General features: G+C 43.3%; 3 protein-coding genes across 6 annotated transcripts; 1 reads left to right on the top strand and 2 right to left on the bottom strand.

The window, feature by feature from the left end:
* Positions 1-7585: 7585 nt before the first annotated feature.
* LOC133554113 (snaclec stejaggregin-A subunit beta-1-like) lies at positions 7586-12410 on the bottom strand. Of its 2 annotated transcripts, none has more exons than XM_061902523.1 (7): positions 12345-12410; positions 12213-12275; positions 12065-12092; positions 11892-11983; positions 9173-9301; positions 7966-8068; positions 7586-7886 (listed from the first exon to the last, which is right to left on the bottom strand). In XM_061902523.1, the coding sequence occupies exons 2-7, from the start codon at positions 12273-12275 to the stop codon at positions 7807-7809; spliced, it is 495 nt and encodes a 164-aa protein (XP_061758507.1). In that variant the 5' UTR covers positions 12345-12410; the 3' UTR covers positions 7586-7806. The 2 variants fall into 2 exon arrangements, with proteins under 2 accessions (XP_061758507.1, XP_061758508.1); XM_061902524.1 differs by having other exon boundaries at positions 11892-11980; positions 12345-12405.
* Positions 12411-23165: 10755 nt separating this feature from the next.
* LOC133554114 (alpha-N-acetylgalactosamine-specific lectin-like) lies at positions 23166-41575 on the bottom strand. 2 transcript variants are annotated; one of them, XM_061902526.1, is made up of 6 exons: positions 41384-41575; positions 35416-35443; positions 35267-35352; positions 30993-31121; positions 28856-28950; positions 23166-26587 (listed from the first exon to the last, which is right to left on the bottom strand). In XM_061902526.1, coding segments are annotated over exons 1-6 (402 nt in total). In that variant the 5' UTR covers positions 41447-41575; the 3' UTR covers positions 23166-26586. The 2 variants fall into 2 exon arrangements, with proteins under 2 accessions (XP_061758510.1, XP_061758509.1); XM_061902525.1 differs by having other exon boundaries at positions 28872-28950; positions 41384-41574.
* A 10079-nt stretch (positions 41576-51654) lies between these two features.
* LOC133554109 (lithostathine-1-like) lies at positions 51655-54156 on the top strand. 2 transcript variants are annotated; one of them, XM_061902516.1, is made up of 6 exons: positions 51655-51828; positions 51927-51942; positions 52029-52114; positions 52218-52346; positions 53677-53779; positions 53864-54156. In XM_061902516.1, exons 1-6 carry the CDS (start codon positions 51766-51768, stop codon positions 53944-53946), a joined length of 480 nt encoding a protein of 159 aa, XP_061758500.1. In that variant the 5' UTR covers positions 51655-51765; the 3' UTR covers positions 53947-54156. The 2 variants fall into 2 exon arrangements, with proteins under 2 accessions (XP_061758500.1, XP_061758499.1); XM_061902515.1 differs by having other exon boundaries at positions 51927-51954.
* The last annotated feature ends 17716 nt before the right edge of the window (positions 54157-71872 follow it).

Genomic DNA, 71872 nt, shown 5'->3' with positions numbered 1-71872 from the left:
CAGAACAGGATCGCTGACGGGTCTGCCGGCTTCCAGCGCCCCTTACAAAAAAGATGAGATACAAGTAAACAAGGGGGGGGGGGATAGAAGATTAAAACAAAATAAAAAAAATCGGTCTTAGCCTGGGCCCTGGAGAGGGGGTGCAGACTGAGGCCAAGGGAAAAAAACAACAACTCATAGCCATAGTACACACCCCTCTTCCATGTGTGTAAGAGGGAAACATCAAACATCAAAGAACACATAGGACATCAAAGACATTAAAGCAGCAGATACAACCAGACGCTTCTACATATTAGCTATGAATAAAAAGTAAAAGAAACATATCCACTGTGGTGGCCTCTGGGGTGGAGGGAGGATGGCCAGAGGACAGGAGCAGACCCAACAAAGCAACCAAGACAGCCGACTCCATTTTCGGCCTGTGTCCAGTCCGCATGGATGAGCGAGGATACGTCCAAGGTGACTGAGGTGTCCAGACCACTGTGAAGAAAGAAAGCACTTGTTTAAAACGAGGAAACAACCAGCAGAGACTTAGCGACTACCATGACTGAGAATTTACCCGTTTTTATTAGAGGTCGGCAACTGAGATTGTGACTGACAGCCTTTGATCTGCTACCTCTACAGACGTGGACTCAGGTCTCGTGGTATAACCGCACTGACGTGTTGGAAAATGTATTTAAACGTGTCGGTCAACGGATTTCCTGAGAAGAAATGCAGCGGTGACTTAGAGGCTGGCTGAAAAGCAGCATCAGATGATCAAAGCTGGTGAAAGGTGCCAGCTAGGCTAATTAAAGTGAGACAAAGAAAAGAGTTCAAAGCTAAGTAGGCCATGAGAAGCAGAGGTGGGCAGAGTAGCCAGAAATTGTACTCAAGTAAGAGTACTGTTACTTTAGAGATTTATTACTCAAGTAAAAGTAAGGAGTAGTCACCCAAATATTTACTTGAGTAAAAGTAAAAAGTATGTTGTGAAAAAACTACTCAAGTACTGAGTAACTGATGAGTAACCTGATTACGGCAACAAGTAATGCACAAAAACATAAAAATAGCAATGAGCAAATTCAGAGCCAGGAATATCTCTTAAGCAACTAAAACAATAATATATATTAAATAATGAAACATTAAAATAAAAAAAAATTAAAGCAAATTGAGCCACAATAACTTAACAGCACCATAGGCTCAGTAGGCATTTATTGATTGATTGATTGATTGAAACTTGTATTATTAGATTGCACAGTACAGTACATATTCCGTACAATTGACCACTAAATGGTAACACCCCAATAAGTTTTTCAACGTTAATCAATTACTTAATAAATGACCAAGTCGAGGTAATCTACCTCATATATACATACACACATACCATATATATATATATATACATTTATATATATATGTCTTGATTGGATTATCCAGAGAATAGTGCTCGATACCGTGGTAGAGCGCAATATGTAGGTGTGGGAAAAATCACAAGACTACTTCATCTCTACAGAACTGTTTCATGAGGGGTTCCCTCAATCATCAGGAGATTTTAATGGAAGCATTCACATACAATGGTTTATATAGGGTACAGAGTGGGTGGGTACAGGCAGGCGTAGGGGCGTGGTGATTGGCTCATGTGTTACCTAGGAGGTGTTTCCGTCTGTGTTACACATCCGACACGTACGTAGGATTAACCGAAGGAGCGTTCAAAACAAGATGGAATAATCACAACGCCTCCTTTAGAAACCAGACTTTGCGGAATTCTACAGAACTCAGCAAACACATTTGGAACCTCAAAGACAATAATGTTGAATATTCAATAACATGGCACATTCTTGCATCCAGCACACCTTACAACAGTGGTAATAAAAGATGCAACCTATGCTTAAAAGAGAAACTGTTTATTATATATCATCCAGTTCTATCATCCCTCAACAAGCGCAGGGAAATCATTTCAACATGCCGCCACAGACGGAAACACCTCCTAGGTAACACATGAGCCAATCACCACGCCCCTACGTCTGCCTGTACCCACCCACTCTGTGCCCTATATAAACCATTGTATGTGAATGCTTCCATTAAAATCTGATGATGATTGAGGGAACCCCTCATGAAACAGTTCTGTAGAGATGAAGTAGTCTTGTGATTTTTCCCACACCTATATATATATATATATATATATATATATATATATATATATATATATATATATACATATATATAATATATATATATATATATATATATATATATACATACCTTTATATCCATCCATCCATCCATTTTCTACCGCTTATTCCCTTTCGGGGTCGCGGGGGGCGCTGGCGCCTATCTCAGCTACAATCGGGCGGAAGGCGGGTACACCCTGGACAAGTCGCCACCTCATCGCAGGGCCAACACAGATAGACAGACAACATTCACACTCACATTCACACACTAGGGCCAATTTAGTGTTGCCAATCAACCTATCCCCAGGTGCATGTCTTTGGAAGTGGGAGGAAGCCTTTATATATACAGTATATAATTTATATTTATTTATTTTGCCGTTTTTGTTCACGTTAAAGGTGTTTTAATGAATATACATGCATGTTTAACACATAGATTCCTATCTTTAATGAAGACAAGAATATAAGTTGGTGTATTACCTGATTCTGATGACTTGCATTGATTGGAATCAGACAGTATAGTGCCGATAACGTCCACGTTTTCAAATGGAGGAGAAAAAAAGTTCCTCCTTCCTGTCTAATACCACATGAAAGTCGTTGGTTTTTGGCTCCCATATTCGTTTTTATACACTTTACAAGAAATACATTGGCGGCAAACTCCGTAGCTTGCTAGCTTGTTTGCACTGGCTTTCGGAGACTCTTATTTTGTTAGCGGAGGCGCGATGGAGCGGCGCTTTTATTGTGAAGACAGGAACTGGGCGATCAGTCTTTGACGGGAAGTACGGTTGAAATAAAAAGTGTCTTTTTTCCTTTACACTTTTGATTGATTGGTTGATTGGTTGAAACTTTTATTAGTAGATTGCACAGTACAGTACATATTCCGTACAGTTGACCACTAAATGCTAACACCCCAATACGTTTTTCAACATGTCGGGTTCTACGTGTGACGGTCACGTGACCGCCTGGCTCTGTTTGATTGGTCCAACGTCACCAGTGACTGCATTTGATTGGTGAAACGCAAGCAAGCGTAGTTCCTACTTTGAATGCGTGTCTGACAAAATCAAAACAAACAAAACGTGCATTAACAGATCGATAAAACAAAAGTAGCGAGTAGCGACCTGATTGCAGATAAATGGAGCGGAGTAAAAGTAGCGTTCCTTCTCTATAAATATACTCAAGTAAAATAAAAGTATGTTGCATAAAAACTACTCTTAGAAGTACAATTTATCCCAAAAGTTACTCAAGTAGATGTAACGGAGTAAATGTAGCGCGTTACTACCCACCTCTGGTGAGAAGTAATCCTTCCAGACCATTCACCTCACCAGGACCGGTTTAATTAGTTAGACAGATAGATAGTACTTTGTTGATTCCTTCAGGAAAATGAAAAGTTGCAGTAACTTCTGACAATCAGAATCAAAGAAGTTGTGGTCAGCCAACTGCTTTGAAGCCATTTTCACTCATTCTTCCCTCAACTTTCTTAGAATTTGTTCCATTTTCCAGTTATTGTCTCTTTCGTAATGAGATTTTGGTTTAACGGTCTTGGTGCTGCAATCAGTCTTCTGCAGGTCCACAATCTTTTGGTCTCGTGGTTTACTTTGAGGAGATTGTTTCTGTGGAGTATCTTTAAGCCGCAGAATGAATTCATCTTAAAGCTGAGGCCGATTTTTCCCTCGTACCCCTTGTTTTAATGCCCAAGCATACTTTTACGTACATGCAGCCTAGTCTGCCCAGGTCTGGTGCGTAGTCTCCGTCGTGCACTTTGACGAGTTCAAGTACCTAGGAGTCTTGTTCACGAGTGGGGGAAGAGTGGATGGTGAGATCGACAGGCGGACGGTGCGGCGTCTTCAGTAATGCGGCAGTAAGTCGAACACATTTCCAGTGAGGGTTGGACTCCGCCAAGGCTGTCCTTTGTCACCGATTCTGTTCATAACTTTTATGGACAGAATCTCTAGGCGCAGTCAAGGCTTTGAGGGGTTCTGGTTTGGTGACCGCAGGATTAGGTCTCTGCTTTTTGCAGATGATGTGGTCCTGATGGCTTCATCTGACCGGGATCTTCAGCTCTCACTGGATCGGTTCGCAGCCGAGTGTGAAGCGACCGGAATGAGAATCAGCACCTCCAAGTCCGAGTCCATGGTTCTCGCCCGGAAAAGGGTGGAATGCCATCTCCGGGTTGGGGAGGAGACCCTGCCCCAAGTGGAGGAGTTCAAGTACCTAGGAGTCTTGTTCACGAGTGAGGGAAGAGTGGATCGTGAGATCGACAGGCGGATCGGTGCGGCGTCTTCAGTAATGCGGACGTTGTACCGATCCGTTGTGGTGAAGAAGGAGCTGAGCCGGAAGGCAAAGCTCTCAATTTACCGGTCGATCTACGTTCCCATCCTCACCTATGGTCATGAGCTTTGGGTCATGACCGAAAGGATAAGATCACGGGTACAAGCGGCCGAAATGAGTTTGGGTCTCTCCCTTAGAGATAGGGTGAGAAGCTCTGCCATCCGGGAGGAATTCAAAGTAAAGCCGCTGCTCCTTCACATCGAGAGGAGCCAGATGAGGTGGTTCGGGCATCTGGTCAGGATGCCACCCGAACGCCTCCCTAGTCCAACCGGTAGGAGGCCACGGGGAAGACCCAGGACACGTTGGGAAGACTATGTCTCCCGGCTGGCCTGGGAACGCCTCGGGATCCCCCGGGAAGAGCTAGACGAAGTGGCTGGGAAGAGGGAAGTCTGGGCTTCCCTGCTTAGGCTGCTGCCCCCGCGACCCAACCTCGGATAAGCAGAAGAAGGATGGATGGCACTGGAAAATAAGAATATATTTGCAATTTTTCAACTGGTTTTACCATTTTGACGATTGATCAAGCGAGTACTGTTCATCCGTCCATTTTTTTACCACTAGTCCCATTTCGGGGTGGCGGGGTCTATTTTACTCTTATATATTGTAATGTATGTTTTCACTAGCAGAGGGCGCCTGTTACCTCTCGTTAAAGTGACCTGTTGGTTTGTTATACCGAAAAAAGCGGATTCTCAATGCCTAATGTACGGACTAATTCTGGTTTTGCTTACCGACCTCGAGGCTATTTTATTTGGTACATGGTGTAATGATCAGTGTGACCAGTCACACTGTAGACTGCAGTATAATGGCAGTATGACTCAAGTAAACAACACCAGTATTGTATATCGAAAGTATAGAATATAACACATGGCGCTACAAAAATCCATCAGAACTATCAAATTATTTTAGTAGGACTTTGGTAAGCTATGAAGCCACCCCGCTTGATGGATTGTACTGTGCTTCAACATAGGAGTATTATTATGCTGTGTAAGACATATTATCTGCTGTTTCATTTTGTCACAACCAGGCTTGGACGTGGATTGTTTCTTCGATGCAGATGAGGATCAGCACGAGCGAGGCGTGTACGTGAGTACATGACATTTATTTAACAAACAAACAACAAAAAACGCTCACCATGGAGGTACAAAACTTGGCTACAAAGTACAAACGTGAAACAAAAACGGCCTGCTCGATGGCATGAAACGAAGGACATAAACTAAACGACTTCGCACAAAAACAATTGGCTATGAACTATAAACAAAGACGTACTTGGACAAAATGAACAGCGTAGCAAGGCACGAAGCAGATAAACGAGGGCATGAAGGAGGTGCAGCATGGGTAGCGTGTGTGCGAGTGTGAAGACCCCAGAATGAAGACAAGAAAAAGAGTGACTTAAGTAGCCGTGATCATTAGTGGAAACAGGTGTGAGGCTGAGAACAAGGACGTGACATGACAGGTCAATCAATCAATCAATGTTTATTTATATAGCCCCAAATCACAAATGTCTCAAAGGACTGCACAAATCATTACGACTACAACATCCTCGGAAGAACCCACAAAAGGCCAAGGAAAACTCACACCCAGTGGGCAGGGAGAATTCACATCCAGTGGGATGCCAGTGACAATGCTGACTATGAGAAACCTTGGAGAGGACCTCAGATGTGGGCAACCCCCCCCCCCCCCCCCTCTAGGGGACCGAAAGCAATGGATGTCGAGCGGGTCTAACATGATACTGTGAAAGTTCAATCCATAGTGGCTCCAACACAGCCGCGAGAGTTCAGTTCAAAGCGGATCCAAGACAGCAGCGAGAGTCCCGTCCACAGGAAACCATCTCACGCGGAGGCGGATCAGCAGCGTAGAGATGTCTCCAACTGATACAGGCGAGCGGTCCATCCTGGGTCCCGACGAGCGGTCCATCCTGGGTCTCGACTCTGGACAGCCAGTACTTCATCCATGGTCATCGGACCGGACCCCCTCCACAAGGGAGGGGGGGGCATAGGAGAAAGAAAAGAAGCGGCAGATCAACTGGTCTAAAAAGGAGGTCTATTTAAAGGCTAGAGTATACAGATGAGTTTTAAGGTGAGACTTAAATGCTTCCATGAAAACTAATGAGTTGGCATGGAGACCAAAACAAACCAGGAAGTGCCAAGACAGAACTTAAATGTCCAAAAAACTAAACCTGACCAACACCAAAACATAAACTTAGAGGCGTGACACATTTCACAATATTATGCAAAACCAACTTTTTCTTACCTTCCGGTACCTGCTGATGAGCATTTGGGATCTGCATAAGTCCTGAAAATGTTTATGAATCGGCTTTAGTAGTCCGTAGCGGATAGTCAATGTTGAAATAAAAAGTGTTTCTCGCCTTCCTTTCGGTCATATTTTTCATAATAATGATCTTGCAGCAGCCAGCGTCATCTCACAAGACCCTCCGGTACCGTGAATGTCATTTAAGTGACGTCTTGGTGAAGATTGATGATCACTCATTTTTAGGTCTATTTTTTTTAAAAGCCTGGCTGGAGATCGACTGAATGGGCACCCCTGATTTACACAAATCTGTCCTCAAAGGTGCTTCAGAGAACTTGGCAGTTAGTTCAACCATCCTCAGAATCGTCACCACATTACCACAGAAACCTCATCAACCAGCGTCTTAAACTCAAATATCATCTGAGACCGTCCACCCGGACAGCTGCTGCAACAATCGGTTTTAAGAACCAAATCACTTCTAAACTGTCTGAATGCTGGTGGTGCACACCTTTGCTGCCATGGTCATGTATTTTGGGTCATTTTCAATTTGGAAGACCCACCTATGACCACTTTCAGTGTCCTGGTTGGGGCCAGGAGGGTAATCTTCTCAGTGTTTGTCAATGTGTTCCTTCTAATCCCTAGCTACTGCTGTTTTGTCTCGTTGCTAAACTTAATACAGATTAATGTGATGTTACAATTTCATCTGGACAGTTTTTCGTCAATGCTGTTTTCATCCACCTTCTTTGAAGGAAGACAACTGTCCACCGGTTGCCCGAGTAGTGTGTAATTTTTATTTCCTCTTCTTTATTTGACTGGATACTTCCCAAGTTTGATCAGGAATACTGAAAAAGCATGTAATGGAATAAGACATCTTTGATGGGGACATGTTTCTTTATTTAGTAGTGAGGTTTCAAACATGTTGACTGCCAAGTGATTGTGACAACTGATCCGTGTAAAAGGACAAGAAAATAACATGATAGTGGAACCAGAGATCCAAATACAACCACACAGTTTTGATATTATTTGAGAATATTCATCCTGATTAGTAAAAGACATCATTCAAGAAGACGTGATGGTACAGTACGGAGGCCGATTAGAGACCGTCACAGAACCGATCTCTGATGCAAACATAAGCGTGTTTGACGGTGCAGTCCTCATCGAAAAAAGTTCCATCTGTGAGGGGGAAAAGGATTCTGAATATTGATACAACATTTAATCATTCAGCAAGTCGGATAACGGATCGGACTTATACCAGCGGCGTAAAGCTCCACACAGACTCCAGTGCCGTCAGGCTCTCCGAATTGAAAACCATTGAAATCAAAGTCTGTGCCATCAGTCCAGAGAAAATCTCCAAGCTGAAAGACAGTCACTATTGAATGAATCAGTCCTGAAAACAACAACACAACATGTTACAACACCATGAAGAACAAGAACGTTTGATCACATTACGCCTGTACTGGCCCACCAGCACTGGCATCCTGTGCACTTAAGATGTGACTTTAAGGTTTTGCTACTTACGTATAAAATACTACACGGTCTAGCTCCATCCTATCTTGCCGATTGTATTGTACCATATTTCCCGGCAGGAAATCTGCGTTCAAAGGACTCCGGCTTATTAGTGATTCCCAAAGCCCAAAAAAAGTCTGCGGGCTATAGAGCTTTTTCATTTCGGGCTCCAGTACTCTGGAATGCCCTCCCGGTAACAGTTCGAGATGCCACCTCAGTAGAAGCATTTAAGTCTCACCTTAACACTCATTTGTATACTCTAGCCTTTAAATAGACTCCCTTTTTAGACCAGTTGATCAGCCGTTTCTTTTCTTTTTCTCCTATGTCCCACTCTCCCTTGTGGAGGGGGTCCGGTCTGATCCGGTGGCCATGTACTGCTTGCCTGTGTATCGGCTGGGGACATCTCTGCGCTGCTGATCCGCCTCCGCTTGGGATGGTTTCCTGCTGGCTCCGCTGTGAACGGGACTCTCGCTGCTGTGTTGGATCCGCTTTGGACTGGACTCTCGCGACTGTGTGTTGGATCCATTATGGATTGAACTTTCACAGTATCATGTTAGACCCGCTCGACATCCATTGCTTTCCTCCTCTCCAAGGTTCTCATAGTCATCATTGTCACCGACGTCCCACTGGGTGTGAGTTTTCCTTGCCCTTATGTGGGCCTACCGAGGATGTCGTAGTGGTTTGTGTAGCCCTTTGAGACACTAGTGATTTAGGGCTATATAAGTAAACATAGATTGATTGATTGATATAAGTGCTGATGTTTAGGTCAAACTACACCAGATTCCAAGCTTGGAGTTTGGAGGACATGGTTAGGTGGCCGTTAAAAATATTAATATTGAAGATACTACAATGCGAACTAATGTCTAGTTGTCTGGAGGACACGTTACATTTCAACATGCCAGTAAATGCTTCCACCGAGCATAAGATGAGGTTTGCTACAAGTAAAGTATTACCTGAATGGCGTCATGCAGTCCAATCCAGGCAAAGTCCACTCCGCCTTCTTTCACCAGTCCGACAACCAACAAATTGTCCACGTAACTGCGGATGGAGACCAGATTCCCACCTAAAATGTTGCAAACACTCTAGTGGGATGAACAGAGTGGAAAAAAACGGATAGATCAGCTGACGGAACAGACGATATTTCTCGAAAAACTGATACAGAGCGACTAAACAAAAATAATAACGACCATTTTCTTTGGGTGAACTAAAATATCAAACTTTTTGTACATTAAAGCCTTTTTTTTGGACACATTTTTCTGAACCTGTGTTAGTGAACAATTTTCTTTGACAAACCAACAAATTGTCACGACCGCATACTGTGTGTCACCGCAGAACTTCATCAACGAGATCGTCTGAAACCATCCACCCGGGCAGTTGCTGCAACAATCGGTTTTAATAACCAAATAGCTTCTATTCAAACTGTCAAGACACCATCTGCATGTTGGTCGTCTTCACCCGCGTTCCAACCTTACTGCACTTTGTCATCATAACTGACTTTAGCAATGGCATCCGGCACTTTTCAGAGGCGTTCTCTGCATGGATCAGTTCCAGTTTTCAGTGTTCAGGGCAGGAGTTTCAAATATTTGGCGGTTAATTCAACCATCCTCACAACCGCATACCGTGTGTCACCACAGAACTTCATCAACCAGCATCTTAAACTCCAAGATCGTCTGAAACCATCCACCCGGGCAGTTGCTGCAACAATCGGTTTTAATAACCAAATAGTTTCTATTCAAACTGTCAAGACACCATCTGCATGTTGGTCGTCCTCACCCGCGTTCCAACCATACTGCACTTTGTCTTCATAACTGACTTTAGCAATGGCATACGGCACTTTTGAGAGGAGTTCTCTGCATGGATCAGTTCCAGTTTTCAGTGTTCAGGGCAGATTGTGTGGGTGACCATTGGGATGCCAATCTAGCAGGGGTGGCGGGGGGGGGGGGGGGGGGGGGGCGTCATTGTCGGGCATAGATTATGGACAATGAACACATTTGTATTTACAAAGCTACTGTGAATAGAACCTAAGTAAGGCCTATTATGTGCCATTCACCCACAGCCCATCCATCCATCTTCTTCCGCTTATCCGAGGTCGGGTCGAGGGGGCAACAGCCTAAGCAGAGAAACCCAGACTTCCCTTTCACCAGCCACTTCGTCTAGCTCTTCCCGGGGGATCCCGAGGCGTTCCCAGGCCAGCCGAGAGACATAATCTTCCCAACGTGTCCTGGGTCTTCCCCGTGGCCTCCTACCGGTTGGACGTGCCCTAAACACCTCCCTAGGGAGGCGTTCGGGTGGCATCCTGACCAGATGCCCGAACCACCTCATCTGGCTCCTCTCCATGTGGAGGAGCAGCGGCTTTACTTTGAGTTCCTCCCGGATGGCAGAGCTTCTCACCCTATCTCTAAGGGAGAGACCCGCCACACGGCGGAGGAAACTCATTTCGGCCGCTTGTACCCGTGATCTTATCCTTTCGGTCATGACCCAAAGCTCATGACCATAGGTGAGGATGGGAACGTAGATCGACCGGTAAATTGAGAGCTTTGCCTTCCGGCTCAGCTCCTTCTTCACCACAACGGATCGGTACAACGTCCGCATTACTGAAGACGCCGCACCGATCCGCCTGTCGATCTCACGATCCACTCTTCCCTCACTCGTGAACAAGACTCCTAGGTACTTGAACTCCTCCACTTGGGGCAGGGGCTCCTCCCCAACCCCGGAGATGGCACTCCACCCTTTTCCGGGCGAGAACCATGGACTCGGACTTGGAGGTGCTGATTCTCATTCCGGTCGCTTCACACTCGGCTGCAAACCGATCCAGTGAGAGCTGAAGATCTCGGTCAGATGAAGCCATCAGGACCACATCATCTGCAAAAAGCAGAGACCTAATCCTGCGGTCACCAAACCGGAACCTCCCAACGCCTTGACTACGCCTAGAAATTCTGTCCATAAAAGTTATGAACAGAATCGGTGACAAAGGAGTCCAACCCTCACTGGAAATGTGTTCGACTTACTGCCGGCAATGTGGACCAAGCTCTGGCACTGATCATACAGGGAACGGACCGCCACAATAAGACAGTCCGATACCCCATACTCTCTGAGCACTCCCCACAGGACTTCCCGAGGGACACGGTCGAATGCCTAGACTGTAGACTGGTTGGGCAAACTCCCATGCACCCTCAAGAACCCTGCCGAGAGTATAGAGCTGGTCCACAGTTCCACGACCAGGACGAAAACCACACTGTTCCTCCTGAATCTGAGGTTGGACTATCCGGCGTAGCCTCCTCTCCAGTACACCTGAATAAACCTTACCTCACCCACAGCCATCACTTTATAACACACAGCTGTTCCAGTTCCTGTCAATAACCTGCAACTTTGCACCGCCATTGAACAGAGAGGATGAGACTTTCACAGGCCAAAATCGACCATCTGAAACGGACCACGCCAAAAAGATGTTGAAATCCAGACTGGTTCTTCACCTCTCCGGTCCCCTATTAAAAAAAACCCTGCAACTTTCGACCTTTTATCGTGGATAACCTAAAGCACACCTGTCAGAATTCCCTCACCAATGAAGTCAACACATGTTTCAGGTCTTAGAGTTCAGCTCTTGATCAATGGGAGCAAAACAAAGGCTGCTGCTTTTAGTTTTTCATCCGTGTCGGTTTTTGCGTACCGTACCTCTGCATCTGCAAACGTCCTGGGTTCACCTTGGAAGATGTAACAGTGATCATCCAGCACGGTCCATCCACTAGGACAGCAGCCACCTGCTGCTGAAGTCATATTTTGGGTAGAAAAACTGAAAGTAAGAACTTCTTCACTTGGAATGGTGTAAATTAACAACGTCTACCAACCTTTGTCGTTGAATCGAGGCCAAGACCACTGAAAGAGACCAGCAATTTTTTAAGACAAGGACACAACCTCCAGATAGATATTGGTTGTAATGAATGAAAATCTACACCGTTTTTTAATTGCAAGTGAGAAGGTTAGATTGGGACTTACAGCTCCAGTCAACAGTCCACTGATCCCAAAAAGGAGGAAGAAGACGCCACCGGTGTTTGCCATCTGTGTGACGACACACAAACACCATATTCAATAAGAACAACGGGAGGATGCAAAGTTGTGTCGCGTTACCTTTGCCGTAGTGATGCTCTCTGCTGAGTTACAACTCAGAGACACCTTTTATACGCTCCCCTCGCCTTGGTATGTCACTTTGGAAACCAAAACAAGGCTGAGTCATTGGATGATTTCTGGAACAACTTCTGTGAGTACAGAGGTCACAAAGACACAAAGAATCTGTTTCAGCTGATCCAAGCCGGTGAAAGGTGTGCAGGTAGGTCAGGTAACACAAACTAAAAGTAAACAGGGCCGATGAGATGGATAGACCCAGGTCGTTGGCGAGGTGTGTCATTAATTGGGACAATTAAGTTGTTTGTTTCAGTCGGTTGCAGAAATGCCCAAATTCCGACACTCCGGATCAAAGAAGCTGCTTGTGAGTGTCGGCTAAAGAGAAAAAAAGTTGTCCTTTCTGTACAATACCACATGAAAGTGGTTGGTTTTTGGCATCTAATTCATCCAGCTTCCATACACTTTACAAGAAAAACATTGGCGGCAAATTCCGTAGCTTGCTTGATTGACATTCACGGCACCCGAGGGTCTTGTGAGATGACGCTGGCTGCTGCCAGTTCATTATTATGAAAAAATGACAGAGAGGAAGGCGAGAAACACTTTTTATTTCAACAGACTTTCGCGCCGTCCCTTCCGTCAAAACTCTAAAGGCCGACTGCATATTTCCTATCTTCACAATAAAAGCCCTGCTTCATGCTGCCTGTGCTAACAAAATAAGAGACTCGGAAAGCTGGCGTGCACAAGTGATGTGCACGCCAGCTTTTTGAGGGATCGCTTGTGCACGCCAGTTTTCCGAGACTCTGTATTTAGTTAGCGCAGGCAGCATGAAGCAGGGCTTTTATTGTGAAGATAGGAAATGTGCAGTCGGCCTTTAGAGTTTTGACGGAAGGTACGGCGCGAGAGTCTGTTGAAATAAAAAGTGTTTCTCGCCTTCCTCTCGGTCATATTTTCATAATAATGATCTTGCAGCAGCCAGCGTCATCTCACAAGACCCTCCGGTACCGTGAATGTCATTTAAGTGACGTCTTGGTGAAGATTGATGATCACTCATTTTTAGGTCTATTTTTTTTAAAAGCCTGGCTGGAGATGGACTGACACACCCCCCGCGGTCGACTGGTAGCTTGCGATCGACGTAATGGGCACCCCTGGTCTGGAGTGTGTGGATGTAACAATAATAGGAAGGATCCAACTGTCGTTTTATTCATGACCTTAACATGAAAACGCGTGACAACCCACGCATATCACAATATGGAAAAGAGAGGTAAAACAAAAGTAGTAGTTGGAAAAATGTATGGATAAATAACGTCGAACAAGCAAAAATGCACAGAGCCATGTTTGTTTACAGCAAAAGTCACTGCCTCTTCTTATTCTACTCCTCATTACAATATGTGCTGCGCATGTCAATATGAAGTATTCTGATTTAAGCTGCGATGCATTAAAATGCACCACAAAATCGGATGACTTTTTCAGGGTCTCTGCATGCAGTAACATTCTACTCCAAATCATGATCCGCTTTAATACATTTTTACCGTGTACACGTGACTTCTGAGCCACTGGCTGGAAATAGTCACCAGGTGATCCAAGCTGGTGAAAGATGTACAAGTACGTCAGGTAACAAAAACAAAAAGTAAACAGGGCCACTGAGCTGGATGCTCCCAGGCCGTTGGCTGGGTGTGTCATTACTGAGGAGAATTAAGTTGTTTGTTTTAATTAGTTGCAGAAATGCTAACCTCTGACCCTCAGAATCAAGGACGTTGTGATCATCGGGACAAACCCATCTGCTTTGGACCCATATGGACTAGTATCATCACTTCTCTTACATTCATTTTCACCCCATGAGGTGAAAGCTGATTGATTGATTGATACTTTTATTCGTAGATTGCACAGTACAGTACATATTGGCCCTGTACTCTTCAGCATCTACATGCTGCCGCTAGGTGACGTCATACGCAAATACGGTATTAGCTTTCACTGCTATGCTGATGACACCCAACTCTACATGCCCCTAAAGCTGACCAACACGCCGGACTGTAGTCAGTTGGAGGCGTGTCTTAATGAAATTAAACAATGGATGTCCGCTAACTTTTTGCAACTTAACGCCAAAAGAACGGAAATGCTGATTATCGGTCCTGCTAGACACCGACCTCTATTTAATAATACAACTTTAACATTTGACAACCAAATAATAAAACAAGGTGACTCGGTAAAAAATCTGGGTATTATCTTCGACCCAACTCTCTCCTTTGAGTCACACATTAAAAGCGTTACTAAAACGGCCTTCTTTCATCTCCGTAATATCGCTAAAATTCGCTCCATTTTGTCCACTAAAGACGCCGAGATCATTATCCATGCGTTTGTTACGCCTCGCCTCGATTACTGTAACGTATTATTTTCGGGTCTCCCCATGTCTAGCATTAAAAGATTACAGTTGGTACAAAATGCGGCTGCTAGACTTTTGACAAGAACAAGAAAGTTTGATCACATTACGGCTGTACTGGCTCACCAGCACTGGCTTCCTGTGCACTTAAGATGTGACTTTAAGGTTTTACTCTGGAATGCCCTCCCGGTAAAAGCTCGAGATGCCACCTCAGTAGAAGCATTTAAGTCTCACCTTAAAACTCATTTGTATACTCTAGTCTTTAAATAGACCTCCTTTTTAGACCAGTTGATCTGCCGCTTCTTTTCTTTCTCCTATGCCCCCCCCTCCCTTGTGGAGGGGGTCCGGTCCGATAACCATGGATGAAGTACTGGCTGTCCAGAGTCGAGACCCAGGATGGACCGCTCGTCGGGACCCAGGATGGACCGCTCGCCTGTATCGATTGGGGACATCTCTACGCTGCTGATACGCCTCCGCTTGAGATGGTTTCCTGTGGACGGGACTCTCGCTGCTGTCTTGGATCCGCTTGAACTGAACCCTCGCGGCTGTGTTGGAGCCACTATGGATTGAACTTTCACAGCATCATGTTAGACCCGCTCGACATCCATTGCTTTCGGTCCCCTGGAGGGGGGTTGCCCACATCTGAGGTCCTCTCCAAGGTTTCTCATAGTCAGCATTGTCACTGGCGTCCCACTGGATGTGAATTCTCCCTGCCCACTGGGTGTGAGTTTTCCTTGCCCTTTTGTGGGTTCTTCCGAGGATGTTGTAGTCGTAATGATTTGTGCAGTCCTTTGAGACATTTGTGATTTGGGGCTATATAAATAAACATTGATTGATTGATTGATTGATTGATATTCCGTACAATTGACCACTAAATGGTAACACCCCAATAAGTTTTTCAACGTGTTCAAGTCGGGGTTCACGACCGCTACTTGTCTCTGTGGAGCCCATTCCAGTCTTGTGCAGGTCTACAATCTTGTTCATGAGGCCCTTTGACAGCTCTTTGGTCTTCTTTGTTGGTGGAGACCAGTTAAGTGAAGAGACTGATTATGTCCACAAATACAGCGAGTACTTCAGACCATCCAGTACGTCTATCATGTTTACATTGAATACAAACATAATAGTAAGGAAATTTTTGCAGTAGTCATAAAATAAGTTATGAGCACTAATCAGAGGCAGTATTTAAGCTGGTCTTTGCCAGTCAGTCGTCCTGTGCTGACTTGTTTCATGCCTTGCCATAGTTCCGTGCTTCATGCCATGCCAAGTCAGTTTTGTTTGATTTATGTTCTTAGTCTATTTATGCATTAGCTTTGTTCTTTAGCCCAAGTTGTGCATCCGCTGTGAGCGATTTTTGTTTGTATATTTTTTTAGTTCAAATTAAAGTTTTTTACCTAAATGCTATGTCCCGAGTAGTCCGTCTGCCTTCCTGGGAGAACGACCCCGCAGCAAGCTGCATACCAAACCCCCCCGCCCCCCCCAATCGTGACATAAAATACTTCTTACCATTAATGCGACTTCTGGAACAGGTGCGGTAGAAAACAGATGGATGGATATAAATGCATGAGAATGTTTTATATTTTACACGTTATTTTTAGCACAATGTCAGCTAAGATTTATCTGAGAACCAGATGCAGTCATCCAAAGAGCCACATCTGGCTCTAGAGCCATAGGTTCCCTACCCCTGGCCTAACTGAAATAAAAATGCTTCATGTGAACACGGCATTCGGAATATTCTGACCCGATCGGACACGTCCGGATCAAAATTTAATCCCAATCCAAACGGGTGGTTTATGGCGATTGATTGATTGATTGATTGATTGACTCGACCATGCGGCCCATTTTTCTTCGCCATAACCAACCATGCTTCACTATAGCTCTTGTCTCAAAGTAGATAAGGAGGCATTTGAAGAGAAATGGGCTGCATGGTGGAGTCGCCAGAAGAAACCCATCACTCCAAATGACTTTATTCCAGAAGTTTTGAGTGCTGTTTGGCGTAATGTAAGCGGGATGCTTTGTGACATTCCCGCAGAAATGGCTTTCTTCTGGCGACTCGACCATGCAGCCCATTTTTCTTCGCCATAACCAACCATGCTTCACTATAGCTCCTGTCTCAAAGTAGATAAGTAGGCATTTGAAGAGAAATGGGCTGCATGGTGGAGTCGCCAGAAATAAGCCATCACTCCGAATGACTTTGTTCCAGAAAGTTTTGAGTGCTGTTTGGCGTAATGTAAGCGGGATACTTTGTGACATTTGTGCAGAAATTGCTTTTTTCTGGTGTTGATTGATTGATTGATTGACTCGACCATGCGGCCCATTTTTTTTCGCCATAACCAACCATGCTTCACTATAGCCCCCACCCACTCAAAGTGTACAGAAGTAGTGTTCTATACTGTTGAGTTTGTTGCTCTAAATCCAAGACAAGCAAAAACTAAAGTATGGTCTGGAGTGCCACTTTTGGATGTAACAATAATAGGAGGGATCAAACTGTCGTCGCATCAAAGCTGTTTTATTCACGACATTACAGCTACTCCAAGTGCAAACTGCTAGCCTCAGGCACGTACATGGAGTGTCATAACATGAAAACACGCTGTAACCCACGCATATCATAATATGGAGGAAACAGAACAGCTCTATTTGAAAAAGAGAGGTAAAACAAAAGTAGTAGTAGGAAAAATGCATAATAAACGTGACAAGGTCGAACAAGCACAAATGCACAGAGCCATGTTGGTTTACAGCAGAAGTCACTGCTTCTTCTTATTCTACTTCTGTTTACACAACGTGCTGCGCATGTCAATATGAAGTATTCTGGTTTAACCTTCGTCTTGTGTTAGTGTCGGCACCGACCCGTTTTAGTATTTTAAATGCATAAAAACACCACATACATTTATTTTTTTTTGCATCAAAGCTTTTTGACTTTGTCAGGAACCTCTTTGTCAACAAAATAAAACATTTTAATTTTTTTCACTCAATTATAAAATGCTCTGGTAGAAATTATGCCCTTGGTGTTGTTAGGGTCGGTTTCGACCCAGTTATAAAAATAAGACGATAAAGCAATGATAAGAGCCAAAACTGAACACACTGACAGCCAGCTCCTCTCCCAATCATGTGAGCTTTAGTGGATTCTCATTTTACCTTGTTATCCTGTACAAAAACAAACAAAAGACGGACACTAAAAGTGTCACTTTTTGCCACTCTGATTTTGTTTTTTTATTAGTTTTGGAACTAGTAATCTATTTCTCTTGGTTTCATTTGCTTGATTGGTTGTTGTTTGTTTGATGTTGGATTTCTGTTGCTGCAAAAAATACTTTTTAGCCTTTTTTTTTAAGTATATGTATAGGGGTCGAAATTGACCCGTAACACCATAGATGTTACTATAGTTACAATTCTTAAAATGAAAAAATGAATAAAACACATTTATTTAAGAGATGTGTTCTAATACCCCTTAGAAATAGTTAGGTAACACAACAACCTTTTTTTATTTATTTATATGATTCTCTTGAGGTTCGTTTTACCATTTTTAACAATTGAAATCGAGGGGTATACTGACAAAAAAAGGCCCAATGGCCCAAACCAAAACTATTAAAACCAATATTTTCAAGGATAAGGAAGCCTAACGAGGTAACCAAGAGACGAGAAACAAATTGGATGATAGATAATTGTTTTTAGTGTATTTTACAGCTGATTTAAGACATGGGTCAAAACCGACCCGTTAACATAAGAGATGGTAACAGAAAGCTAACACAAGAGGAAGGTTAAGCTGCGATGCATTAAAATACATCTCAAAATCGGATGACTTCTTCAGGGTCTATGCATACAGTAACATTCTACTCCAAATTATGATCCGATTTAATACATTTCTCCCGTGTACACGTGGCTTCTGAGCCACTGGCTGGAAATAGTCAACAGCTGATCCAAGCTGGTGAAAGGTGTACAAGTACGTCAGGTAACAAAAATAAAGAGATAAAAACTATGCCGGCTACAAAGAGTGACGATTCCAGGCTATTTGCCCACGTACGTTAGCAATTAGGAGTAATTAAGTTGTTATTTGCTTTAATTGGTTGCAAAAAGAGCAACTTCTGACGATGAAAGTCAGAAAAGTGGGCGTCTTCAGGACCAAGCCAGCTACTCCGGACCTATACGGACTATCTGTGTATCCACCAACAATACATTAGTACAACATATTTATTGTCAGTGTATTGTGTGCTAAAATAAAAATTGCTATAATATTCAAAAACCCTCTGTTACAGCCAGGTTATCTTAAAATGGATAAAGAACCAATGACCGACTCTCCAACATATTCAAATGTGTCCCTTGCCTCTATGTCACTAACTCAGCTCTCTCTGTGTCCTGTAGGACAGCAGCTACTTCCACGCCCACTAAATGTTTTATTAGCTTGTGACCAGTCAGCAAAGGTCCTGTTGAAATAGCATGAAGAGTAGCACCGATGTTCACCTTTGTGCACGGTAGTTGGTAGCTGTACTTGTCACCCTGAGATGTGGCGCACAGGTAAGATATATTTCATGTCCAAATCTGCCTAAATAGTAGAGGTGTAGAGACCGTTTATGTTTTATTTTCCTGCAAAGGCACACAACTTGTTATCTTCCACTGCAAGTTAGGAGTTGCCTCGCCGCGGATGTTTCCGTCTTTCAGCCTGCTAACAGCCAAGGACGGACCTCAAGCACCTCCACGGAGACAAGCCATATAGCAGGCAGACAAAGCAGAGACGGGGCGCGATCGCAAAGCCCCCAGCACATTTCCGTATTGTGCCTACTGAGATGCTTGCATAATATGTGACCCCGCCCTTCAGAAGCAGCCTCAGCAATATAAATAGGGAACTCCTGAATAAATTGGTGGGCGCGTGCTCTGTTCTTCAGAGCGTAGGGGGGAGACTGTAACTGAGTGTGCAGCTCCATGCGTTCTCCTCATGAGCAAAATTGAACTCTGTCTCTGCCTGATTCCTTGCTTCTTGTTCGGTTTAACAGATAGTTCGGTGATTAAACCTGACACTGTCCTGTCCAGCCACTCAGGAAAACCATATTGTTGCTGTAGATGATCTGTATCTGCTGTACAGAATTACTTTAGAAAAGAGAAGTGTTGACTTTACTAAATGTTTGGGTAGCATTTTATCAAACAAAACCAGTTTTCTTTGAAATCATATAGCAGTCTATGACAGCTGTTCATCTTTGTTACGGATGATGTAGTCCATCGTGGAGCAGACACCTGAAGGGAGAACTTTCTCCCCTCCATGTGTTCGTTTGATTTATAATAAAGCTCACCAAGTCGTCAATTTTCAGACTCGCCGTCTTAGATTTATTCCACAATGTGATTGAGTGAAATAAGAATAGGAGGAGAAATTCTCAGCAAACCAACCAAGCAGTCGATCAGCATGACGAAGTCTGGTCTCCCTCAGTCTCCCCACCGCTCATGTAGTCCGAAGCAAGCTTTGATCAGCAGGGGTCCTTGGCGATCGCCCAACCTCCAAGGTCCTTATCTTCATACCATTTGGCACCCTTCATCATATTATTGTGGCCAAACAGCTCAGTTTTTGTTTCATCTGACATCACATGGACAAAGATAAGACCTTCTGGAAGTAAATTCTGTGGTCAAATGAAACAGAAATTGAGCTGTTCGGCCGAATACCCAGCAACATGTTTGGAGGAGAAAAGGTGAGGCCTTTAATCCCAGGAACAATGCACCTACCATCAAGCATGGTGGTGGTAGTGTTATGCTTTGGGTGAGCATGGGGCACTTGTAATTTGGACATACGATATTCCAAGAGATTTCCCACCCATTTCCAAAACCGAAGAAAAGCTACCATAAAATGTCTTTGTTGGGTCGAAGCTAGCTTGCGGGAGACCACGTTTCCAACAGGATTCCGTGTTTACATGAACGTTGAGAACATCAGCAAGCAATATATAGAAATCTAAGTTTGTTCAATCCTTCTGTTCAGGATAAAAGTTTTTACACATTGGCTTTCAAAGTAAACCTCTGGGACCGAACGTGAGCGCAGACCCGCCTTCACAAATGAACTTAAACCCGAACCCCGGCCGCACATGTCCAAAATTCCAGTGCCAAGCTCCCCCCACACATCCCACTGGTCCAAGAACACTGCTAGCTTGTTTGCATTGACACTTCAAACAGCACTGTTTGTCGTGTCGGTCACATCTTGACTTGCCAGGACCAAGATCCATATTCAGTACCTCGCCATTGCAAGGGCCCAGACCGACCTCTCCCAGGGGGAAATGGCTACTAAGCCCAGAGCTCCATTTAGCACCATCAGCAGGCAGTCGATGCCTGGCCGCCCAGCCCCCAACAAGGGAACCAGCAGAAAGGACAAAACCCCCCCAGCAGCCAGAAGCCCAGAGAAGGCCAGACAGAGTCACGTTCATCTCAAAGTCCCACCCATTATCCCAACAATGCAACAACAATTACTAATCCAGACTGTTCCATAACTTCTTTCATTGAACACACATCTTCTTTGCTTACTTCGAGACACCACAGCAGAACTCACCTGTTCCAGCCCAGCCCCCAGCCCCCATCCCCACCACCCCACTGACTGTACAGGAGCGTGATGTCAGAGGGGTGCTCCTGGCAGTGAACCCCAGGAAAGCTGCTGGCCCAGACGGAGTTCCTGGCATGTTGCTAAGAGTGTGCACCCACCAGCTCACCTCCACCTTTACCAAGATCTTCGATCTCTCCCTGGCCCAGGCAGTCATCCCGTCCATCCATCCATCCGTCATCTTCCACTTATCCGAGGTCGGGTCGCGGGGGCAGCAGCCTAAGCAGGGAAGCCCAGACTTCCCTCTCTCCAGCCACTTCGTCTAGCTCTTCCCGGGGGATCTCGAGGCGTTCCCAGGCTAGCCGGGAGACTTAGTCTTCCCAACGTGTCCTGGGTCTTCCCCGTGGCCTCCTACCAGCTGGACGTGCCCTAAACACCTCCCTAGGGAGGCGTTCGGGTGGCATTCTGACCAGATGCCCGAACCACCTCATCTGGCTCCTCTCGATGTGGAGGAGCAGCGGCTTTACGTTTAGCTCTTCCCGGATGGCAGAGCTTCTCACTCTATCTCTAAGGGAGAGCCCCGCCACCCGGCGGAGGAAACTCATTTGGGCCGCTTGTACCCGTGATCTTATCCTTTCGGTCATGACCCAAAGCTCATGACCATAGGTGAGGATGGAACGTAGATCGACCGGTAAATTGAGAGCTTTGCCTTCCGGCTCAGCTCCTTCTTCACCACAACGGATCGATACAACGTCCGCATTACTGAAGACGCCGCACCGATCCGCCTGTCGATCTCACCATCCACTCTTCCCCCACCCGTGAACAAGACTCCTAGGTACTTGAACTCCTCCACTTGGGGCAGGGTCTCCTCCGCAGCCCGGAGATGACACTCCACCCTTTTCCGGGCGAGAACCATGGACTCGGACTTGGAGGTGCTGATTCTCATTCCGGTCGCTTCACACTCGGCTGCGAACCGATCCAGTGAGAGCTGAAGATCCCGGCAAGATGAAGCCATCAGGACTACATCATCTGCAAAAAGCAGAGACCCAATCCCGTGACCACCAAACCGGATCCCCTCAACGCCTTGGCTGCGCCTAGAAATTCTGTCCATAAAAGTTATGAACAGAATCGGTGACAAAGGACAGCCTTGGCGGAGTCCAACCCTCACTGGGAATGTGTCCGACTTACTGCCGGCAATGCGGACCAAGCTCTGACACTGATCATACAGGGAGCGGACTGCCATAATAAGACCCCATACTCTCTGAGCACTCCCCACAGGACTTCCCGAGGGATACTGTCGAATGCCTTCTCCAAATCCACAAAGCACATGTAGACTGGTTGGGCAAACTCCCATGCACCCTCAAGAACCCTGCCGAGAGTATAGAGCTGGTCCACAGTTCCACGACCAGGACGAAAACCACACTGTTCCTCCTGAATCCGAGGTTCGACTATCCGGCGAAGCCTCCTCTCCAGTACACCTGAATAAACCTTACGGGGAAGGCTGAGGAGTGTGATCCCACGATAGTTGGAACACACCCTACGGTCCCCCTTCTTAAAGAAAGGGACCACCACCCCGGTCTGCCAATCCAGAGGTACCGCCCCCGATGTCAACGCGATGCTGCAAAGTCTTGTCAACCAAGACAGCCCCACAGCATCCAGAGCTTTAAGGAACTCCGGGCGGATCTCATCCACCCCCGGGGCCTTGCCGCCGAGGAGCTTTTTGGATCCCACTGTACACAATATCTGACAAAAGCATTTCCCTGGGGTGTAGTCTGCATGTGACGAATAAACTTGAACCTTGAACCAAAAACAAAAGTGTTGCGTTTTTATTTTTGTTCAGTATAAATACTTGACACTGCAGGTGAAGTTTCCCATTTTCCTGTTATTTTCTTGTCAGGAAATTGGGTATAAGTGAACTATGGATACAAACAAGCCAGTAAAAGACAAGAAATGGCCAATAAATTCATGTTTTATTTGAATAAAGTGCAACCAACATTTTAGGTTGACTTAAAAAGAGCAAGATTTGAGAGTTTTTTAACAAAAGTACAGTATGACCTGTTGCTTCTGCATTTGTTTTTCAACATAATATTAATATCACAAATAAAATGCAGCCAAAGACTCGTCAGGACCCCGACTTAAACAAGCTGAAAAACTTATTGGGGTTTTTACCATTTAGTGGTCAATTGTACGGAATATGTACTGTACTGTGCAATCTACTAATAAAAGTATCAACACGGAGAAGCAAAACACGGCTACAAAAATACAACTTAAGTGACAAGGGACAAGTTTGGGTGACGGACCGACTTCCTGAGACGGAAGTTGCAACGTGCGAAATTGGAAAAGTAGCTTAAGTGTGAGCACTTTTTCAGTCGTAAAAAACTTTTGTAACTTTTTTCAATAATACTATCATACTATGTTGACGTTAGTCCGTCCGCTTTCACCCCCATCCTGTCCTTTGTTGCTTAAAGTTGTGCTGCGGCTTTATATAATAACAATAACAACAACACATTTCATTTATAGGTGCCTTTCAAATGAAACAAGAACACTTCACAATATACGGATAAGATCATTTAAATCGACATGTACGGATAAATTAAGTAATAAATAGTGATAAAATCATCGCGGAGTGCAGCGGCATGCAGTTACAGCGAGGATGCAATTGTGATTTGGATTGGAATGCATGAAGGGAGTCACTAGCTGCATTGCTATTGCAGTTTTCCGCAAAATAAAAGCAGTATTTTTAACATATCTAAAGTGGACATTTTCAACTTGTAGGTGTATCGGACTGTTTTATTATGGCAGTCCGCTCCCTGTACGATCAGTGTCAGAGCTTGGTCCGCATTGCTGGCAGTAAGTCGGACACGTTTCCAGTGAGGGTTGGACTCCGCCAAGGTTGCCCTTTGTCACCGATTCTGTTCATAACTTTTATGGACAGAATTTCTAGGCGCAGTCAAGGCGTTGAGGGGTTCCGGTTTGGTCACCGCGGGATTAGGTCTATGCTTTTTGCAGACGATGTGGTCCTGTTGGCTTCATCTGGCCGGGATCTTCAGCTCTCACTGGATCGGTTCGCAACCGAGTGTGAAGCGGCCGGAATGAGAATCAGCACCTCCAAATCCGAGTCCATGGTTCTCGCCCGGAAAAGGGTGGAATGCCATCTCCGGGTTGGGGAGGAGACCCTGCCCCAAGTGGAGGAGTTCAAGTACCTAGGAGTCTTGTTCACGAGTGAGGGAAGAGTGGATCGTGAGATCAACAGGCGGATCGGTGCGGCGTCTTCAATAATGCGGACGTTGTACCGATCTGTTGTGGTGAAGAAGGAGCTGAGCCGGAAGGCAAAGCTCTCAATTTACCGGTCGATCTACGTTCCCATCCTCACCTATGGTCATGAGCTTTGGGTCATGACCGAAAGGATAAGATCACGGGTACAAGCGGCCCAAATGAGTTTCCTCCGCCGTGTGGCGGGTCTCTCCCTGAGAGATAGGGTGAGAAGCTCTGTCATCCGGGAGGAACTCAAAGTAAAGGCCGCTGCTCCTTCACATCGAGAGGAGCCAGATGAGGTGGTTCGGGCATCTGGTCAGGATGCCACCCGAACGCCTCCCTAGGGAGGTGTTTAGGGCACGTCCAACCGGTAGGAGGCCACGGGGAAGACCCAGGACACGTTGGGAAGACTATGTCTCCCGGCTGGCCTGGGAACGCCTCGGGATCCCCCGGGAAGAGCTAGACGAAGTGGCTGGGGAGAGGGAAGTCTGGGTTTCCCTGCTTAGGCTGGTGCCCCCGCGACCCGACCTCGGATAAACGGAAGAAGATGGATGGATGGATGAAGGTTCTGCGCATTTCTAGGGGTGATGGAAACGCAGCTAATATTGCTGATGTCAGGTGGGAGAGACTTCCATAGTTGGGGAGCAGAGGGACTGAGAGCTCATGGTGATGAGACGGGTTGATGGCACACAAGGTGTACGGGAGAGGAGGATCTGAGGGAATGTGCTGGAGCAACGATGTGGACGAGGTCGGGGAAATAAGGAGGGGTAAAGCCGGTGAAGTTCTTGGAGGATGGGATGAGGGGGTTATGGCTATGATTCAGGCAGCAGAGTTATAGACTTCTGGGGGAGGCAAAGAGAAGGACGTTACGGTGCGAGAGGTGACCAGACTGGGAAGGTGGATAGAGGCATCATGGACAGTAAGAGAAGGGCGCAGACGGTTGATACTACCAAGGTGAAGATGGCAGAGCGAGTGATGTTGATGTGAGACTGGAATGAGGGCATGCTATCCAGGATGACACCCAGACTCTTAACCTGAGGGTTGACCATCACTGGGGAGCTGTCCATAGTCCGGGCAAAACTGTTGACTCCGGAAAGAGTGGTCTTTGGTTGTATTCCTGTTTAATTTGAGGGAGATTGAGGCGAACCAGGATGTTTTCCAAATAAGGAGGAGGTGTGGCATTGGGTTTGGTGGAGAAGACGAGCTAGGTTTCATCAGCATAGCAGTGAAAGTTAAATTTCTGGAAGATATGGCCAAGGGGGGAAGGTAAGTGATGAAGGGACAAGACAGATCCTTGTGGCGTTTGTCTTTCTTGTGGCTTTTGCAACCATGCTGTGGCTGAAAGTTGTTGTGTTGTAATGTACGGTATTGTCTTCTGGCGTGTTCTGACCTTTCTCGGCCATTCTTGTTTTGAGCAGACAGATTTGAGTAAGGTTTAGCGTCCTTGTCATTAGACGTGTTAAACTTCATAAAAAGTCCGCCGTTCTTCAAGCAAATGTTTTCCTTTTCCTTGGATTGATAAGATCGACCCATTGCCTTGTAAAACAACGTTGAATCGAAACCTATCTTCCGGAAGGCAAACTTGCCGAGCGCAGATTGATGTAGTTGAATTTTAGGGATATAAATCGGTATATCGTCGCATCCCAAATGAATCTAAAACCCATCAAGGCCAAGGGTTACATTCTCTGTCGTACTGAGAAACTGGTTGAGGACTACCTCTATCTGCAGCATGCACATTGCTATGATTAATTACCGCATTCCTAAAACCGGCTTACTAACCTAATTAGCCAACTATTAGCTGCCATTTTAGAAGAAAGTAAAACAGTCATTTCCGTGAGAGATGTGAAATAAAGAAAAATAACTTGCTAAAAGGTCACATTGTTGCCATCATGCTAGCAAAGTTTCCGGCAACATTTGAACATCGTCAACAGCCAACACGTGTGTGGAAGAAGACCAAAGAAGAAAGGACTTTGAGAAACACAAAGGTCTGGTGTTGCGTCAGGTTTTTCATGAAGATGGCAGGAAAGCCCTAGGGCGGGCCGGCTGGTCAGTAGTACACGGGTTTGCTACAAACAAACGGGTTCTTATTGGTTAGGTAGTCACTATCCCAAACTCCATCTGTAAGAAAAAGAATGTTCATTAAGATATTTTTAGTGTGTGTTCACAAATTATGAGAAGGTACAGTTTGGTACTGAGGAATGTAGACAGTGACAGAGTTGTGTTTGCTTCTATAGTCCGTGACTATCGTACCCAGATACTTTAATATGGGTAAATAGCCAAAATAAACAAGTCTCTTTGATGTACTTTTTACTTTGATGTACAATTGTTTGTATTTTGATTGCCTCTGAGACCCAGAGCCAGGTGTGTGAAGAGAGGGAACTTTCTCACACTTGTCCTTGTCACTGTTCTCATGTCACCTCTTTGACAAACTCACCAAAAATGAGCTCCAGAAGGATGACATCTGAGGAGACAAGGACAAGGACCCTATTGAAACTGCTGTGTTTTATTATTATTCCGCACCTCCGCGCTGTAATTCGACCCCCTTAACATGCTTCAAAACTCACCAAATTTGACACACACGTCGGTATAGCAAACCTTCCCAACATATTAAGCAACCAATCCCCCAAAATGAAAATTGCGCTCTAGCGCCCCCTAGGAAAAAAAATACAGACAAAACTGCATGTAACTTCTGTTAGGAATGTCATAGCGACATGAAACAAAAACTCCAATGTAGGTCTGACTTAGACCCAATTTTCATACACTCACTTTGTTCAGCTAAAATCTACAGGAAGTTGGCAAAAACCCCTTCAAAATAAAATTTTTGCAAAAAATGCAATTTTTGCCTCTTTGCGCTGTAATTTGACCCCTTTAAAATGATTCAAAAGTCACCAAACTTGGCGCACACATAAGGACTGGCGAATATTGCGATCTAATGAAAAAACCAAACCCCAAAACTCGAAATTGCGCTCTAGCGCTATTTTTGAATAAAACACTGAAAAAACTGTTCCTAGGAAGAAAACACAGACAAACTTGCTTGTAACTTCCGGTAAGAATGTCGGAGGGACATGAAACAAAAATCTCTATGTAGGTCTCACTTGGACCTACATTTCATAGATTGACAACCCCCAACAAAAATCAACAGGAAGTTTGCAATCCGCCCTTCAAAACAAAAGTTTTGTAAAAACCGGTCACATTTCTTCAAACATTATCTCCTCTGAGTGGGTTTGTTGTTTTGGCTTCAAACTCGCACAGGAGAGAGATTGAACCCTTCTGATTAAAAGTATAGAACAGAGTTTGGATAAGTTCTCAGGTTTTGATTTTACGCGCCTTAAAAGAACCCCTGTGCAAAGTCTCCTAAAAAATTTAATTTTTGCCTCTTTGAGCTGTTATTTTACCCCCTTAAAATGCTTCTAAACTCACCAAACTTGACACACACATCAGGTCTGGCAAAAATTGTGATCTGATGAAAAAAACCTAACCTCAAAACTCAAAATTGCGCTCTACCGCCCCCCTAGGAATACAACACGGACAAACTGCTCCTAGGAAGAAAACACAGACAAAACTGCTTGTAACTTCCGGTAGGAATGTCAGAGAGACATGAAACAAAAAACACTATGTAGGTCTCATTTAGACCTACGTTTTAATAATCAACCTACTTTAGCAAAAATCAACAGGAAGTTTGATATTTTCACTTCAACACAACAACTGCATTACTTTCACAATGTATTAGGTTCTCAAAATAGTGGCTCCAAGGCGTTTCGGGGTCTCGGGGGCAGCAGCCAAAGGCGGACCCGACCAACGCTGCTTGCAGCTTTAATTGTACGTGTTATTGTAACGTCATGTAATGACTCTAGCGTTGTCAGCATTAGCTAATATGCTAACACGTTCACAAGTGTTGTTATCATTAACTTACAATGGCAATCTTTTTGTATTGTTTAAGTTCCACAAATTCCTAAATAAAGTTACCAAAATGTCAGCGTGGAGTTATTGAGTCTGTTTAGCTAGCTTGCACAGCTAGTGGATCCATGACTATGACTTCTGTTTTGTTTGATCAGCCGTTTTACTGCCGTTTGACGGACACCCTTTGGAAACAATTAAGGTATGAAAATAAATATTTCGTAAATCCTGCTGTACGTGTATATACTGTATATATATATTTTAGTTTGCTGTGGCTAATATGAAAAAATTAGATTTTTTTTCCTCAAATTTAGTGGGTGCGTTTTACACTATCGTGCGTCTTACACCAATCATTTTGGTCAAGAATTAAAACGGATTAATACACGCACCGTGGTATCAAATGTACGTCTACGCTTCAATAAATCCGTAGCGTCCGTTTCTAAAGACGATACGACATCAAGTCTGCCACTGTCCAAACACTCAACTGACCAGCATCTTGACGCACCACAAACATTGTAGGACAGTTCTGCAGCAAAGTCTGCAAAATCTACTTCGGAGCCATCAGTCCACAAAAAGGAGCCGTCCTGGAAGACAAAGAAATGAGAATTAAACTGCTGGAATGTGACAAGGTGAGACAGAGGTATCCCAACCTTCTTGACATGTCTCTCGGCTTTCCCTTTTGCTTTAAAAAGGAACTGCTCTTTTTTGGTGACATGTGCCTATCATTCACAATCCTTAACCCTTCGATTATGTTGAGGGTCAATTTCACTCATTTCAGTTTTTGTGTTTATCAAAGTACTGGTTATCCTTTCTTTTTCTTTCTGAAATTTGGTGACTTTTCCTCATCTAGGGTCATGAACTGGTGTGCAAAATCTGAAGGTCTTGCAGAGTTTGTAAACAAAGATGATGTTGCGGGTCATTTTGACCCAGACGCTTTAATGTGGGTAAATAGCCAAAATAAACAAGTCTCTTTGATTTACGTTTTACTTTTATGTACAATTGTTTGTATTGTGATTGTTTCTGAGACCCAGAGCCAGGTGTGTGAAGAGAGGGAACTTTCTCACACTTGTCCTTGTCACTGTTCTCATGTCATCTCTTTGACAAACTCACCAAAAATGAGCTCCAGAAGGATGACATCTGAGGAGTGTGAGAAAGTTCCCTCTCTTCACACACCTGGCTCTGGGTCTCAGAGACAATCAAAATACAAACAATTGTACATCAAAGCAAAAAGTACATCAAGGAGACATGTTTATTTTTGGATCTAACAGCTATTTACCCACATTAAAGCGCCTGGGTCAAAATGACTCGCAACATCATCTTTGTACACAAACTCTGCACAAACATTCCACTACACAACAAAGTGTCCAGATTTACACACCAGTCCATGACCCTAGATGAGGAAAAGTCACCAGATTTCAGCAAGAAAAAGAAAGGATAACCAGTACTTTGATCAACACAAAAACTGAAATGGGTCAAATTCTCGCCCGGAAAAAGGGTGGAGTGCCATCTCCGGGTTGGGGAGGAGACCCTGCCCCCAAGTGGAGGAGTTCAAGTACCTAGGAGTCTTGTTCACGAGTGAGGGAAGAGTGGATCGTGAGATCGACAGGCGGATCGGTGCGGCGTCTTCAGTAATGCGGACGTTGTACCGATCCGTTGTGGTGAAGAAGGAGCTGAGCCGGAAGGCAAAGCTCTCAATTTACCGGTCGATCTACGTTCCCATCCTCACCTATGGTCATGAGCTTTGGGTCATGACCGAAAGGATGAGATCACGGGTACAAGCGTCCCAAATGAGTTTGGGTCTCTCCCTTAGAGATAGGGTGAGAAGCTCTGTCATCCGGGAGGAACTCAAAGTAAAGCCGCTGCTCCTCCACATCGAGAGGAGCCAGATGAGGTGGTTCTGGCATCTGGTCAGGATGCCACCCGAACGCCTCCCTAGGTAGGTGTTTAGGGCACGTCCAGCCGGTAGGAGGCCACGGGGTAGACCCAGGACACGTTGGGAAGACTATGTCTCCCGGCCGGCCTGGGAACGCCTCGGGATCCCCCGGGAAGAGCTAGACGAAGTGGCTGGGGAGAGGGAAGTCTGGGTTTCCCTACTTAGGCTGTTGCCCCCGCGACCCGACCTCGGATAAGCTGAAGATGATGGATGGATGGATGGACCCTTAACATAATACAATTGGAACAAAAAATGTCACTTTTCTAAATGTTTATATAACCTAAAATAAAATTTTTATTGGTTTAACCGGTTTTCTTGACTGTTTTGAGTGCATTTACACAGTACGGGTCAAAACGACCCGTAACATAATCAATGTCACATTTTTCCAACATAATGACATTTTTTTTGTTACTGTCATTTCTTCTCTGAGGCTACTGAGAATATTCTATTTTGCCTCCGAATAGAAATGCGTGGTTGAGGAGAAGAGTGGACCAACCTTATTTCCATCTGTAGCCACAAGCTAATATTAGCCAGTAAGGCTGGACGGGCAAATCTCAGCGTGGTAGTTGCTATGCTAGTTAGCGGCAGGTAGGCTTGTATCTCAAATGTGTGTTCGCAACTTAAACGGTAAGTAAAAGCTGAGCAAAATAGTCCCGAGTCAGGGTTCTCAACAACACTGTGACTTGTAAATACCTTGAAGGCGCCGTAGAGTCCGATCCAGGCATAGTCCGCAGACGCCTCCTGCACCAGTTCAATGACCAGGCTGTTTTCCAGCCGGCTGTGGATGGAGGCCAGGTGGCCACCAAACACGTTGCAGATGTTCTAATGGGAGCAAAAATGTGGAAATTGAACTTTTTATGTATTAAACAGAAAACCAAACACTGCTGTGATGCGAAAATGTGTAACTGAGAGATGTACAAACCCCGTTTCCATATGAGTTGGGAAATTGTGTCGGATGTAAATATAAACGGAATACGGTATGGCCCGGTTGGTAGAGTAGCCGTGCCAGCAACTTGAGGGTTGCAGGTTCGATTCCCTGCTTCCGCCATCCTAGTCACTGCCGTTGTGTCCTTGGGCAAGACACGTTACCCACCTGCTCCCGGTGCCACCCACACTGGTTTAAATGTAACTTAGATATTGGGTTTCACTATGTAAAGCGCTTCGAGTCACTAGAGAAAAGCGCTATATAAATATAATTCACTTCACAATACAATGATTTGCAAATCCTTTTCAACCCATATTCAGTTGAATATGCTTCAAAGACAACATATTTGATGTTCAAACTCATAAACTTAATTTTTTTTTGTAATAGTAATTAACTTAGAATTTCATGGCTGCAACATGTGCCTAAGTAGTTGGGAAAGGGCATGTTCACCACTGTGTGACATCAAATTTTCTTTTAACAACACTCAATAAACGTTTGGGAACTGAGGAAACTAATTGTTGAAGCTTTGAAAGTGGAATTCTTTCCCATTCTTGTTTTATGTAGAGCTTCAGTCCTTCAACAGTCTCCGCTGTCGTATTTTACGCTTCATAATGCGCCACACATTTTTGATGGGAGACAGGTCTGGACTGCAGGCGGGCCAGGAAAGTACCCGCACTCTTTTACTAACACGTGGCTTGGCATTGTCCATGTTGCTCCAAAAGCTGTATGTACCTTTCAGCATTAATGGTGCCTTCACAGATGTGTAAGTTAGCCATGCCTTGGCCACTAATACAACTAGTGTTCCTGAGCAAATGTGGTGATATCCTATAGAGATTGATTTCGTTTTTTCGTCACGGTCATTCAATGTTGGTTTCCGGCCATGCCGCTGATAAATGTTTATGAGTTTGAGTTCTAACACGTAGCTTGGCATTGTCTTGCTGAAATAAGCAGGGGCGTCCATGATAACAACATATGTTGCTCCAAAAGCTGTATGTACCTTTCAGCATTAATGGTGCCTTCACAGATGTGTAAGTTAGCCATGCCTTGGCCACTAATACAACTAGTGTTCCTGAGCAAATGTGGTGATATCCTATAGAGATTGATTTCGTTTTTTCGTCACGGTCATTCAATGTTGGTTTCCGGCCGTGCCGCTGATAAATGTTTATGAGTTTGAGTTCTAACACATAGCTTGGCATTTTCATGCTGAAATAAGCAGGGGCGTCCATGATAACAACATATGTTGCTCCAAAAGCTGTATGTACCTTTCAGCATTAATGGTGCCTTCACAGATGTGTAAGTTACCCATGCCTTGGGCACTAATACACCCCCATACCATCACACATGCTGGCTTTTCAACTTTGCGCCTATACCAATCCGGATGGTTATTTTCCTATTTTGTTCCGGAGGACACCAAGTCCACAGTTTCCAAATATAAATTGAAATGTGGCCTCGTCAGACCACAGAACACTTTTCCACTTTGCATCAGTCCATCTTAGATGAGCTTAGGGCCCAGCGAAGCCAGTGGCGTTCCTGGGTGTTGTTGATAAATGGGTTTTGGTTTTGCATAGTAGGGTTTTAACTTGCACTTACAGATGTAGCGACTAACTGTAGTTACTGACAGTGGTTTTATAAAGTGTTCCTGAGCTCATGCTGTTTGTTTTTAAATCTTTACATGGACTGGCACCTCAATATATCTCGGACCTCATCCAAATTTTTACATTCCTGCGCGCTCTGAGGTCCGAGAGCCAGTTCCAGCTTGTGGTGCCCAAGACCAGACTTAAGACCAGGGGAGACAGGGCCTTCTCTGTGGTCGGCCCTAAGCTCTGGAACACTCTGCCCCTCCATGTTCAAACTGCTTCCACAGTGGACTCTTTTAAGTCTCGTCTTAAGACCCACTTTTATTCTTTGGCTTTTAACACTACGTGAGTTGTGTGGTCCTCTGTTGTCCTCTCTGTTTTTTATAAACTTTTATTTTTATTTTACTGTTTTAATTGATTTTACCCTTTAAAATAGTTTTTAATCATATTTGTTTTTATATTGTTTCTATTGGTTTTATATTTATTTATTTTTTGTTTTTATTCAGTCATTGGTGGAGCATAATATATATATACTTTTTTATATACAGGATGGACCGCTCGCCTGTATCGGTTGGGGACGTCTCTACGCTGCTGATCCGCTTGAGATGGTTTCCTGTGGACGGGACTCTCGCTGCGGTCTTGGATCCGCTTGAACTGAACTCTCGCGGCTGTGTTGGAGCCACTATGGATTGAACTTTCACAGTATCATGTTAGACCCGCTCGACATCCATTGCTTTCGGTCCCCTAGAGAGGGGGGGTTGCCCACATCTGAGGTCCTCTCCAAGGTTTCTCATAGTCAGCATTGTCACTGGCGTCCCACTGGATGTGAATTCTCCCTGCCCACTGGGTGTGAGTTTTCCTTGCCCTTTTGTGGGTTCTCCCGAGGATGTCGTAGTCGTAATGATTTGTGCAGTCCTTTGAGACATTTGTGATTTGGGGCTGTATAAATAAACATTGATTGATTATTTTATTTTATTTTTTTTTTACAATTGTTTTTAACATGGCTGTGCGGCACTTTGGAAACGTTATTGTTGTTTAAATGTGCTATATAAATAAAGTGGATTGGATTGGATGCGGTGATATCCTTTACACACCGATGTCGGTTTTTGAAGCCTTACCACCTGAGGGATCAAAGGTCCGTAATATTATCGCTTACGTGCAATGATTTTTCCAGATTCTCTGACTTTTTGATGATTTTACGGACCGTAGATGGTAAAAATCCCTAAATTCCTTGCATTAGCTCGTTGAGAAATGTTGTTCTAAAACGGTTTGACAAAATGCTAAGTGAATGACTTAGCATTTCATGGAAGCTGTTTTTATAGCCAATCATGGCACCCACCTGTTCCCAATTAGCCTGCACACCTGTGGGATGTTCCAAATAAGTGTTTGATGAGCATTCCTCAACTTTATCAGTATTTACTGCCACCTTTCCCAACTTGAGTCCGAACATCAAATATGTTGTCTTTGTGGCATATTCAACTGAATATGGCTTGAAAAGGATTTGCAAATCATTGTATTCCGTTTATATTTACATCTAACGCAATTTCCCAACTCATGTGGGTAGATCACAGACTAAATGACGAGCTCCGTGCGTCTTGTTTTTGTCCGTCAGTCGCTTCCGGACAAAATGGCTCACTCTTTGCATCAGCCCTAGCACATTGGCACGTTTGTTCTATGTTGCAATTAGGACAAATACGGAGTAAACCCACTTGCCAGTCAGCAGTCACTCTCTGTGTCTCTGTGGGCGGAGGCGGGGCGGGGATTCTCGTAACGTCAACGTAAAGTAATGTAGGAGAATTGATCCAGATATTCCCCCCCGAAAATTTTAATCAGTCCAATTTCAACAATTTCCTAAAAGTATAATCAGAATCAGCTCACAATATGTTTGAGTATGTTGCTAACGAACTAACTGTTTGTACTGTAAAATAGGCAGCGTTTGACTGTACTATTACAATCTGGGTAATAATCGCGGATTTCACAGCAAAAACAGTAGCAGTCACATTCAAAACACACTTAAAAGAGCAAGTTGCTTAGAACATAAACATAAAAACACGCACTACGTAAAAAAAAAACCAAGTAGAGTGCCCAAAAAAGATGGCTTCTCGATCTTTTAGAAATGGCCTGAAGTTCCCCCAAAGTGATGAGTTCAGGTCCTTTTTTAATTTATTCCTGGACCAGTGAGCAATTTCTCTTACCGAGACTCTAGGAACTAACGCAAGGATGTCCTGTGGCCTCAAAGTGTAGCTACTGGACTTTCTACACATCAAAGAGCTTAGGGGGAACCAGACCAAGAAGTGGTTTAGAAATAAAAAGCATCCATGGAGAAAATCTGATTTGCAAGATGAAAAATGAATACCGAGTTGGAACTGCTTCCTTTTCTGATGCCAGCTTTTATCATTAGAGTGCAAGCTAGGGCGTACAAGCATCTGAGTCTTGGTCTTGGTCCGTGTGAACATCGTCCTTACCTCGGCCTCTGCATAAGTCTTGTTTATATTCTGGAAGATGTAACATTGATCCTCCAGCTGAGTCCATCCTTTAGGACATCGCAAATCTGAAACACAATGGCAAGGTTTTGTCGCAAAATATACTATTTGGGAAAGTCTCGGCTACTTACTGTAGTTGTGAAGAAGACCCCAAGGCCTCTGTGGAGAAGAAAGTACGATGTTAAATTCACCAATCACAACTTAGTTCCTATTCGGACAGTGACTCACTTTGCGGGACTATTTTCTACACACCGTCTACTTCATACTTTCAAACATACTACTACCAGGCCGCAAGGGGTGTGACTACATGTACTTATAACATACTACTACCAGGCCACAAGGGGTGTGACTACATGTACTTATAACATACTACTACCAGGCCGCAAGGGGTGTGACTACATGTACTTATAACATACTACTACCAGGCCACAAGGGGTGTGACTACATGTACTTATAACATACTACTACCAGGCCACAAGGGGTGTGACTACATTTACTTATAACATACTACTACCAGGCTACAAGCGTAGCATTTTAGCATTGATTAACTGGCAGTCACAAAGGTGAGTTTTGTTGATGTTGACTGCCAGCTAATCGATGCTAACATGCTATTTACCGGCGGTGCTAAAGCAGACATGGCACAGAGATGTATGAATAACCTGTAGATGCATTTGCAACTATATTACGTTTCCTTCCACCCACATTTAATGCGAAACAAACACTTACCAATCGACGGATTTAAGTTGCTCCAGTGTCACAAGTCCTGATCGTTTGGTCCGCACATTTTTACCGGCGATGCTAACGCAGCTATTCGGCCATGCAATGGCTATGAATAGCGTCAATAGCTATTCGCTCAATAGCTTTAGTTTCTAACACTAACAGGGAGGGATTCAAGTTGCACCACTGGCCCGAAGATGCCAAAGTGTCTGCCGCCAGACCCCCATTGAATGTGCCAAAGTGGCTCCACATTTGACCGGCGATGACGGACATGGCACAGAGATGTATGGATAACCTGCAGATGCATTTGCAACGATAAAGTCAACGAAATCACAAAGGTGAGTTTTGTTGATGTTGACTTATTTGCTAATCAGACATATTTGGTCGCGGCGTGACTGCTAGTTAATCAATGCTAAAATGCTACGCTAATCGACGCTAACATGCTATTTACCGGCGGTGCTAAAGCAGACATGGCACAGAGATGTATGGATAACCTGCAGATGCATTTGCAACTATATTACGTTTCCTTCCACCCACATTTAATGCGAAACAAACACTTACCAATCGACGGATTTAAGTTGCTCCAGTGTCACAAGATGCGAAAGTCCTGATCGTTTGGTCCGCACATTTTTACCGGCGATGCTAACGCAGCTATTCGGCCATGCTATGGCTATGAATAGCGTCAATAGCTATTCGCTCAATAGCTTCAGTTTCTAACACTAACAGGGAGGGATTCATGTTGCACCACTGGCCCGAAGATGCCAAAGTGTCTGCCGCCAGACCCCCATTGACTGTCCCAAAGTGGCTCCACATTTGACCGGCGATGACGGACATGGCACAGAGATGTATGGATAACCTGCAGATGCATTTGCAACGATAAAGTCAACGAAATCACAAAGGTGAGTTTTGTTGATGTTGACTTATTTGCTAATCAGACATATTTGGTCGCGGCGTGACTGCCAGCTAATCAATGCTAAAATGCTACGCTAATCGACGCTAACATGCTATTTACCGGCGGTGCTAAAGCAGACATGGCACAGAGATGTATGGATAACCTGCAGATGCATTTGTAACGATAAAGTCACAGAAATCACAAAGGTGAGTTTTGTTGATGTTGACTGCCAGCTAATCGATGCTAACATGCTACGCTAATCGACGCTAACATGCTATTTACCGGCGGTGCTAAAGCAGACATGGCACAGAGATGTATGGATAACCTGCAGATGCATTTGCAACTATATTACGTTTCCTTCCACCCACATTTAATGCGAAACAAACACTTACCAATCGACGGATTTAAGTTGCTCCTGTGTCACAAGTCCTGATCGTTTGGTCCGCAAATTTTTACCAGCGATGCTAACGCAGCTATTCGGCCATGCAATGGCTATGAATAGCGTCAATAGCTATTCGCTCAATAGCTTCAGTTTCTAACACTAACAGGGAGGGATTCAAGTTGCACCACTGGCCCGAAGATGCCAAAGTGTCTGCCGCCAGACCCCCATTGAATGTACCAAAGTGTCTCCACATTTGACCGGCGATGACGGACATGGCACAGAGATGTATGGATAACCTGCAGATGCATTTGCAACAATAAAGTCAACGAAATCACAAAGGTGAGTTTTGTTGATGTTGACTTATTTGCTAATCAGACATATTTGGTCGCGGCGTGACGGCCAGTTAATCAATGCTAAAATGCTACGCTAATCGACACTAACATGCTATTTACCGGCGGTGCTAAAGCGGACATGGCACAGAGATGTATGGATAACCTGCAGATGCATTTGCAACGATAAAGTCAACGAAATCACAAAGGTGAGTTTTGTTGATGTTGACTGCCAGCTAATCGATGCTAACATGCTACGCTAATCGACGCTAACATGCTATTTACCGGCGGTGCTAAAGCAGACATGGCACAGAGATGTATGGATAACCTGCAGATGCATTTGCAACTATATTACGTTTCCTTCCACCCACATTTAATGCGAAACAAACACTTACCAATCGACGGATTTAAGTTGCTCCAGTGTCACAAGTCCTGATCGTTCGGTCCGCACATTTTTACCGGCGATGCTAACGCAGCTATTCGGCCATGCTATGGCTATGAATAGCGTCAATAGCTATTCGCTCGATAGCTTCAGTTTCTAACACTAACAGGGAGGGATTCAAGTTGCACCACTGGCCCGAAGATGCCAAAGTGTCTGCCGCCAGACCCCCATTGAATGTGCCAAAGTGGCTCCACATTTGACCGGCGATGACGGACATGGCACAGAGATGTATGGATAACCTGCAGATGCATTTGCAACGATAAAGTCAACAAAATCACAAAGGTGAGTTTTGTTGATGTTGACTTATTTGCTAATCAGACATATTTGGTCGCGGCGTGACTGCCAGCTAATCAATGCTAAAATGCTACGCTAATCGACGCTAACATGCTATTTACCGGCGGTGCTAAAGCGGACATGGCACAGAGATGTATGGATAACCTGCAGATGCATTTGCAACGATAAAGTCAACGAAATCACAAAGGTGAGTTTTGTTGATGTTGACCTTTTTGCTAATCAGACATATTTGGTCGCGGCGTGACTGCCAGTTAATCAATGCTAAAATACTACGCTAATCGACGCTAGCATGCTATTTACCGGCGGTGCTAAAGCAGACATGGCACAGAGATGTATGGATAACCTGTAGATGCATTTGCAACGATAAAGTCAACGAAATCACAAAGGTGAGTTTTGTTGATGTTGACTGCCAGCTAATCGATGCTAACATGCTACGCTAATCGATGCTAACATGCTATTTACCGGCGGTGCTAAAGCAGACATGGCACAGAGATGTATGGATAACTTGTAGATGCATTTGCAACTATATTACGTTTCCTTCCACCCACATTTAATGCGAAACAAACACTTACCAATCGACGAATTTAAGTTGCTCCAGTGTCACAAGTCCTGATCGTTTGGTCCGCACATTTTTACCGGCGATGCTAACGCAGCTATTCGGCCACGCTATGGCTATGAATAGCGTCAATAGCTACTTCTTCAATCTGTTTCAATACATGCGTAATCTGTTGACTCGCTTAAACCGCTCAAAACCGAGTCTGAATCCGAGCTAATGTCGCTATATCTTGCTGTGGTATCTGCCATTGTTTGTTTACATAGGCAGCACTGTGTGACGTCACAGGGAAATGGATAGCGCCATCGCAAATAGCGAAAATCAAGCTCTTTAAAGGTTTTTTTAGGGATTTTCGGAGACCGGTAAAATTTTGACAAAAACTTCAAAAAATACAACGCGCCACTGGGAACTGATTTTTATTGTTTTCAACCCTTTTTAAATTGTGATAATGTTCCCCTTTAATGACAATTAAAAAAGTTGACCTTAACCGTGTTGTTGTCTTGCCAGTTAATTTATTGATTTCACTCATTAAAAATCAAACTAAGGGATATAATAAAAATAAACCAATCAACATTACGTTGAAGTAAAATATTAAGGAAAAGGAGCGGAAAGACGTTAAAACATTTTATATCTGCCTCCGATTTTCCCACAAATTACGAATGACTTTCAATGTTGGCGACTTCAAAGCCACATTTTCATTTTACAAAAATCAAACCAATAAATTCTACAAAGTCATTTCTTTTCATCATCATCCTTTTTACATTTAATAGAAAAATATATTTACATGTTTTTGTTCCATAATCACTCTTCTAAATGTAGATTTAGTAAAGATCTCAGTTCCCTTCAGATTGTGATAACTCTCTCATTTAGAATGCGTTCGGTGTTTTGTAAGAAGAATACAGAATGTGTATTTCTGCTGTGGGTGCACTTGCATTCAGAAGAGGAGCTACACTGAGTCGAAGTTTAGATGCCAGTTCCACGCATTAACTTGTGGATTGTTACCATCACGCTTTGATCGAAAAAAGTGGTTGTCAATGCAGTCTGTGATATTTCTACCTGAATAAATAAATAGGATACAAGTCTAAACCAGGGGTGCCCATTACGTCGATCGCGAGCTACCAGTCGACCGCGGGGGGTGTGTCAGTCCATCTCCAGCCAGGCTTTTAAAAAAAATAAGACCTAAAAATGAGTGATCATCAATCTTCACCAAGACGTCACTTAAATGACATTCACGGTACCGTAGGGTCTTGTGAGATGACGCTGGCTGCTGCAAGATCGTTATTATGAAAATATAACCGAGAGGAAGGCGAGAAACACTTTTTATTTCAACAGACTCTCACGCCGTACCTTCCGTCAGAACTCTAAAGGCAGACTGCACATTTCCTATCTTCACAATAAAAGCCCTGCTTCATGCTGCCCGCGCTAACTAAATACAGAGTCTGGGAAAACTGGCGTGCACAAGCGATCCCGTGACGTGCACGCCAGCTTTCCGAGACTCTTATTTTGTTAGCGCAGGCAGCATGAAGCAGGGCTTTTATTGTGAAGATAGGAAATGTGCAGTCGGCCTTTAGAGTTTTGACGGCGCGAAAGTCTGTTGAAATAAAAAAGTGTTTCTCGCCTTCCTCTCTGTCATTTTTTCATAATAATGAACTGGCAGCAGCCAGCGTCATCTCACAAGACCCTCGGGTGCCGTGAATGTCAATCAAGCAAGCTACGGAATTTGCCGCCAATGTTTTTCTTGTAAAGTGTATGGAAGCTGGATGAATTAAATGCCAAAAACCAACCACTTTCATGTGGTATTGTACAGAAAGGACCACTTTTTTTCTCCTCCATTTGAAAATGTGGGCGGTTATCATCATTACTGTCTGATTCCAATCAATGCAAGTCATCAGAATCAGGTAATACACCAACTTATATTCTTGTCTTGGTGAAAGAAAGACATCTATATGTGTTACACATGCTTGTATTATCATTAAACACATTTAACTTGTTTACAAAAATGTCTCTTTCATGAATAAATAAATATAAATGATATATATAAATGAGGTAGATCCCCTCGAGTTGGTCAATTGAAAAGTAGCTCGCCCGCAGAAAAAGTGTGGGCACCCCTGGTCTTTTGATGAATAAAATGTGACATTCAGACGGCTAAACATTCCATATTTGAGGACGACCAACCAGAAATGTTGAAAAAGAACATACACATTGTTTTAATATGGCATGAAATATCTTCCTCCGCAGTTTATCCCTCAACTGAATTACGACCATGTTTGCATCTCGACTTATCACAGATTACATGAACACTTTTGACATTCCAAGCCTGACTGTTCTTGTCACACGTCGCTCATACTTTCCTAAAGTTGTCTTATTTTGTGCCAGCCCAATATTTTACAGTCCCTTGCAAAACCGAGCGTAGAAACAAAAGCCAGATAAATGGATCGCAGTCGCAAAAGTACACGTTGATTGGAGTTAGCAGGAGAGATTTGAACTCACAGCTTCAGTAAACAGTCCGCTGATTCCACAGAGGAGGAAGAACACACCAACGGCCGATACCATCTATGCAGGGACGGACAAATATTTCTCGGAATATTTATCGGGGTTACGAAGATACAGTCACTTGAGAGCCTGGTAAGAAATGAAGTCCAGGAAGCCGGCGTTACCTGGTCTTGTTGCGATGAGTAATGCAGACGGTCCTTATTAGCGCCTCCTTTGATGCTGCCCTGGAATGTTGACTGTCTTGACAACGTCAACACTCAAACAACAACAGCGGCCTAAGCTAGCATTAGCTCACTGTGTTAGCGCTTATAGCAGGGGTAGGGAACCTATGGCTCTAGAGCCAGATGTGGCTCTTTTGATGACTGCATCTGGCTCTCAGACAAATCTTAGCTAACATTGCTAAACGCGATAAATATGAATAATTTCGCTGGTAGTCACAGTGCTAAAAATAATGTGCAAAATGTAAAACATGCATTTATATCCATCCATCCATTTCTACCGCACCTGTTCAAGAAGTCGCATTAATGGTAAGAAGTATTTTATGTCACAATGGGGGGGTCGTTCTCCCAGGAAGGCAGACGGACTACTCGGGACTTGGCATTTAGGTAAAAACATGATTTAATTTTAGCTAAAAAAAATATAAACACAAAAATCGCTCACAGCGGAGGCACAAGACTAAGAACATAAACAAAACCGACTTGGTATGGCATGAAGCACGAAACTATGGCAAGGCATGAAACAAGTCAGCACAGGGCGACTGACTGGCAAAGACGAGCTTAAATGCTGCCTCTGATTAGTGCTCGGGAAGCAGGTGAGCGGGGATTTTGTCCACCGGAGACAGGTGGACAAAATGAGTAACCAAGGAAACCAGACAAGGGAGTGGAAAAAAAACAGGAACTTAAAGAGTCCAAAGGCACATGGCCAAACAAAAACATGATCAACAGACATGAAATTTTTAATTATTATTGGTTAGCTTCAGAATAACAATGTTATTAAAAAGAATAAGAGACTTATTATACTCTAAAAATGTTGGTCTTACTTAAAAATGCACACATTTAGTTGTATTCCGTGTTAAAAAAAATATGATATGGCTCTCACGGAAATACATTTTGAAATATTTGGCTTTCATGGCTCTCTCAGACAAATCTTAGCTAACATTGCTAAACGCGATAAATATGAATAATTTCGCTGGTAGTCACAGTGCTAAAAATAATGTGCAAAATATAAAACATTCTCATGCATTTATATCCATCCATCCATTTCTACCGCACCTGTTCAAGAAGTCGCATTAATGGTAAGAAGTATTTTATGTCACAATGGGGGGGGGTGTCGTTCTCCCAGGAAGGCAGACGGACTACTCGGGACTTGGCATTTAGGTAAAAACATGATTTAATTTTAACTAAAAAAGAACAAAGCTGATGCATAAACAGACTAAGAACATAAACAAAACTTAATTGGGTATGGCATGAAGCAAGAAACTATGGCAAGGCATGAAACAAGTCAGCACAGGACGACTGACTGGCAAAGACGAGCTTAAATACTGCCTCTGATTAGTGCTCGGGAAGCAGGCGAGAGAGTGGCCGTGCGCAACCCGAGGGTCACTGGTTCAAATCCCACCTAGAACCAACCTCGTCACGTCCGTTGTGTCCTGAGCAAGACACTTCACCCTTGCTCCTGATGGGTGCTGGTTGGCGCCTTGCATGGCAGCTCCCTCCGTCAGTGTGTGAATGTGTGTGTGAATGGGTAAATGTGGAAGTAGTGTCAAAGCGCTTTGAGTACCTTGAAGGTAGAAAAGCGCTATACAAGTACAACCCATTTATCATTTATATATCAATGGTAAGAAGTATTTTATGTCACAATGGGGGGGGGGGGGGGGGGGTCGTTCTCCCAGGAAGGCAGACGGACTACTCGGGACTTGGCATTTAGGTAAAAACATGATTTGATTTTAACTAAAAAAGAACAAAGCTGATGCATAAACAGACTAAGAACATAAACAAAACTTAATTGGGTATGGCATGAAGCAAGAAACTATGGCAGGGCATGAACAGGTCGACTGACTGGCAAAGGCGAGCTTAAATACTGCCTCTGATTAGTGCTCGGGAAGCAGGTGAGCGGGCATTTTGTCCACCGGAGACAGGTGGACAAAATGAGTAACCAAGGAAACCAGACAAGGGAGTGGAAAAAAAAAACAGGAACTTAAAGAGTCCGAAGGACAAACAGGACATGGCCAAACAAAAACATGATCAACAGACATCTATCCATCCATCCATTTTCTACCGCTTATTCCCTTTCGGGGTCGCGGGGGGCGCTGGCGCCTATCTCAGCTACAATCGGGCGGAAGGCGGGGTACACCCTGGACAAGTCGCCACCTCATCACAGGGCCAACACAGACAGACAACATTCACACTCACATTCACACACTAGGGCCAATTTAGTGTTGCCAATCAACCTATCCCCAGGTGTATGTTTTTGGAAGTGGGAGGAAGCCGAAGTACCCGGAGGGAACCCACGCATTCACAGGGAGAACATGCAAACTCCACACAGAAAGATCCCGAGCCTGGATTTGAACCCAGGACTGCAGGAACTTTGTATTGTGAGGCAGACGCACTAACCGCCTCTGCCACCGTGAAGCCTTTGTTTACTTCATTATTGGTCTATTTATTTACAAATTCCGAAGCATGACGAAGCCAAACATTTGTGTTCTGGTCTTCCAGGGGGATTGTGAATGATAAGCAGCACATTTCTTCACAATTTGTGCCTGTGTCCAGTATGACTACCCTAATAATATGGTCAGAGTGGAGAATAGTTACTACAGCGACGTTGGATTTACGGCATTTTGTGATGTTTAGACGGTATTTTCACATACTTTGCGGATTGTAAATACAACATGGCTTGATGTCAATTGTCCATCCGTCCGTCCATTTGCGGACAACGTCTCAGAAGTTGCTTTGGCCTTTGTTACGTTCGAAGGAAGTTAACACAATGAGCTCACTCTGTTTCTTAATTATTATACACTCGGCAAGAAATCTGCGTTCAAAAGACTCCGGCTTATTAGTGATTCCTAGAGCCCAAAAAAAAGTCTGCGGGCTATAGAGCGTTTTCCGTTCGGGCTCCAGTACTCTGGAATGCCCTCCCGGTAACAGTTCGAGATGCTACCTCAGTAGAAGCATTTAAGTCTCACCTCTGTATACTCTAGCCTTTAAATAGACCTCCTTTTTAGACCAGTTGATCTGCCGCTTCTTTTCTTTCTCCTATGTCCCCCCCTCCCTTGTGGAGGGGGTCCGGTCCGATGACCATGGATGAAGTACTGGCTGTCCAGAGTCGAGACCCAGGATGGGCCGCTCGCCTGTATCGGTTGGGGACATCTCTACGCTGCTGATCCGCTTGAGATGGTTTCCTGTGGACGGGACTCTCGCTGCTGTCTTGGATCCGCTTTGAACTGAACTCTCGCGGCTGTGTTGGAGCCACTATGGATTGAACTTTCACAGTAACATGTTAGACCCGCTCGACATCCATTGCTTTCGGTCCCCTAGAGGGGGCGTTGGGGGTTGCCCACATCTGAGGTCCTCTCCAAGGTTTCTCATAGTCAGCATTGTCACTGGCGTCCCACTGGATGTGAATTCTCCCTGCCCACTGGATGTGAATTTTCCTTGCCCTTTCTTGGGTTCTTCCGAGGATGTTGTAGTCGTAATGATTTGTGCAGTCCTTTGAGACATTTGTGATTTGGGGCTATATAAATAAACACTCATTGATTGATTGATTGTACGCAGGCCTTGTTCTGGACTTTGCCCTTAAAATGGAGGACCGGGACATGAGTCCCCAGTTGGTGGACTCCGGCTGGATGAAAGCTTGGAGTCACGTCCAGCTTCCAGTCGAATGAGTCACAGATTGTAATCGTGAATGTTCCTCTTCTGTCTTGCGAGTGTAGTTAATTGTGTTGCGGGTGTGTCAAAGTACGCTTCACACACAATGGAAAGAGGGCGGGGAGCAATGAGAAACACGTACTTGCTTTTGTAACCCAGGGTTGGAAGATGTTCCGGATTAACAGACCGGATTGGAGACAACTGGTCTGATCTACTGAGACCCAAACATGTGTAATCAGTAATGTAGCGTGTGTTATTAGTTGGGCGTGTTGCCTGGCATCTACCAAGACTGCGTGTGCAATTGGAAAGTGTTGCACGCCACCTTATTTAAACACGTTCTTTTGCACCATGGAGACACTCATTTACTGCTCAGTCATGTTACCAAGCTCCAACCCGCGGCGTTTTACTGTCTTTTTAAACAAGCGGGAATTTGCGAAACTGAATGCCATTGCCGGTTAATAATACTAACACGGACACTCGTTAGCATATTAGCCGATGACGCTGTTTGCACCAAACCACGATAGCACGTACAAACATGCCCTGAAAACACTCCTACAGATAATCGCGCACGGGACGATTTAAAAAGTACGAATTGTTCAAGTGTGAATTTACAAACGTTGCTGGGAATGCCCATCCATCCATCCATCCATCATCTTCCGCTTATCCGAGGTCGGGTCGCGGGGGCAGCAGCCTAAGCAGGGAAGCCCAGACTTCCCTCTCCCCAGCCACTTCGTCTAGCTCTTCCCGGGGGATCCCCAGGCGTTCCCCCCAGGCCAGTCTTCCCAACGTGTCCTGGGTCTTCTCCGTGGCCTCCTACCAGCTAGGGAGGCGTTCGGGTGGCATCCTGACCAGATGCCCGAACCACCTCATCTGGCTCCTTTCGATGTAAAGGAGCAGCGGCTTTACTTTGAGTTCCTCCCGGATGGCAGAGCTTCTCACCCTATCTCTAAGGGAGAGACCCAAACTCATTTGGGCCGCTTGTACCCGTGATCTTATCCTTTCGGTCATGACCCAAAGCTCATGACCATAGGTGAGGATGGGAACGTAGATCGACCGGTAAATTGAGAGCTTTGCCTTCCGGCTCAGCTCCTTCTTCACCACAACGGATCGGTACAACGTCCGCATTACTGAAGACGCCGCACCGATCCGCCTGTCGATCTCACGATCCACTCTTCCGCTACTCGTGAACAAGACTCCGAGGTACTTGAACTCCTCCACTTGGGGCAGGGTCTCCTCCCCAACCCGGAGATGGCACTCCACCCTTTTCCGGGAGAGAACCATGGACTTTGGAGGTGCTGATTCTCATTCCGGCCGCGAACCGATCCAGTGAGAGCTGAAGATCCCGGTCAGATGAAGCCATCAGGACCACATCATCTGCAAAAAGCAGAGACCTAATCCTGCGGTCACCAAACCGGAACCCCTCAACGCCTTGACTGCGCCTAAAAATTCTGTCCATAAAAGTTATGAACAGAATGGGTGACAAAGGACAGCCTTGGGGAGTCCAACCCTCACTGGAAATGTGTTCGACTTACTGCCAGCAATGCGGACCAACGCTACAGAGGGATAAAAAAAACCCCCACTACCAATAAATGGAAGGACACTGCAGCACCTGCAGTGAGCAAATTAGTCCAACAGATGGCGCAGTACTACCAACAGCAAAACACCTTCTAAGTATGTTTTCTTGTATTATTATTATTATTTTTTTAATATACATTTCTTTTATTATTGCCGTCAGCAAAGAATAATCCTTAAATTAGCCGTTTTATTTTATAAGCTGGGGAGGAGACCTTGACCCCAAGTGGAGGAGTTCAAGTACCTAGGAGTCTTGTTCACGGGTGGGGGAAGAGTGGATGGTGAGATCGACTGCGGCATCTTCAGTAATGCGGACGTTGTACCGATCCGTTGTGGTGAAGAAGGACCTGAGCCGGAAGGCAAAGCTCTCAATTTACCGGTCGATCTACGTTCCCATCCTCACCTATGGTCATGAACTGTTAGGGTTAGACTTTTGACAAGAACAAGAAAGTTTGATCATATTACGCCTGTACTGTATATACCTTTATATACATATATACATACATATATACCTATACTGTATATACCTTTATATACATATATACATACATATATACCTATACTGTATATACCTTTATATACATATATACATACATATATACCTATACTGTATATACCTTTATATACATATATACATACATATATACCTATACTGTATATACCTTTATATACATATATACATACATATATACCTGTACTGTATATACCTTTATATACATATATACATACATATATACCTATACTGGCTCACCTGCACTGGCTTCCTGTGCACTTAAGATGTGACTTTAAGGTTTTACTACTTACGTATAAAATACTACACGGCCTAGCTCCATCCTATCTTGCCGATTGTATTGTACCATATGTCCCGGCAAGAAATCTGCGTTCAAAAGACTCCGGCTTATTAGTGATTCCCAAAGCCCAAAAAAAGTCTGCGGGCTAAAGAGCGTTTTCATTTCGGGCTCCAGTACTCTGGAATGCCCTCCCGGTAAAAGTTTGAGATGCCACCTCAGTAGAAGCATTTAAGTCTCACCTTAAAACTCATTTGTATACTCTAGCCTTTAAATAGACTCCCTTTTTAGAACAGTTGATCTGCCGTTTCTTTTCTTTTTCTCCTATGTCCCACTCTCCCTTGTGGAGGGGGTCCGGTCCGATCCGGTGGCCATGTACTGCTCGCCCGTGTATCGGCTGGGGACATCTCTGCGCTGCTGATCCGCCTCCGCTTGGGATGGTTTCCTGCTGGCTCCGCTGTGAACGGGACTCTCGCTGCTGTGTTGCATCCGCTTTGGACTGGACTCTCTCGACCGTGTTGGATCCATTATGGATTGAACTTTCACAGTATCATGTTAGACCCGCTCGACATCCATTGCTTTCCTCCTCTCCAAGGTTCTCATAGTCATCATTGTCACCGACGTCCCACTGGGTGTGAGTTTTTCCTTGCCCTTATGTTGTCTCTCAACCGGCCCCAGAACACCTGTGACTCCCCGAGGATGAATTCGATGAGTAGGCAGGGAAAATACAAACCTGGGTTTCTCAGTTTGGAACGCCGCGACCGGACTCTGGTTCAGCGGAAATAAATAGATGGATGAACGCATGAATGCATGTCATCCTTTTAACAAGATGTCTTCTTGATTGAATTGGTTGACTATTAACGACGCCATCTAGTGACAAGTTGTGTGATGAATGAAAATGAGGATAACCTACAGTCTTGTCTCTTCTAAGAATGTTTGTATTACAACACTTACTGAGGTAACTTGTAACGTGTACATTTTTGTAATACGATTGTAAACTAGCATGCATTTGTATTAGGTCAACAAATCTTTTTGAGGATTATTCGATTAAAGAAATATGCCCTCAGCTTCAGGTGCAGATGTCCATCACAGCTCATGCAGAGAGTCGTTGCCCTTGCCCCCAGAACAGTGGGCATCTTAAAGGAATACAGGTTTGGCTTTTAGGGAGAGATTATTAAAAACGGGAATGCTGATTATCGGTCCTGCTAGACACCGACCTCTATTTAATAATACAACTTTAACATTTGACAACCAAATAATAAAACAAGGTGACTCGGTAAAAAATCTGGGTATTATCTTCGACCCAACTCTCTCCTTTGAGTCACACATTAAAAGCGTTACTAAAACGGCCTTCTTTCATCTCCGTAATATCGCTAAAATTCGCTCCATTTTGTCCACTAAAGACGCCGAGATCATTATCCATGCGTTTGTTACGTCTCGTCTCGATTACTGTAACGTATTATTTTCGGGTCTCCCCATGACTCCATTTTTAGACCAGTTGATCTGCCGTTTCTTTTCTTTTTCTCCTATGTCCCACTCTCCCTTGTGGAGGGGGTCCGGTCCGATCCGGTGGCCATGTACTGCTCGCCCGTGTATCGGCTGGGGACATCTCTGCGCTGCTGATCCGCCTCCGCTTGAGATTTGTGCAGTCCTTTGAGACATTTGTGATTTGGGGCTATATAAATAAACATTGATTGATTGATTATAAACACATTAGCGACATCAGGTAGGAGCCCCCACTGGTAGGAGTAGAGACCAGGCGTCGGAGGTCCCCGACTCAAACTGAGTAAAGTGACAAGCCGGGAAGCTTAGTCCAAACTAGTCGGCCTCAAGGCTAAGAACAAAAAGAGTGTTTTTGTGTAAAAAGTATTTAAGGACAGTTTTCCGAGAAGAAAGCAGGAGAGTAATATCAGGCCCATACTCATCTCCTAGAGGCTGCTGTTCCAGTCTGAGGCTCACTGAATCAAATAGAGCCTTTTGTTCGACGATTCCTCGTCGGCGTCATATTTGGTCCATTCACACCACCAAGTCGTCCTCAGGTCTGGATGAGGATGACCAGCGATATACAACGTTACAAAGTACAATGAAAAATCATCAATCAATCAGTCAATCAATGTTTATTTATATAGCCCCAAATCACAAATGTCTCAAAGGACTGCACAAATCATTACGACTACAACATCCTCGGAAGAACCCACAAAAGGGCAAGGAAAACTCACACCCAGTGGGCAGGGAGAATTCACATCCAGTGGGACGCCAGTGACAATGCTGACTATGAGAAACCTTGGAGAGGACCTCAGATGTGGGCAACCCCCACCCCTCTAGAGGACCGAAAGCAATGGATGTCGAGCGGGTCTAACATGATACTGTGAAAGTTCAATCCATAGTGGCTCCAACACAGCCGCGAGAGTTCAGTTCAAAGCGGATCCAGGACAGCAGCAAGAGTCCCGTCCACAGGAAACCATCCCAAGCGGAGGCGGATCAGCAGCGTAGAGATGTCCCCAACCGATACACAAGCGAGTGGTCCATCCTGGGTCCCGACTCTGGACAGCCAGTACTTCATCCATGGTCATCGGACCGGACCCCCTCCACAAGGGAGGGGGGGACATAGGAGAAAGAAAAGAAGCGGCAGATCAACTGGTCTAAAAAGGAGGTCTATTTAAAGGCTAGAGTATACAGATGAGTTTTAAGGTGAGACTTAAATGCTTCTACTGAGGTAGCATCTCGAACTGTTACCGGGAGGGCATTCCAGAGTATTGGAGCCCGAACAGAAAACGCTGTATAGCCCGCAGACTTTTTTTGGGCCTTAGGAATCACTAATAAGCCGGAGTCTTTTGAACGCAGATTTCTTGCCGGGACATATGGTACAATACAATCGGCAAGATAGGCTGGAGCTAGACCGTGTAGTATTTTATACGTAATTAGTAAAACCTTAAAGTCACATCTTAAGTGCACAGGAAGCCAGTGCAGGTGAGCCAGTACAGGTATATATGTATGTATATATGTATATAAAGGTATATACAGTATAGGTATATATGTATATAAAGGTATATACAGTATAGGTATATATGTATGTATATATGTATATAAAGGTATATACAGTATAGGTATATATGTATGTATATATGTATATAAAGGTATATACAGTACAGGCGTAATATGATCAAACTTTCTTGTTCTTGTCAAAAGTCTAGCAGCCGCATTTTATACCAACTGTAATCTTTTAATGCTAGACATGGGGAGACCCGAAAATAATACGTTACAGTAATCGAGACGAGGCGTAACAAACGCATGGATAATGATCTCGGCGTCTTTAGTGGACAAAATGGAGCGAATTTTAGCGATATTACGGAGATGAAAGGTCATACAGAAAGGTAAGAAACACCCCAATTATTGTATTTATTTCTTCAACGCAAATGGGACTAAAGAGTATTTCATAGCCACGTTGTACCCAAAGAGGAATGGAATTCAGGTTAAAGAAAAGAAGAGAAAGAAAACCCTCCTAAGGCATTTATGGCTGACACCACTCTTGTCGATGGAACTGCCAGAAATGAAGTTGTGGATGGGACTGTCCATACGTTTGAGGAGATGGTTCATTGTTCCCAAAAGAGTCCAGACTTTGCAGGAGTTTGGGTAAATGGGATTGGAATTGGAAGTGTTGATATTTTCATCATTTGACATAAATCTGGTGCGCCATGGAAGCAGTTGGGTTGGTCCTGCTGACCCCAACTTACCCTGAGTGTGATTGTTCCAAATTGGCATTTCTGCCACTAATTAGAGCAAACCACCTCATTGACACACCCAGGCAAACGGTGTGTATCCATGAATAGTGGTGGCCTACTTAGTCTTCAACTCTTTCTTCTTCTTGTTCCCTCACACCTTTGACCAGCTTGGATCAGCTGATGTCCCGCCAGAACCCCTCTGTCCTACATTCATTTCTTTTCAGTTGAGACTTTTTCAAAGAAAAATTTCCAATGCGTCATGTGACACTAATATGAGTGACATATTCCACATTCCAGCGCTGTCCAGCCAGCATATAAAAGGACGTATTTTTGTTGTCCTCAGCACAGAGCAGCACTACTTCAAAGGTAACGCGACACAACTTTGACATCCTACCTTTATTTTGAAAGGACAGCATCGGTCTATCATTGCACAGATGGCATTCACTCCAAGCGCCTTCTTCCTCCTTTGTGGGATCGCCGGACTGATGACTGGAGCTGTAAGTTGAGATATCGTTTGTGTATAAAAAACTAGTCAATTCTCAGTCACGGTAGTCGGTTGTGTCTTGATTTTAAAAAGTGATTTTCTTCTTCCCAGTGGTCCTTGCCTACCGGTAAGAACAAAGGTTGGTAGTTGTCTCGTATTGACACTTTGTGAGTGAACAATGTTTTGCTACTAAGAGTAAAACACGTGTTGCAGATGGTTGCTGTCCTGAGGGCTGGACTCAGTTGGACGATCACTGTTACGTCTTCCAAGATGACCTCCGAACTTTTGCAGATGCAGAGGTGTGGAATATTTCCAGTCTGTGGTTGCGATGCGGCTCTAAACCAGTTTGCTGCTGCTATTGGAACCATTGCATTGTTATTATTGTTTGTTTCTTCCATTTAGAGCGTTTGCAACGTTCTTGGTGGGAATCTGGTCTCCATCACCAGTTATGTGGACAATCTGGTCGTTGTCGCACTGGCTAAAGAAGGGGGTGTGGCCTTCACCTGGATTGGACTACATGATGCCATTGAGGTAAACTTTACCTGTAGGAATGTTGACTTGTGAAATGATAGAAACCTTCATCTGTCCTCCCGGCTGAATCTTCTCATCGTCTTAAAGGAAGGCGGTGTCGAGTTGAGTGCATAGCAGGAGAACTAGGTGGACTAGAATGTTCAGTACACTCAAGCTCTACTTAGAAGTCGGCATTTGTTACATCGCCACTGGAAGGACTTTGGTCAAAGTTTTCCAAGAAAGACACTTTTCTGTCAGGATCATTTTCAATATTTTTCTACAACCAGCTAATTTTGGTCTCCAAACTCCATCCATCCATCCATCTTCTTCTGTTTATCTGAGGTCGGGTCACGGGGGCAACAGCCTAAGCAGGGAAACCCAGACTTCCCTCTCCCCAGCCACTTCGTCTAGCTCTTCCCGGGGGATCCCGAGGCGTTCCCAGGCCAGCCGGGAGACATAGTCTTCCCAACGTGTCCTGGGTCTTCCCCGTAGCCTCCTACCGGTTGGACGTGCCCTAAACACCTCCCTAGGGAGGCGTTCGGGGGGCATCCTGACCAGATGCCCGAACCACCTCATCTGGCTCCTCTCCATGTGAAGGAGCAGCGGCTTTACTTTGAGTTCCTCCCGGATGGCAGAGCTTCTCACCCTATCTCTAAGGGAGAGACCCAAACTCATTTCGGCCGCTTGTACCCGTGATCTTATCCTTTCGGTCATGACCCAAAGCTCATGACCATAGGTGAGGATGGGAACGTAGATCGACCGGTAAATTGAGAGCTTTGCCTTCCGGCTCAGCTCCTTCTTCACCACAACGGATCGGTACAACGTCCGCATTACTGAAGACGCCGCAGTCGATCTCACCATCCACTCTTCCCCCACTCGTGAACAAGACTCCTAGGTACTTGAACTCCTCCACTTGGGGCAGGGTCTCCTCCCCAACCCGGAGATGGCACTCCACCCTTTTCCGGGCGAGAACCATGGACTCGGACTTGGAGGTGCTGATTCTCATTCCGGTCGCTTCACACTCGGCTGCGAACCGATCCAGCGAGAGCTGAAGATCCCCGGTCAGATGAAGCCATCAGGACCACATCATCTGCAAAAAGCAGAGACCTAATCCTGCGGTCACCAAACCGGAACCCCTCAACGCCTTGACTGCGCCTAGAAATCCTGTCCATAAAAGTTATGAACAGAATCGGTGACAAAGGACAGCCTTGGCGGAGTCCAACCCTCACTGGAGTCTCCAAACTCTTAGCTCAGAATCAAGTTTGACCTCAAACATCATCAGTTATTTCATGATATTGTAACATGTTGTCTTGTCATACAAGGAAGTGACTAATCGAATCTGGTTTTCCAGAAGGGAGACTTTCTTTGGACTGACGGCACAGACTTTGAGTTTGATAATTTTGCCGAAAACCAGCCTGACTTCGATGGCGCCTGTGTTGAGCTCTCAGTGGCTGGTATGAGTTTCACCCTCGATCAAACCTGCTAATTAATTGAATGCTGTATCAAAATTCATTCTTTCATTTTTTTTTGTTATACAGACGGAACTTTTTTCGACAAAGACTGCACCTTCGAGCAGTCCTCTGTCTGCATCAGAGATACCTTCTTCTGTGACAGCCACTAATCAGCAGCGTCTCTTCTGTTGCAATGTATACTCCTAATCAGGAGGACTATACTCAGATAATGTCCAACTTTAGCGGTGTCGTTGTACTTCTGGGTTTACTCAAGTCTTCTTTTCTTCATCAGTTCTCAAAGCCAACTTCCAGTCACACTCATGATTGAGATCTCAATGATAATCTCTCTAATTAATAAAGGAACATGTCTGCAACAAAAAGGTGTCTTTGTCTGGTAATTGCTTGTGAATGTGTATTGCAGTAGTGTAGTATTGTGTATTGTAGTAGTGTAGTATTGTGTATTGCAGTAGTGTAGTATTGTGTATTTGCAGTAGTCTGGTATATGCCAACATTCTACTTTACTACCATGTACAATTGATCTTGTCTACACGAGGAATTTCAGTGGTGACGATACTCCACCTTCTGTTGCTCATAATCCGTTAACACTAGAACTACCACGGAGGGGTCAATTGACCTTTTTTTTTACCTAAAAGACCCACAAGAGGGTCATTTGACCCTTTGGACCCCCTTCGGACACTCCTAGAGTATACAGATGAGTTTTAAGGTGAGACTTAAATGCTTCTATTGAGGGCATTCCAGAGTACTGGAGCCCGAACGGAAAACGCTCTATAGCCCGCAGACTTTTTTTGGGCTCTAGGAATCACTAATAAGCCGGAGTCTTTTGAACGCAGATTTCTTGCCGGGACATACGGTACAATACAATCGGCAAGATAGGATGGAGCTAGACCGTGTAGTATTTTATACGTAAGTAGTAAAACCTTAAAGTCACATCTTAAGTGCACAGGAAGCCAGTGCAGGTGAGCCAGTATAGGTATATATGTATGTATATATGTATATAAAGGTATATACAGTATAGGTATATATGTATGTATATATGTATATAAAGGTATATACAGTATAGGTATATATGTATGTATATAAAGGTATATACAGTATAGGTATATATGTATGTATATATGTATATAAAGGTATATACAGTATAGGTATATATGTATATAAAGGTATATACAGTATAGGTATATATGTATGTATATATGTATATAAAGGTATATACAGTATAGGTATATATGTATGTATATATGTATATAAAGTATATACAGTGTAGGTATATATGTATGTATATATGTATATAAAGGTATATACAGTATAGGTATATATGTATATAAAGGTATATACAGTATAGGTATATATGTATGTATATATGTATATATAGGTATATACAGTATAGGTATATATGTATGTATACATGTATATAAAGGTATATACAGTATAGGTATATATGTATGTATATATGTATATAAAGGTATATAAAGTATAGGTATATATGTATGTATATATGTATATAAAGGTATATACAGTATAGGTATATATGTATGTATATATGTATATAAAGGTATATACACTATAGGTATATATGTATGTATATATGTATATAAAGGTATATACAGTACAGGCGTAATGTGATCAAACTTTCTTGTTCTTGTCAAAAGTCTAGCAGCCGCATTTTGTACCAACTGTAATCTTTTAATGCTAGACATGGGGAGACCCGAAAATAATACGTTACAGTAATCGAGCCGAGGCGTAACAAACGCATGGATAATGATCTCGGCATCTTTAGTGGACGGAATGGAGCAAATTTTAGCGATATTACGGAGATGAAAGAAGGCCGTTTTAGTACCGCTTTTAATGTGTGACTCAAAGGAGAGAGTTGGGTGGAAGATAATACCCAGATTTTTTACCGAGTCACCTTGTTTTATTATTTGGTTGTCAAATGTTAAAGTTGTATTATTAAATAGAGGTCGGTGTCTAGCAGGACCGATAATCAGCATTTTCGTTTTTTTGGCGTTAAGTTGCAAAAAGTTAGCGGACATCCATTGTTTAATTTCATTAAGACACGCTTCCAAAATGGACCGAATTTTAGCGATATTATTATTAATCATTATTACCATCTTGAACTTAATCATTTGCGGCGGGAGCCAACTCGACACATGTCCATACCGGAAGTCCCCGATCAGCATATATTTTGCATATTAATAAAGACATGGAGGCAAAACAGATTGCAGGTCTTGTTCTGTTCACTTAACAGACGCAATCCACTTAGCACACGTTTAGTAGGTCAGTGCTCTGTCAGCTCTCAGGTTTGCACGAGTTTTAGTACACGCAATCCTTAAGCAAATCAGGCCCAAAGTGCGTGTGGCTTTAAACTGACTATTTACATTTTGTATCCAGGATACAAAATGATACATGTCTTGGTTGACAAGACTCTGCAGCATCGCGTGGACATCGGAGGCGGTACCTCTGGATTGGCAGACCGGGGTGGTGGTCCCTCTCTTTAAGAAGGGGGACCGGAGGGTGTGTTCCAACTATGGTGGGATCACACTCCTCAGCCTTCCCAGTAAGGTTTATTCAGGTGTACTGGAGAGGAGGCTACGCCGGATGGTCAAACCTCGGATCCAGGAGGAACAGTGTGGTTTTCGTCCTGGTCGTGGAACTGTGGACCAGCTCTATACTCTCGGCAGGGTTCTTGAGGGTGCATGGGAGTTTGCCCAACCAGTCTACATGTGCTTTGTGGACTTGGAGAAGGCATTCGACCGTGTCCCTCGGGAAGTCCTGTGGGGAGTGCTCAGAGAGTATGGGGTATCGGACTGTCTTATTGTGGCGGTCCGCTCCCTGTATGATCAGTGCCAGAGCTTGGTCCGCATTGCTGGCAGTAAGTCGAACACGTTTCCAGTGAGGGTTGGACTCCGCCAAGGCTGTCCTTTGTCACCGATTCTGTTCATAACTTTTATGGACAGAATTTCTAGGCGCAGACAAGGTGTTGAGGGGATCCGGTTTGGTGACCGCAGGATTAGGTCTCTGCTTTTTGCAGATGATGTGGTCCTGATGGCTTCATTTGGCCGGGATCTTCAACTCTCGCTGGATCGGTTCGCAGCCGAGTGTGAAGCGACCGGAATGAGAATCAGCACCTCCAAGTCCGAGTCCATGGTTCTCGCCCGGAAAAGGGTGGAGTGCCATCTCCGGGTTGGGGAGGAGACCCTGCCCCAAGTGGAGGAGTTCAAGTACCTAGGAGTCTTGTTCACGAGTGGGGGAAGAGTGGATGGTGAGATCGACAGGCGGATCGGTGCGGCGTCTTCAGTAATGTGCACGTTGTATCGATCAGTTGTGGGGAAGAAGGAGCTGAGCCGGAAGGCAAAGCTCTCAATTTACCGATCAATCTACGTTCCCGTCCTCACCTATGGTCATGAGCTTTGGGTCATGACCGAAAGGATAAGATCACGGGTACAAGCGGTCGAAATGAGTTTCCTCCGTTAGGTGGTTGGGTTCTTCCTTAGAGATAGGGTGAGAAGCTCTGCCATCCGGGAGGAACTCAAAGTAAAGCCGCTGCTCCTCCACATGGAGAGGAGCCAGATGAGGTGGTTCGGGCATCTGGTCAGGATGCCACCCGAACGCCTCCCTAGGGAGGTGTTTAGGGCACGTCCAACCGGTAGGAGGCCACGGGGAAGACCCAGGACACGTTGGGAAGACTATGTCTCCCGGCTGGCCTGGGAACGCCTCGGGATCCCCCGGGAAGAGCTAGACGAAGTGGCTGGGGAGAGGGAAGTCTGGGTTTCCCTGCTTAGGCTGTTGCCCCCGCCACCCGACCTCGGATAAGCGGAAGATGATGGATGGATGATATACTACAATGATGATATACTTGTCAGCATGTTGAGAATAATCAAGATAATAATATTATTATCAAGTGGCGTTAGCGTAAAAAAAATCAATTCCTTCACATCTTAGCCATAAGTCTTTCTTATGTGGAGAGATTCTAGTCAGTCAATATGTTTACATGCAACAGTCCTATAAATGTTGTGTTGGACTGCCTTGACTGTTGAAATAAAAAACAATGTGACAGACTTCCTGCCTTCGATGCACGACACCTAGCAGCAGGGTTGACATACATTTATTGTTGCAATAAAGGTCGTCGTCGTGTCCCAATCGGACGCGCCACTTTCTAGCGCGCCCTTGGCTGCTCGTCTTCGCGCACCTGTTGGTGGCCGGGTGTTGCGTCTTCCGCGGGGGCTCATGTCGTTTTCTGGTCTCTCGTCGCTGGTGTCGTTGCCGTGGTTTCCCCCTCCGTCCTCTCGTGATCGTGCCCCCATTCGCCTCTCTTACAGTCTAGCAGCAGATGGAGAGATTGTGAGCTAGGTGTGTGTTGTACGCACCTGACTCAAATTGCCGCTGCTGTGCCACTCTGTGTAAGTCACGCCTCCTGGGCTCCATCTTGGTCAGGACCGTCTCTCTCAGCTCGCTGTCGGCCCGTCGGCTGCTTCGCTCCACAAACGACTACTATTGTTTTCGTTTCAACAGATGTTGTGTCCCAGCCTGCCCCCTTCTCCTCGGTGGAAGGATGGCATGGCTGTGTGACGGATCAAGGATGGCATGGCTGTGTGACGGATCAAAGATGGCATGGGTGATGGATCAATGATGGCAACAGTCAATAATTTAGAAAAATAAAGACAGAGTTTTACCTGCATGTTCAAGTTCTTGGTCTTCAAACAACATCAATCAAAGATCTGATCCAAACAGTCAATAATTTAGAAAAATAAAGACAGAGTTTTACCTGCATGTTCAAGTTCTTGGTCTTCAAACAACATCAGTCAAAGATCTGATCCAAACAGTCAATAATTTAGAAAAATAAAGACAGAGTTTTACCTGCATGTTCAAGTTCTTGGTCTTCAAACAACATCAGTCAAAGATCCGCTCCAAACAGTCAATAATTTAGAAAAATAAAGACAGAGTTTTACCTGCATGTTCAAGTTCTTGGTCTTCAAACAACATCAATCAAAGATCTGATCCAAACAGTCAATAATTTAGAAAAATAATGACAGTTTTAGCGGCACGTTCAAGTTCTTGGTCTTCAAACAACATCAGTCAAAGATCCGCTCCAAACAGTCAATAATTTAGAAAAATAATGACAGAGTTTTACCTGCATGTTCAAGTTCTTGGTCTTCAAACAACATCAGTCAAAGATCTGCTCCAAACCGTCAATAATTTAGAAAAATAATGACAGAGTTTTACCTGCATGTTCAAGTTCTTGGTCTTCAAACAACATCAGTCAAAGATCTGCTCCAAACAGTCAATAATTTAGAAAAATAATGACAGAGTTTTACCTGCATGTTCAAGTTCTTGGTCTTCAAACAACATCAGTCAAAGATCTGCTCCAAACAGTCAATAATTTAGAAAAATAAAGACAGAGTTTTACCTGCATGTTCAAGTTCTTGGTCTTCAAACAACATCAATCAAAGATCTGATCCAAACAGTCAATAATTTAGAAAAATAAAGACAGAGTTTTACCTGCATGTTCAAGTTCTTGGTCTTCAAACAACATCAGTCAAAGATCCGCTCCAAACAGTCAATAATTTAGAAAAATAAAGACAGAGTTTTACCTGCATGTTCAAGTTCTTGGTCTTCAAACAACATCAATCAAAGATCTGATCCAAACAGTCAATAATTTAGAAAAATAATGACAGTTTTAGCGGCACGTTCAAGTTCTTGGTCTTCAAACAACATCAGTCAAAGATCCGCTCCAAACAGTCAATAATTTAGAAAAATAATGACAGAGTTTTACCTGCATGTTCAAGTTCTTGGTCTTCAAACAACATCAGTCAAAGATCTGCTCCAAACCGTCAATAATTTAGAAAAATAATGACAGAGTTTTACCTGCATGTTCAAGTTCTTGGTCTTCAAACAACATCAGTCAAAGATCTGCTCCAAACAGTCAATAATTTAGAAAAATAATGACAGAGTTTTACCTGCATGTTCAAGTTCTTGGTCTTCAAACAACATCAGTCAAAGATCCGCTCCAAACAGTCAATAATTTAGAAAAATAAAGACAGAGTTTTACCTGCATGTTCAAGTTCTTGGTCTTCAAACAACATCAGTCAAAGATCCGCTCCAAACAGTCAATAATTTAGAAAAATAAAGACAGAGTTTTACCTGCATGTTCAAGTTCTTGGTCTTCAAACAACATCAGTCAAAGATCTGATCCAAACCGTCAATAATTTAGAAAAATAATGACAGTTTTACCTGCATGTTCAAGTTCTTGGTCTTCAAACAACATCAGTCAAAGATCTGCTCCAAACAGTCAATAAATTAGAAAAATAATGACAGAGTTTTACCTGCATGTTCAAGTTCTTGGTCTTCAAACAACATCAGTCAAAGATCTGCTCCAAACAGTCAATAATTTAGAAAAATAATGACAGTTTTACCTGCATGTTCAAGTTCTTGGTCTTCAAACAACATCAGTCAAAGATCTGCTCCAAACAGTCAATAATTTAGAAAAATAATGACAGTTTTACCTGCATGTTCAAGTTCTTGGTCTTCAAACAACATCAGTCAAAGATCTGCTCCAAACAGTCAATAATTTTGAAAAATAATGACAGAGTTTTACCTGCATGTTCAAGTTCTTGGTCTTCAAACAACATCAGTCAAAGATCTGCTCCAAACAGTCAATAATTTAGAAAAATAATGACAGAGTTTTAGCGGCATGTTCAAGTTCTTGGTCTTCAAACAACATCAATCAAAGATCTGATCCAAACAGTCAATAATTTAGAAAAATAATGACAGAGTTTTAGCGGCATGTTCAAGTTCTTGGTCTTCAAACAACATCAGTCAAAGATCTGCTCCAAACAGTCAATAATTTAGAAGTTTTACCTGCATGTTCAAGTTCTTGGTCTTCAAACAACATCAATCAAAGATCTGCTCCAAACAGTCAATAATTTAGAAAAATAATGACAGAGTTTTACCTGCATGTTCAAGTTCTTGGTCTTCAAACAACATCAGTCAAAGATCTGCTCCAAACAGTCAATAATTTAGAAAAATAATGACAGAGTTTTACCTGCATGTTCAAGTTCTTGGTCTTCAAACAACATCAGTCAAAGATCTGCTCCAAACAGTCAATAATTTAGAAAAATAATGACAGTTTTACCTGCATGTTCAAGTTCTTGGTCTTCAAACAACATCAGTCAAAGATCCGCTCCAAACAGTCAATAATTTAGAAAAATAATGACAGAGTTTTAGCGGCATGTTCAAGTTCTTGGTCTTCAAACAACATCAGTCAAAGATCTGCTCCAAACCGTCAATAATTTAGAAAAATAATGACAGTTTTACCTGCATGTTCAAGTTCTTGGTCTTCAAACAACATCAGTCAAAGATCTGCTCCAAACCGTCAATAATTTAGAAAAATAATGACAGAGTTTTACCTGCATGTTCAAGTTCTTGGTCTTCAAACAACATCAATCAAAGATCTGCTCCAAACAGTCAATAATTTAGAAAAATAATGACAGAGTTTTACCTGCATGTTCAAGTTCTTGGTCTTCAAACAACATCAGTCAAAGATCTGCTCCAAACCGTCAATAATTTAGAAAAATAATGACAGAGTTTTACCTGCATGTTCAAGTTCTTGGTCTTCAAACAACATCAGTCAAAGATCTGCTCCAAACAGTCAATAATTTAGAAGTTTTACCTGCATGTTCAAGTTCTTGGTTTTCAAACAACATCAGTCGAAGATCCGCTCCAAACAGTCAATAATTTAGAAAAATAATGACAGAGTTTTAGCTGCATGTTCAAGTTCTTGGTCTTCAAACAACATCAATCAAAGATCTGCTCCAAACAGTCAATAATTTAGAAGTTTTACCTGCATGTTCAAGTTCTTGGTTTTCAAACAACATCAGTCGAAGATCCGCTCCAAACCGTCAATAATTTAGAAAAATAATGACAGTTTTACCTGCATGTTCAAGTTCTTGGTCTTCAAACAACATCAGTAAAAGATCCGCTCCAAACAGTCAATAATTTAGAAAAATAATGACAGAGTTTTACCTGCATGTTCAAGTTCTTGGTCTTCAAACAACATCAGTCAAAGATCTGCTCCAAACAGTCAATAAATTAGAAAAATAATGACAGAGTTTTACCTGCATGTTCAAGTTCTTGGTCTTCAAACAACATCAGTCAAAGATCCGCTCCAAACAGTCAATAATTTAGAAAAATAATGACAGAGTTTTACCTGCATGTTCAAGTTCTTGGTCTTCAAACAACATCAGTCAAAGATCTGCTCCAAACCGTCAATAATTTAGAAAAATAATGACAGAGTTTTAGCGGCATGTTCACCGCCTGACAAGAATGATTAATATTTCAAACCTTTGTAAACAAAATATTGCAGACTTATGTCATAGAAAATAACTTTGGGTAACAAATCTTAAAGTTGACAGAAAATAAACAGTAGCAAGACCGGGACGATGCAAATAAACCCAGTTTCTTTTAAAAACTTAGGTTTAGCTTTAACAAAATAATAATTCTTTTTAATGTTAACCTTCGTCTTGTGTTTTAGTTTTTAAATGCATAAAAACACCACATACATTTATTTTTTTTTGCATCAAAGCTTTTTGACTTTGTCAGGAACCTCTTTGTCGACAAAATAAAACATTTACATTTTTTTCACTAAATTATAAAATGCTCTGGTAGAAATTATGCCCTTGGTGTTGTTAGGGTCGGTTTCGACCCGGTTATAAAAATAAGATGATAAAGCAATGATAAGAGCCAAAACTGAACACACTGACAGCCAGCTCCTCTCCCAATCATGTGAGCTTTAGTGGATTCTCATTTGACCTTGTTATCCTGTACAAAAACAAACAAAAGACGGACACTAAAAGTGTCACTTTTTGCCACTCTGATTCTGGTTTTTTTATTAGTTTTGGAACTAGTCATCTATTTCTCTTGGTTTCATTTGCTTGATTGGTTGTTGTTTGTTTGATGTTGGATTTCTGTTGCTGCAAAAAATACCTTTTAGCCTTTTTCTTGAAGTAAATATATAGGGGTCGAAATTGACCCGTAACACCATGGATGTTACTGTAGTTACAATTCTTAAAAAAAAAAAAGGAATAAAACAAATTTATTTAAGAGATGAGAGATGTGTTCTAATACCCCTTAGTAATAGTTAGGTAACACAACAACCTTTTTTTTTTATTTATATGATTCTCTTGAGGTTCGTTTTACCATTTTTAAAAATTGAAATCGAGGGGTTTACTGACAAAAAAAAAAGGCCTAATGGCCCAAACCAAAAATATTAAAACCAATATTTTCAAGGATAAGGAAGCCTAACGAGGTAACCAAGAGACGAGAAACAAATTGGATGATAGATAATTGTTTTTAGTGTATTTTACAGCTGATTTAAAACATGGGTCAAAACCGACCCGTTAACATAAGAGATGGTAACAGAAAGTTAACACAAGAGGAAGGTTAATTAAATCTTGAAACCATCCCAGGACCCCAACTCATAACAGGTATTTTGTATATAAATACTGGGTACATGTACACAATTGGACAAAGACGAAGACGAACAATAATAAACAGAGTTTCATTTCATCAAACGTACTACAAATGATCAAAAAACAAAAACTTATAAGCACATATTTTTAAGAGTGAGAGTTTGTATTCGGACTTGGCGGCAGCTTGTTTTTTGAAGTTTTCAATATTACTTCAATCAATCAATCAATGTTTACTTATATAGCCCTAAATCACTAGTGTCTCAAAGGGCTGCACAAACCACTACGACTATGAGAACCTTAGAGAGGAGGAAAGCAATGGATGTCGAGCGGGTCTAACATGATACTGTGAAAGTTCAATCCATAATGGATCCAACACGGTCGCCAGAGTCCAGTCCAAAGCGGATCCAACACAGCAGCGAGAGTCCCGTTCACAGCGGAGCCAGCAGGAAACCATCCCAAGCGGAGGCGGATCAGCAGCGCAGAGATGTCCCCAGCCGATACACAGGCGAGCAGTACATGGCCACCGGATCGGACCGGACCCCTTCCACAAGGGAGAGTGGGACAAAACTTGTACAGTTTTAAATTTTACATCCATGAATGTAATTATTTGTGACTTTTTGCAACTTAATGCCCAAAAAACGGAAACGCTGATTATCGGTCCTGCTAGACACCGACCTCTATTTAATAATACAACTTCAACATTTGACAACCAAATAATAAAACAAGGTGACTCTGTAAAAAATCTGGGTATTATCTTCGACCCAACTCTCTCCTTTGAGGCACACACTAAAAGCGTTACTAAAACGGCCTTCTTTCATCTCCGTAATATCGCTAAAATTCGCTCCATTTTGTCCACTAAAGACGCCGAGATCATTATCCATGCGTTTGTTACGTCTCGTCTCGATTACTGTAACGTATTATTTTCGGGTCTCCCCATGTCTAGCATTAAAAGATTACAGTTGGTACAAATGCGGCTGCTAGACTTTTGACAAGAACAAGAAAGTTTGATCATATTACGCCTATACTGTATATACCTTTATATACATATATACATACATATATACCTATACTGTATATACCTTTATATACATATATACATACATATATACCTATACTGTATATACCTTTATATACATATATACATACATATATACCTATACTGGCTCACCAGCACTGGCTTCCTGTGCACTTAAGATGTGACTTTAAGGTTTTACTACTTACGTATAAAATACTACGCGGTCTAGCTCCAGCCTATCTTGCCGATTGTATTGTACCATATGTCCCGGCAAGAAAATCTGCGTTCAAAAGACTCCGGCTTATTAGTGATTCCTAGAGCCCAAAAAAAGTCTGCGGGCTATAGAGCGTTTTCCGTTCGGGCTCCAGTACTCTGGAATGCCCTCCCGGTAACAGTTCGAGATGCTACCTCAGTAGAAGCATTTAAGTCTCACCTTAAAACTCATCCGTATACTCTAGCCTTTAAATAGACCTCCTTTTTAGACCAGTTGATCTGCCGCTTCTTTTCTTTCTCCTATGTCCCCCCCTCCCTTGTGGAGGGGGTCCGGTCCGATGACCATGGATGAAGTACTGGCTGTCCAGAGTCGAGACCCCAGGATGGACTGCTCGCCTGTATCGGTTGGGGACATCTCTACGCTGCTGATCCGCTTGAGATGGTTTCCTGTGGACGGGACTCTCGCTGCTGTCTTGGATCCGCTTTGAACTGAACTCTCGCGGCTGTGTTGGAGCCACTATGGATTGAACTTTCACAGCATCATGTTAGACCCGCTCGACATCCATTGCTTTCGGTCCCCTAGAGAGGGGGGGGGTTGCCCACATCTGAGGTCCTCTCCAAGGTTTCTCATAGTCAGCATTGTCACTGGCGTCCCACTGGATGTGAATTCTCCCTGCCCACTGGGTGTGAGTTTTCCTTGCCCTTTTGTGGGTTCTTCCGAGGATGTTGTAGTCGTAATGATTTGTGCAGTCCTTTGAGACATTTGTGATTTGGGGCTATATAAATAAACATTGATTGATTGATTGATATAGAGATTACAAACATGTGAGTGTTCCTGATGGCCAACATTGTCTCTTTTTGTTCCTGTGCATAAACTTTGGAAAATTTTCCTATATGTGTCGCCTCAAACCTCCACAAAGCATGTAAAATATGGCAACAGTAGAGTACATTAAAGAGTACACAAGGCTTAATCAAGTCGTACTGCCTACAAGTCTTTAAATGTTGTCAATCAGTCCAGAAAAAAATGACTGAGGGGTCAAATTGTTCACCACTATTGTCATTCATTATTTCCTATTTATAAACACTTTCAAAGTGAAATGAAATAAAAACCGACACAGTTAAAAGCTCACCATCAGTCCATCAAACCTTGAAATGTGGGCTAACAGTGCCACCAGGTGGCGGACTGAAGTAAACACACACATCATGGATCTGAAATTGAAGTAATGAACTCTAACTTAGTTTCTTAAGACAGTTCCTTTTCTTTCTACTTAAAACAAGAACTGTTGTTCCAGGGTCCGGACATGGTTCAGTTATCGTGGTTCCAGCTTCACAGACCGCAACACCTCACCAATTAACTCCATCTCAACGTCAACAAAAAAAAGGATACAATTGCTTGTATTCTGACATTTGAAAACCAGTGGTGGTCAACCAAACTAAGATGGCTAAAATCTTTGTGGAACAAAAACAGGTAAGGGTGAACAATCTAACTATGCGATGGAATAGATCCCTTTAGATTTGCCGAGTGATATCAAAGACTATAATCCCAGACTTATCAAATAATTGTGCTTCATTCTCCACCACAAAACCGATACAACTTGGAAAAGCGTGGATTGATTGATTGATTGATTGATTGATTGATTGATTGATTGGGGCTGCTAGACTTTTGACAAGAACAAGAAAGTTTGATCATATTACGCCTGTACTGTATATACCTTTATATACATATATACATACATATATACCTGTACTGTATATACCTTTATATACATATATACATACATATATACCTATACTGTATATACCTTTATATGCATATATACATACATACTGTATATACCTATACTGTATATACCTTTATATACATATATACATACATATATTCCTATACTGGCTCACCAGCACTGGCTTCCTGTGCACTTAAGATGTGACTTTAAGGTTTTACTACTTACGTATAAAATACTACACGGTCTAGCTCCATCCTATCTTGCCGATTGTATTGTACCATATGTCCCGGCAAGAAATCTGCCTTCAAAAGACTCCGGTTTATTAGTGATTCCTAGAGCCCCAAAAAAGTCTGCGGGCTATAGAGCGTTTTCCGTTCGGGCTCCAGTACTCTGGAATGCCCTCCCGGTAACAGTTCGAGATGCTACCTCAGTAGAAGCATTTAAGTCTCACCTTAAAACTCATCTGTATACTCTAGCCTTTAAATAGACCTTCTTTTTAGACCAGTTGATCTGCCGCTTCTTTTCTTTCTCCTATGTCCCCCCCTCCCTTGTGGAGGGGGTCCGGTCCGATGACCATGGATGAAGTACTGGCTGTCCAGAGTCGAGACCCAGGATGGACCGCTCGCCTGTGTATCGGTTGGGGACATCTCTACGCTGCTGATCCGCCTCCGCTTGAGATGGTTTTCTGTGGACGGGACTCTCGCTGCTGTCTTGGATCCGCTTGAACTGAACTCTCGCGGCTGTGTTGGAGCCACTATGGATTGAACTTTCACAGTATCATGTTAGACCCGCTCGACATCCATTGCTTTCGGTCCCCTAGAGGGGGGGGGGGGGGGTTGCCCACATCTGAGGTCCTCTCCAAGGTTTCTCATAGTCAGCATTGTCACTGGCGTCCCACTGGATGTGAATTCTCCCTGCCCACTGGGTGTGAGTTTTCCTTGCCCTTTGTGGGTTCTTCCGAGGATGTTGTAGTCGTAATGATTTGTGCAGTCCTTTGAGACATTTGTGAGTTGGGGCTATATAAATAAACATTGATTGATTGATTGATGATTGATTGTATTCAACCACACCATACCTTCTGACAAGCACATTAAAAGTGTTTCTTTCACCTGGGGAACATTTCCAAACTCCGATCCACAGTATCCTATTCTGAACTAGAAATGATCTCGTTTCCTTACATCTTGACAGTTTTAATGAACTCTTCACCTCTTTCAACAGAACATCCACAGATTGATTCTAGAACTGCCCCATAGGCTTCTTGTCAAAATGTCACAAATTCAGTCATATTAGTCCCATTTTAGCATCCTTGTACTGGCTACCAGATCATTTCAGGACACAATAGAAAATGTTATCGATTATTTACAGGGGTCGTCAGCGGCCCTTACTTGGTAGACATCTTGTCTTTTCACAGTCCTTATTGGACACGGTGGTCTACTGACCGCCGTCTGCTTGTTGTATTTCGTACAAAATAAAAAAGTAAAGGAGAAGGAGCCTTTGAGTCAGTTGACCCCTAAATGGTGGAATGCACTCCCTTGTGAGCTGAGAGTTTACATTTTTAAAAGGCAGTCACAGATTTTACTGTTTGCATACGACTCGTTTAAAGAGTGACTGTGTGATGCGTCATGAGCCAAGGAGACGGCAACAAGGAATCGTCGAACAAAAAGCTTTATTCGTTTCACCGAGCCTCAGACTGGAACGTGCAGCTTTCAGGAGAATGAGTATGGTCCCTAATCAATCACTATTCAATCAATGTTTATTTATATAGCCCCAAATCACAAATGTCTCAAAGGACTGCACAAATCATTACGACTACAACATCCTCGGAAGAACCCACAAAAGGGCAGGAAAACTCACACCCAGTGGGCAGGGAGAATTCACACCCAGTGGGATGCCAGTGACAATGCTGACTATGAGAAACCTTGGAGAGGACCTCAGATGTGGGCAACCCCCCCCCCCTCTAGTGGACCGAAAGCAATGGATGTCGAGCGGGTCTAACATGATACTGTGAAAGTTCAATCCATAGTGGCTCCAACACAGCCGCGAGAGTTCAGTTCAAGCGGATCCAAGACAGCAGCGAGAGTCCCGTCCACAGGAAACCATCTCAAGCGGAGGCGGATCTGCAGCGTAGAGATGTCCCCAACCGATACACAGGTGAGCGGTCCATCCTGGGTCTCGACTCTGGACAGCTAGTACTTCATCCATGGTCATCGGACCGGACCCCCTCCACAAGGGAGGGGGGGCATAGGAGAAAAAAGAAAAGAAGCGGCAGATCAACTAGTCTAAAAAGGAGGTCCTATTTAAAGGCTAGAGTATACAGATGAGTTTTAGGGTGAGACTTAAATGCTTCTACTGAGGTAGCATCTCGAACTGTTACCGGGGAGGGCATTCCAGAGTACTGGAGCCCGAACGGAAAACGCTCTATAGCCCGCAGACTTTTTTGGGGGCTCTAGGAATCACTAATAAGCCGGAGTCTTTTGAAGGCAGATTTCTTGCCGGGACATATGGTACAATACAATCGGCAAGATAGGATGGAGCTAGACCGTGTAGTATTTTATACATAAGTAGTAAAACCTTAAAGTCACATCTTAAGTGCACAGGAAGCCAGTGCAGTTGAAGCCAGTAATAGGTATATATGTATGTATATATTGTATATAAAGGTATATACAGTATAGGTATATATGTATATAAAGTATAGGTATATATGTATGTATATATGTATATAAAGGTATATACAGTATAGGTATATATATATGTATGTATATATGTATATAAAGGTATATACAGTATAGGTATATATATATGTATATATGTATATAAAGGTATATACAGTATAGGTATATATGTATGTATATATGTATATAAAGGTATATACAGTATAGGTATATATGTATGTTTATATGTATATAAAGGTATATACAGTATAGGTATATATGTATGTTTATATGTATATAAAGGTATATACAGTATAGGCGTAATATGATCAAACTTTCTTGTTCTTGTCAAAAGTCTAGCAGCCGCATTTTGTACCAACTGTAATCTTTTAATGCTAGACATGGGAGACCCCAAAATAATACGTTACAGTAATCGAGACGAGGCGTAACAAACGCATGGATAATGATCTCAGCGTCTTTAGTGGACAGAATGGAGCGAATTTTAGCGATATTACGGAGATGAAAGAAGGCCGTTTTAGTAACGCTTTTAATGTGTGACTCAAAGGAGAGAGTTGGGTGGAAGATAATACCCAGATTTTTCACCGAGTCACCTTGTTTTATTATTTGGTTGTCAAATGTTAAAGATGTATTATTAAATAGAGGTCGGTGTCTAGCAGGACTGATAATCAACATTTCCGTTTTTTTTCTGTCCCTTGAATACCTTTTACCCTAAGACGGTTGCTCTTTCTTGTTCTAGCCCCGGGGCCGGTCAGTCTGGACAACACCAAGTTTGTTACTTGGCCAGTCAGCCTATTTCCTGTGATCTGTTTGAGACCTCCGACCCCTGTCCTCTACTCCTATCCGTGGGGGCTTCCTACCAGATGTTGCTAATGTCTTTGTACTTCCTCCTAAACACCAAACTTGCAGTCTTGTAGGCTTCCAATTTCCTGGGAGCAAGAGCCACCACTCTCTGATTTGGATCAACATTTGCAAATGAAAGTCTTCTGACACATTGGTTGTTTCCAACCTGCAGCAACATTACCGTTGTAATCCACACATGAAGTAAGACTATTTCAATTTTATTTTTTCTAATTCTGGAAGACAACCGAACTAGTCCTTGTAGGTCCAAAAGCAGTTTGGTGGGTTCTGATGAACTCCAACTTCTTTGATTCTGATTGTCCGAGGTTGGTTTTTCTGCAACTAATAACAACAAACAACACCATAATTGTCTTAATTAATAACACACCTTAATTTCACTCACACATTTCACCAGCTTGAATCATCTGATGCCAATCCTCCGCCAACGCCCCCCAAAGTCTGCGTGACCTTTGTGGCTGATTTAAAATGACCTCTAAAATGTGTATTTTTAATATTTTAAACAGGATAGGTTCACTGTCTAATCAGATGTTTTATTATTGGTTGTGATTAGTCTGACCATAACCAGAGCAATAATATAACTGAATGGATGTCATTATTTTGGATTTTCATTGTTGACATAAAACCGGGGTGTCCAAACTGCGGCCCGGGGGCTAATTGTTTACCGGCCCCCCCCCCCACACATTCTGGAAATGCTAATGCAAAAATAAAAAAGAACATTGCAAATATTGGACTGAGGTGAAATCTAAGGAGAAAAAGTTGCAATGTTGACACTTTTGTCTTTATTTTACCATGTAAAAACCATCTTTAGCATGAATTGATTAACTAAGTTGAAAAACTTATTGGGGTGTTAGCATTTAGTGGTCAATTGTACGGAATATACTGAACTGTGCAATCTACTAATTACAAGTTTCAATCAATCAATGATTTATTTTAGATTTTTTTTTTGCCATTGCTCCAAAAAAATAATGACAAAAAAAAATCCATGTTCTAATGGATTATTTTCAAAGCTCCAATTTGTTCAAAAATGTCATTGTGGTAAATATTGCATATGTTGTGTGGTTGCCATATAAAAACAAAAAGTTTCATTTGACAAAAGAGCATAAAACAAACACAATAATAGTTCAAATGTAAAATCAACAGATATATCTGAAGTTGATCTCGTGACTTAAGTGTTGAAAGTAAAAAAACAACCCTAATAAAAATGTATCACTTTCTGAGTGGGGCACCTTTTGGATCTTAAATATATTTAGTGGTATTTTATTTATCTTTTCACTGTGATAAATCAAAAATAATAAAGAATTAAAATCAATGGTGTCCTGCATTACTGATCTTGTAGGGCTCTAGTTACTAAATACTGCATATTTCAGTTTTACTATTAAAAAAACAAAGATATTTCTGACAGAAAAGCCATCAAACCTTTTTTTTTTTTTTTTTTTTTAAATTTGATATAGAGATTTACTGTAGGCGTTAAATAAAAAATAATACAAATTTAACTTTTAACATTTTAACAACTGAGACCTTTATGGTCCCCGGGATCCCTAAAGGTAAAATACATTTTAAAAAACCCATTTAATTTGTTATGGTTTGAAAATGAAAAATATCCAAATGGCCCCAGCATGCTTTAATTTTTCCCTGTGTGGCCCTCAGTGGAAAAAGTTTGGACACCCCTGACATAAAAGATTGAAATACTTGTTACCTGATGTTCAACGTTCACTTAAAATGAAAGCATTTGTTTTAAAAGAAGAATCAGTCTCACTAAAGCTTCTTGAGAAATTGTAAAAGGAGTCTGTGTTGTTGTATTGTGTTTTTTGATGGGAGGGAATAACAGTTGTGTCCGTGAAGAACACACATTAAATAGTAAATGGTTGTACTTTTCTACCCCTTTTTAAGGTGAGACGACTGCATAGGCCTCACTGGCTTCTCTAATCAACTGTAAAGCAGCCGCGGTACGTCCAAAATGCTGCTGCTCAAGTCCTGACTAGAACCAGGACATTCGACCATATTAGTCCAGTGGTAAACAGTTAATGGGTTGTACTTGTATAGTGTTTTTCTACCTTCAAGGTACTCAAAGCGCTTTGACCAGGGGTGCCCATTACGTCGATCGCGAGCTACCAGTCGACCGCGGGGGG

Source organism: Nerophis ophidion, linkage group LG06 (genome assembly GCF_033978795.1).
Source record: "Nerophis ophidion isolate RoL-2023_Sa linkage group LG06, RoL_Noph_v1.0, whole genome shotgun sequence".
In the NCBI taxonomy this organism is placed as follows: Eukaryota; Metazoa; Chordata; class Actinopteri; order Syngnathiformes; family Syngnathidae; genus Nerophis; species Nerophis ophidion.
The sequence above is the reverse complement of the archived record's forward strand: the minus strand, read 5'-3'. Positions and strand labels throughout refer to the sequence as shown.

What these genes read in the sequence shown, in the direction of transcription:
- LOC133554113 (XM_061902523.1), bottom strand. Translation starts at nt 12,275, where the DNA reads ATGGCAAACACCGGTGGCGTCTTCTTCCTCCTTTTTGGGATCAGTGGA. An exon ending in GCCTCGATTCAACGACAAAG is followed by an intron (nt 11,984 to 12,064) that starts GTTGGTAGACGT and finishes ATATGACTTCAG; the next exon opens with CAGCAGGTGGCTGCTGTCCT. An exon ending in TGTGGAGCTTTACGCCGCTG is followed by an intron (nt 7,887 to 7,965) that starts GTATAAGTCCGA and finishes TCCCCCTCACAG; the next exon opens with ATGGAACTTTTTTCGATGAG.
- LOC133554114 (XM_061902525.1), bottom strand. Translation starts at nt 41,446, where the DNA reads ATGGTATCGGCCGTTGGTGTGTTCTTCCTCCTCTGTGGAATCAGCGGA. An exon ending in GCGGACTGTTTACTGAAGCT is followed by an intron (nt 35,444 to 41,383) that starts GTGAGTTCAAAT and finishes TCTTCTCCACAG; the next exon opens with AGGCCTTGGGGTCTTCTTCA. An exon ending in ACTGTCCTACAATGTTTGTG is followed by an intron (nt 26,588 to 28,871) that starts GTGCGTCAAGAT and finishes TTTTTCTTACAG; the next exon opens with ATGGAGTTTGGGATAGTGAC.
- LOC133554109 (XM_061902515.1), top strand. Translation starts at nt 51,766, where the DNA reads ATGGCATTCACTCCAAGCGCCTTCTTCCTCCTTTGTGGGATCGCCGGA. An exon ending in GCCTACCGGTAAGAACAAAG is followed by an intron (nt 51,955 to 52,028) that starts GTTGGTAGTTGT and finishes CACGTGTTGCAG; the next exon opens with ATGGTTGCTGTCCTGAGGGC. An exon ending in TGTTGAGCTCTCAGTGGCTG is followed by an intron (nt 53,780 to 53,863) that starts GTATGAGTTTCA and finishes TTTGTTATACAG; the next exon opens with ACGGAACTTTTTTCGACAAA.